This window comes from Choloepus didactylus, chromosome 3 (assembly GCF_015220235.1).
Source record: "Choloepus didactylus isolate mChoDid1 chromosome 3, mChoDid1.pri, whole genome shotgun sequence".
NCBI lineage: Eukaryota > Metazoa > Chordata > Mammalia > Pilosa > Megalonychidae > Choloepus > Choloepus didactylus.
The window spans coordinates 69,596,559-69,668,647 of NC_051309.1; the positions used below are offsets into that span (position 1 = coordinate 69,596,559).

At 35.6% G+C, this 72,089-nt stretch overlaps 1 long non-coding RNA gene across 1 annotated transcript; it reads right to left on the minus strand.

Annotated features, from left to right (window-relative positions):
• Positions 1-3,858: 3,858 nt before the first annotated feature.
• LOC119529191 lies at positions 3,859-20,304 on the minus strand. The gene is made up of 3 exons (XR_005215822.1): positions 20,259-20,304; positions 19,741-19,812; positions 3,859-3,946 (listed from the first exon to the last, which is right to left on the minus strand). It is a non-coding gene; the product is annotated as an uncharacterized LOC119529191 (long non-coding RNA).
• Between the last annotated feature and the right edge of the window lie 51,785 nt (positions 20,305-72,089).

The following is a 72,089-nucleotide window of genomic DNA, read 5'->3' on the forward strand; positions in this document are numbered from 1 at the left end:
CAGTTCTTTCCTTATTGTGAAATATAAGATACCTACAGAAAGGTGATAACATTCAAAGTACATTTAACAAGCAGGTATTGAGCAAATTTCAAAGAATTTATATCCCACATTTTCAGTTATTTCCTTCTACTTATTCTACAAAATATATTCATATAAAGACACAGTATTTATTATCCTTTGTTAAACTATAACATGTTTGCTGCTACTCCTTCCTCTCATTTAACCACATTCTTGATCTTCAGGGGTATCTAGGCAGAGACCACTCTAACTTGTTCATATTGAGAAAGAGTGTTAACATTATGGGGAAGGGAGCTGCATCTTATTGTTGTTCTTAAAGAGGCTATTGCCTCTGGGTTTTAGGCCTTGTCTGGCATAGGAACACTCTGGTGGATTTAAGTTTCTGAGAGATAAAGTTAGTGAGTGAAAATTGTATAGAATCTCAGATAGAGACCTAGGTATTTTGGGACTGCTATTGATTAGGGCATGGCATACTGTGGCCACTTGGGATATGTAGCTGGAGCTTGCATAAAAGAAACCTACAGGAGAAGCACTTGATTCTCTTTGAAATCTCTAAGCCACTGTAACCTTATTTTGTGACCCTTCTTTTCCCCCTTTTGGTCAAGAAGGTATTTTCTATCCTGCTATGCCAGGCTCACAATCATCCCTGGGAGTCATATCTGACATCACCAGGGAGATTTGCTCCCCTGAGAGTCATGTTCCACATAAAGGGGAGGTTAATGAATTTGTTTGTTGATTTGTGCTTAGGGAGAGGAAGGCCACATCTGAGCAACAAAGAGGTTCTTTAGAGGTGCCTCTTAGGCATAATTATAGGTAGGCTTAGCCTCCTTTTTACTGCCATAAGTTTCACAAGAGCAAGCTTCAAGGTTGAAGGCTTGACTTATTTAGTGTGGAGTTCCTAATTTCACACAGCATATATTCTGCCCAAGGTAAACAATTGGTATGTCACATTATCTTCAGTTACTTGTGCAATCATCATCTCTCTCAATTTTAAACAATTATCATAATACAAAACATCCCAGAACTCTTATCAGCTGCTAATTATTTATCCATAGTATTAGTGTAGTACTGGTAAGATATTCCTATTAAATATATTTTCCATATACCACTCTGTTGTTAACTCTTTGTACCAGTGTCATACCTTAGAATTATATCATGGAAATTTCTTTGTATTTGTAGTGCTACTCTGTGGGTTACATGCCTTTAAACAACCATTTTTGATCATGTTCACCTTCAAAGCAGCACTGATTCTTATAGCCCCATTAATGAACCATAATCATCCCTGTCCATTCCCATACCTTCAAATTCACCCTCATTATCATATCTGTACACAATACATTATCATTCCAACTTCACTAGCTTCTATCTCTAGGTCCACTATGATCTACATTGTAAGACATTGATTTTACCTTATCCAGAGAGTTCACATTAGTGGTGACATACAATATCTCTTCTTTTGTGTCTGGCTTATTTCACTCAGCATTATGTTTTCAGGGTTCATCATGTTGGCATATGTTCAGGACCTCATTCCTCCTCACTGCTGCAGAGTATTCCATCATATGTATATACCATATTTTGTTTATACACTCAACTGTTGAAGGACACTTGGATTGTTTCCATCTCTTGGCAATTGTGAACAATACCACTATGAACGTCAGTGTGCAAAAGTCTGCTCATGTCATTGCTTTCAGATCTCTGGGTACATATTGAAAAGTGAAATTTCCAGATTATAGGGTAACTTGATATCTAGTTTTCTGAGGAACTGCCAAAATGTCTTCTACAGCAGCTGTACCATTATACATTTCCACCAGCAATGAATAAGAGTTCCAATTTCTCCACATCCTTTCTAGCATTTATACTTTCCAGTTTCTTTAATGATTGCCATTCTTATTTGTATGAGATGATATCTCGTGTCCTATTTGCATTTCCCTAATAACTAGTGAATATGCACGTATTTTCATGTGTTTTTTAGTCATTTATATTTCCTTTTCAAAAAAATGTCTTTTCATATCTTTTGCCCATTTTATAATTGGGCTGTTAGCACTATTGTCATTAAGTTGTAGGATTTCTTTGTATATGCATGATATCAGTCTCTATTTCACATACGAACTTGGCAGATGATGGTGCCCAGGTGTCTGGTCAAGCAAGCAGTGGCCTAATCATTACTTCAAGGATATTTGTGGTTGGTTAATAAATCAGAAGGCTGGTTTATTGAATCATCAGTCAGTTGATTGCATCTGTGGATGATCACATTAAGAAGGGAGTGTCCTCCACAATGAGAGAATTCAATCAATTGGATTTAATACAATCAGCTGTAGACTTTTAAAGGAGAAGAGAACTTTCACTTCTTCAGCAAGCCACCCTCTCCTGGGGAGTTCATTGAAGACCTTCATTGGAGTTGCCAGCTTGCTGCCTGCCCTATGGAATTTGGACTAATGCACCCCAACAGTTGTGTGAGACACTTTTGTAAAATCTCATATTTACAAATATCTTCTGTTAGTTCTGTTTCCCTAGAGAACCCTAACTAATACAATTTGGTACCAGGAGTGGTTCTTGAGAAACAAAATCTTAAAATGAGTGTTCGTAATTGGTTTTCTCCTCTGATTAGATTCAAAGGCACTAATGACTCTATTTCCAATAATCAAGATGGCACTGATGGTCCATGGCATGAGTTGACAACGGAGATATGCAAAACATCACAATTTGATTCTCCTAATCATACTCTTGTATGAGTTAAGGCTCTGGATGACAGTGTTTTTTGACACTTTAACAGTATTTTGTGGAGTTAAGGTATAATGATATTGGCTGGTTGTTCTTCAATATGCTGGTAAAGTTATAAGAGAAAAGGATGAGCTGAAGGCTTCAAATTTGAAACATAAATGCTGTTTGAGAGAGGGAAAGATTTGTATGCATTCCCTGAAAGAAAATCTTATTTCCTGTGGCCATAGATTTGAGATCTGTGAAAATCAGACTCAGAGTCTCATTTTGTGAATAGCAGATTTACAGTGTAAACTAAAATCTCAACATTGCAGAGTGTCTGCTGTTAAAGTAAAGGCATTGATTGGAAAATAATGGGATCCTGATAATTGGGATGGGGACATATGGATTGATAATGATGGCATTAGGGATATTGGATCCTGGATTCTGCTGAGTCTGCTAGATATGCCTTGAGGAAAGGCCCACCCCCACCTCCAGTCTGCCCTAAGGAGACGGCTACCCAACATCCTGTTTTTAAATTTACTGTTTCAAGTTCCTCTTTATGCTCTTCTAGGGCATTCTTGATGTGCTTTATGTCTTTAGCCAATCTCATTGAAGTTGTTTTGGAGACTTGTGTGCACTTCTTTAATTGATTGCTCCAAATTTTGTGTCTATTCAAGTTTTTAATTTGTTCATTTGCCTTGTGCATATCTTCTTGGTTCTTCAGGTGCTTTATAATTTTCTGTTTGCTGTAAAGCATTTGCTTATCTTGGTATGATTATTTTGGGAAACAGGATTATTTGAGCATTTATATATAATAAGTAGAGCTACTGCTTGGTGGAGTGTGCTTTCCCTTTTCTACCAGCAGATAGTACTCTTGAGCCACCTCTTATCCTCAAGCCAGCTCTCCCCCATTTTTTTTTCACTGAGCAGAGTCCAAACCAGGTGGAAATCCAATCAGTGCACCAGTTTTCTGTGTGCACTTGGGACTGCCAGCCTTGTAGGAGGAGGATGGGCCCTGTGCAGTTCTGCAGGGAGTCCGCCTCAGGGCAAAGTGGTCCTTGTCATTCCTGAGGCTTTGAGTGGACCCTTCTGGGGCTATGGAGCTGCATGTCTTACCTTTCAGCTCAAGTGTAGCACAGTCCCCATCTGTCATGCACCCATGAGTCCCTTGGTTTTGGGAAGGGCACCTGGAGTGGCACCCTCGCCTCTTGACTGCACACATGGGCTTCTGTGGAGGAAGAGTGAGCATGGTCACAAGTCAGCTGTATCCTGAGTTCCCTCTTGGGAGCTCTCAGTGGCAGGGCTGTGAAGAGTTATCTCCCTAACCAACTGCTGAGGTTGGTGCATGGGTCTTGGTATGCTGCTTGCTCCATGCTTGGCAGCCATCTCTAGCCACTGGTCCCCAGAATAGGAACTCTCAGCCACAGGGCTGTAAAGGGCTATTTACCCAGCTAATTGCTAAGTGCATGGGGCATGGAAAGTTTCTCCTTTCCATGCTCATCTGCCAGCTCCTGCCACAAGTATCTGGCATGGAAGCCATTGAAAACAGGACTTTGAAGGTTCTCTCTCCAGCCAACTGCTGCAAAGGGTGCACAGTTCATGGAAATATGCTCCCTCCTGTGCTCATTAACCAGTTCCAGCCACCTATCCCTGGCAGCAGTCTGGACAGAACACACTCACCAGTCCATACTAATGCAGTCTCTCTCCCTCTCCAGATAAAACCCCACTATGTGGAGTACAAGTCCCTGCCCAGCCAGTGGCACCACAAAACTGCTGCTCTGATGCACTTTCTGCCTTTTATCTAGTCTTTTTCATTTAGAAGAATTTTGCTCTGCCTCTTCTAATCCACCATCTTCCCAGAAGGCTCCCCTTCTTTTGATATGTCACCTTTCTCCACTTCCATTTTCATCAGCTGCTACTTCTATTCTATGCTTCCAGCTGTCACTGGACAGGACCACTCTATTGTCATATTTTATGAGTGATCTCAACCCTGTGCTATTGTAGCTCTGCTCCCTCCCTCCAATCTCCTGGACTTTGGGTTACTGTGGTCTTCTGCCGGGACTCATCTCTGGGGTCTTACTATCCAATATTTTGCTTTGCATCTCCTTCATCAATATCACCACATACCTGAATTTTTAAAATCTTTCTGTTTTAAAGGCTCAGTTTGTGTTGTGAATTAGAGTCTCATTGGCACAGTTACTTAAGTGTTAATCAGCATAAATGAAATGGAACTTGAGCCCAGGATACCTGACTCATTGTGAGGTTATTACATTTCTATAATAAAGTAACATTTCAAACCAATTAGGCTAATGTTTATCATGGATTAGGGATGTGGTATCTTGTTTAATATAGAGAAACAAAAAATATATAACACTTTTGTGGAGTGACAGTTCTTAGAATTTTATATGATACAAAATAAAGAATGTTATTCATTTTTCTGTGATTATTGAGAAAATATTTTCAAGTCATTCCATATATTTCACCTATTGATATCAAGTTTAAATAGAAAATAACAGTATATTAATTGATAGAAGTTTTCACTTAATATAATACTGAATCAGAAATATTTGGCAACCTTTGTCCCTGTGTAACCCGCAATTTTTTTGCAAATGTGTTGACAAAATGACAACTGGTTTTTTTACTTATTGCAATTCATACATAGGGCAAAGAGCAGAGATCAAGGTAAAAAAGTGCTTAGAACCACTACAGTCAGCATTTTCTTTACATCATGGAGTCTATTTTAATATGTATTAATGGTATTTGTACAAAGGTTTAAAGAATCTATCAGACTGTATTTCCCTTATTTCAAGGATATATTTTACTTGTTTTACCATATTAATTTTGATAGATCCTATTACTAAAATTATGCCCAGTAATAAATATCTTTTTCAGTTTGTCTTTTCTGATGATTGAATATTACATAGAAGACTGTCAATAAATTGTAGGAAAGATATATATACTTCTGTTTTAGCTTCCTGGGCTTCACAAGCAAATATCACTGAATTATTTGCTTGTGGTTTGGAAGTTAAAAGAAAGTATAAATCAAGGTGTCATCAAGTCAATGCTTTCCTCCTGAAGACTGGTGTTCTGTGACTGACTGCATGGTGTCCTTGATCCTTAGCATGTCACTAAGCAAGGCACATGGTAGTGTTTCCTGGTGTCTCTTTTCTCTCTTGGGTTCCACTGATGTTCAGCTTCTTTTTTGCCCCTCTGTGGCTTTTGTTCTATGTCTGAATTTCACTCCACTTATAAAGGAGTCCAGTAATAAGATTAAGACCCATCCTTACTGCTTTGGGACACAACTTAACTGAAGCAACATCATCAAAATTCCTCCTTAGGTTGGGTTCAAAACCACAAGAATGGATTAGATTTTAGAGCATGTTTTCCTAGTACATACAGTTTCAAATCATCACACTCCACCCTGTGGACCCCAAAAAGACATATTCTTTCCATATGGAAAATATGTTCACTCCATCACAAAATCCCAAAATTTTTGAATAAATTCAGTAGCAGTGCTAAGTACAAAGTCTCATGAAAATCAATTATATTTATGTTCTGTCTTGGGGCACAATTTCCCTCCAGCTGTAGAACTGTGAAACTTAGAGAACAAGGTATCTGCTTCCAATATACAAAAGAGGGGGACTGATAGGATGAACATCACCCCAGAGAGAAATTGGAAGGAAAACAGGGGTCATGGGTCCCAAACAATTCTGAAACCCTGCATGACATACTGCATTAGATTTCAAGATCTGAGAGTCATCAATGGAACAATGGTTTGCCCTCCAGGCCTGATGGAGTGGCAGCCTCACCATTTCCAAGGGGTTGTGCAGTGGCCATGTTGTTCCCAAATACTGGGCTAAAGGCTCCAACATCTTCAATCATTGGGGTGATGTACAGGCTCCACCATTGTCATTTATTGTGGTGGCAGCGAGACTCTAGGCTCCACCCTTCTCAAGTTTCACGGTGGTGGCTAGATTCAGGATCCAACCTCATCAAACACTGGAGTGGAAGCCAGCCTCTCTGCAATCTCCCAGGCATCTGACAAGCCTGAGGTGGTAACACTCTTCCTGAACATGAAGTAGAAGGGCTTCCCTTTCCAATTCTGAGGCATAATAATCACCCTTTCCACATACATGGGTGGGTCCACTCTCTTGGTCCAAGAAGATTTCTTCAGTCTAGACCTCAGCCTCCACGATTCTACCTTTTAAGTCATTTTTCCTTAAATTTGTCCCTTTTCAGTCCTTTTTAGTCCAGGCTGGCAGTGGTTCACTCATACAGATCTCACAAGATACTTTTTGGTTTTGCCTGTACTACACAAGGATCAAAAGTATCAAACAGTAGGTTTTCCCACAGATCCTTCCTGGATAACTGCATTTCCAACCCTGACTTGCACTGACATGGCTGACTGAATCCATGTTCAGTTAAAACCTCACATGGAGCACTATTCTACGGGGACTCACTTTCCAAAAGCTCAGAATTTTCCAAATCATCAATTTCTGGTTTCTTTGTGCAAGGAGGCCAGTTCTTAGCCTATCCCCTTTCTCTTGCATTTCACTGTAAGCTGCAAGGAGACTCCAGGAAGCATATCTACATTTATCTTGGATATCTTCCCAGCCAAATATCCAAGCTCATCTCTCTCAAATTCTGCTTTCCATCATATATCGGAACTCAATTTTGTCAAGTTCTCTGGCACTCTAAAACAAGGATCACCTTCCTTCCCATTTGCAATGACACATTCACCATTTACATCTAAGGTCTTATCAGAAGAACCTAAAACATCCGTATTTCTACCAACAGTCTCTTCAAAGCAAGCTACGCATTTTCTATTAACAACCTCATAATCATTACAGAATTTTACCTTTATCCATTTATAAAACCATTTCCATATTTTTGGTATTTGCATATCAGCAGCTCACTTCTTAATCCAAAATCTGTTCTAATTTGTTAAGCTGCTGAAATTATTAGCTTACAAGCTTATAGTGATGAGGCCATGAAAATTTCCAAATCAAGTCATCATGAAGATGATAATCTTTCTGAAGACTACCAGTGATCCTGTACTCCTCTGTAACATGGCAAGGTTTATGGTGGCTTTTGCTGGTTTCTCCCTCCTCTTCTAGGTTTCATTTCTCTTGGGTTCTTGCTTCTGTGGGTTTCTCTCTTTCCTTGAATTTCATTTTCTTATACATGTCTACAGGAAGAGGATTAAGATGAACACTGGGCCATGCTTTAACTGAAGTAAGCTAATCAAAAGGTCCCACTTACAACAATAATGGATTAACTTTAAGAACATGATGATCTGAGGTGCATACCATCTCAAATCATCACAGCAGATGGTATGATCCTTGTTCTAGTTTGCTAATGCTGCAGAATGCACAACACCAGAGATGGACTGGCTTTTATAAAAAGGGGGTTTATTTCGCTACACAGTCACAGTCTCAAGGCCACAAAGCATCCAAGGTAACACATCAGCAATCGGGTACCTTCACCGGAGGAAGGCCAATGGCATCCGGAAAACCTCTGCTAGCTAGGAAGGCAGCTGGCATCTGCTCCAAAGCTCTGGCCTCAAAATGGCTGTCTCCCAGGATGTTCCTCTCTAGCAAGCTTGCTCCTCTTCAAAACATCACTCACAGCTGCACTCTGTTCCCTCTCTTTGAGTCAGCTCATTTATATAGCTCCACTGATCAAGGCCCACCCCGAATGGGCGGGGCCACGCCTCCACAGGAACATCTCATCAAAATCTTCACCCACAGCTGGGTGGGGCACATTCCAAGCAAATCTAACCAGCACCAAAATTTCTGTCCCACACAAAACCACAAAGATAATGGCATTTGGGGGACACAATACACTCAAACCAGCACATTCCACCCCCTGGACCCCAAAATGACATTATCTTTTCAAATACAAAATACACTCATTCCATCACAACACCACAAAAACTTAAATCATTTCAGTAACAAAAGCCAAGCACAAGAGCCCATCAAAATCAATTATAGGCATGGCTAGTCCCAAGGCATAATCTTTCTTCAGCTGTGGATCTGTGAACTTAGAAGAAGTTATGTGCTCCCAACATACAAAGGAGAGACATTCATAGGATAAACATTTCCATTGCCATAAGGAGAAACAGTAAGGAAAACAGGGTTAACAGGAGCAAAACAGTTCCTAAAACCCGCAGGACAAACTCCATTAGATTTCAAAGTCTGAGAGTCATTAACAGAACAACGTTGCATCCTTAGGGCTTGAGAGAGCGGGAGTCTAATGCTCCCTAAGTACCTTTGTGGCAGCCCTTTTCTCTCCAAATGCTTGGGTGAGTGCTCCAACATATCCACACATTGGGGAGACCACCTTCTCGGCCCCACCCTCCTCAAACATCAGGGCAGCTCCCGGATTCCCTTCCATCTCCGGGACACACGCTCAACCCCTTCAGAACAGTGTGGTGGCAGCCAGGCTCTCCTCAATTCCCTGGGAATGTGCTCCGCCCTCTTTGGGACCTCAGATGGCAAAACTCTTCCAGAGCATCAAGGTGGAAAGCCCACCCTCGACCTCCAGGGCAAACTCACCCTTTCCATGCATGTGGGCTGCTCCGCTCTCCCAGCCCGAGACCTCCTGACTCCAGACCTCAACCTCCATGGCTCTGTCTTTGAAGAGATTTTTCCTTTAATTTTTTCTTTGTCTGTCTCCTCCAGTCCAGACCAGCAATGGCTCTGTCTATAAAGATCTTGCAAAAATTCTGTTGGCTTTGCGTGAAGCACACAGGGGTCAAAGCCATTAGACAATAGGACTTTCCACAAATCCTTTCTGCTTAACTCCTTTTTCAATCTCGGCTTGTACTGAAATGGTGGCGGGGTTCCATGTTTGGTTATATCCTCACACTGGGCTGTAGCTTCTGGGATTCCACCCCCTGGAAGCTCATAATTTTCCAAGTGATCAGCTTCTGGACTCTTTAAACCCAAGAGTTCAGTTCTAAGTTTATCTCTTTCCGCTCGCATTTTACTATAAGCTGCAAGGAGAAGCCAGGGTACGTCCTCCAAAGGTAGTCTGGAGATCTCCTCAGCTAAGTATTCCAGGTTGTCGCTTTCAAATTCTTCCTTCCATCTGACACCAGGACTCAATTTTGCCAAATTCTGTGCCACTTTAAACCAAGGATCACCTTTCTTCCAGTTGGCAACAACACATTCATCATTTCTGCTCAAGTCCTCATCAGAAGTATCTTTAGACTCCATATTTCCATAAACAGTCTCTTTAAAGCAGTTTTGGCCTTTTCTATCAAGCTTCTCACAATTCTTCCAGAATCTTCCCCTTATCCATTTGAAAAGCCGTTCCAACATGTTTGGTATTTGCAAACTCAGCAGCAAAAGCACCCCACTTCTCTGGTACCAAAATCTGTCCTAGTTTGCTAATGCTGCAGAATGCAAAACACCAGAGATGGACTGGCTTTTATAAAAAAGGGGTTTATTTCACTACACAGTCACAGTCTCAAGGCCACAAAGCGTCCAAGGTAACACATCAGCAATCGGATACCTTCACCGGAGAATGGCCAATGGCGTCCGGAAAACCTCTGCTAGCTAGGAAGGCAGCTGGCATCTGCTCCAAAGCTCTGGCCTCAAAATGGCTTTCTCCAAGGATGTTCCTCTCTAGCAAGCTTGCTCCTCTTCAAAACATCACTTACAGCTGCACTCCGTTCCCTCTCTTTGAGTCAGCTCATGTATATAGCTCCACTGATCAAGGCCCACCCCGAATGGGCGGGGCCATGCCTCCACGGGAACATCTCATCAAATTCCTCACCCACAGCTGGGTGGGGCACATTCCAAGCAAATCTAACCAGCACCAAAATTTCTGCCCCACACAAGACCACAAAGATAATGGCATTTGGGGGACACAATACACTCAAACCGGCACAATCCTATACATAGAATGCCCAGAAAAACTACAACAAAGCTACTAGAACTAATAAGTGAATTGAGCAAAGTAGTGGGGTACAAGATCAACACGCAAAATTCATCAATGTTTTGTTACATTATTAATGGGCAATCTGAGGAGAAATAAAAAAAGCATTGCATTTACAATAGCACCTAAAAAAATCAAATATCTAGGAATAAATTTAAACAAGGATGAAAAAGTCTTGTACACAGAAAACTACAATGCATTGCTAAAATAAATCAAAGAAGACCTAAATGAATGGAAGGACATTCCATGTTCATATATTGGAAGACTAAATATAGCTAGCATTAAGATGTCAATTCTACCCAAAGTGATTTACAGATTCTACAGAATCCCAATGAAAATTCCAGCAGCCTGCTTTCCAGAAATGGAAAAGTCAATTATCAAATTTAGTTGGAAAGGTAAGGGGCTCCAAATAGCCAAAAGTATCTATAACAAAGTTGGAAGGCTCACATTTCCTGATTTTAAACCATACTCTAAAGCCACAGTGGCCAAAACAGCATTTTACTGGCACAAGGATAGATATATTGACCAAGGGAATCAAATTTAGAGTTCAGAAATAGACTTCACACAATGACCAATTGATTTTTGACAAAGCTACCAAGTCCACTCAATTGGGAAAGAATAGTCTCTTCAAAAGATGGTATGGGAGAATTGGAAATCCATATACAAAAGTATGAAAGAGGACCACCCCAGCTCACACCATATACAGCAATTAACTCAAAATGTACCAAATACCTTAATTTACAACTACCAAACTCTCAGAAGAAAATTCAGGGAAGTATCTTCAGGACCTCATGTTAGGCATTCTTGAACCTTACACCCAAAGCACAAGAAATGATAGAATAAATCTATGAATGGGTCCTCCTCAAAATTAAAAAACTTTTGTGCATGAGAGGGCTTTATAACGGAAGTAAAAAGATGAACCTACTCAATGGGAGATAATATTTTGAAACCACATATCCAATAAGGGTTTAATATGCAGAACATACAAAAAAATCCTATAACTCAAAAATAGAAAGCAAACAACTCAATTTAAAATGGGCAGAAACTTGAACAGACATTCTTCCAAAGTGGGTATGCGAATGCTAAGGAGCACATGAAAAGATGGTCAACATCAATAGCTATTTTGGAAATGCAAATCAAAACCACAGTGAGATATCATGTAACACTGACTAGAATGGTTACTATTACAAAAAACTGAAAATTACAAGTTTTCAAAAGGATGTGGAGAAATAGCACAATAGCCTCTCTGGAAGACAGTTTAGCAGTTCCTCAGGAAGATAAGTATAAAATAACCATATGACATGGCAATCTTGCTACTAGATACATACCCAGAGCAATTGAAAGCAGAACTTGAACATATATTTTGACCCTGATATTCATAATGGCATTATTAACATTGCCAAAAATTGGAAACAACCCATGTGTCCATCAAATGATGAGGGGATAAAAAAAAATGTGGTGTATACATATAATGGAATATTAGTCAGCCATAAAAAAAATGAGATCCCGAAGCCTGGGATAAAGTAGATTAAACTTGAGGACAATTTGCTGAAGCCAGGCACAAAAAGACAAATATTGCATGATCTCACTGATATGAACTAATCATAATAAGCAAACACATATAGTCAGAATATAGAATCTAGGCTACCAGATGATAGATGGGATTAGAGAATGAGGAGTTGATGATTAATTCATAGATAATTTCTATTTAGGTTGGTTTAAATGTTTATAAATGGTTGGCGGTGATGGTAGCACATAATTGTGAGTGTAATTAACATCACTGAATTGTATAAATGAATGTGGTTAAAAGGGGAAACTTTAGGTCATATATGCTACTAGAATAAAAAATGAGAAACATGGTACTGTATACCACAGTGGACATTTTGTAGACTATGGACCATAAACAGGTAAGAATAAAAGTATAAGTTATTTTATAAATTATAACAAATTATGACATTAATACAAGGTGTTAATAATAGGGCAGTATATGGGAAATTACTCTTAATGTAATGTAACTATGGATAATGGTTAATGTTTCTATTTTAGTAATCTTTCATCAATTGTAACAAAGGTAACTATTGTTAAAAATATTGCAGAGGTGGGGAAAGATGGAGATATAAGGAGTTGTGGGATTTAGTTCATTATCTAGGACTACCAGTAAATAACCAGGAACTTCTAAAACAACTGTCTTGGGGACTTCTGTGATCAGATGCACATCACACACTAGCCTGGAATGCGTGGAAAGGTCGAGATCACAGCCCAGAGTTGCAAGTAAATTCTTCCACACTGTGGAAGCGAGTGTACCTCACTCATTGGCACAGATGGCTGTCTCAGAGTCTCTCCATGGTGGAAAACGGAAGCCCTCTCTACTAGAAGAAAGAGAATGAAAGCTCAACCAAACTCCAATTGCAGATTTGGTTAAAAAATTCAGACTGCTGAATACAAGCTCTGAGCACAGATAAATCTACAAGGCAAACACAAAAGAAACCAAGAGATCTCTCATCAGCAGTTAGGAGGCAGGGATGATGAATAAAACAGACTTTTGAAGTTGGCTGAGCTTACAATACTGGAAAAGGACTGTGCTCCAAATAAAGGGGCACAAAGGGCCAGGTACCAACTCTGGTTCTTTATTGGTGAACATGGGATGGTAGGTACCAGCTCTGAAAACCATTTTTTTCTTTTCTTCCTTCTTTCTTCCTTCCTTCCTTCCTTCCTTCCTTCCTTCCTTCCTTCCTTCCTTCCTTCCTTTCTTTTTTCACTTTTGGCAGCCCATTAAATAAAGCAGCAGACATTCTCAGTTACAGCATTGTCCCAGGCAAGGGAGGAATTGAGGAATGATTGAGAGATAAAATAACCAATCAGGTGAAGGACATAGTACCCTAAAGGGCATATCTTCCACAAGAAAAGGGGGAGGGGAAGGTCAAGTGCAAGTGGAAAGTACCCTTCAGAGGATTTAGACCCCAGGGTCTGGGATATCAGCAGCAGTTTCAACCCACAAAAAGTGGAGACCAGCCTGTCTCAAACATGCAACAGTTTCAAATTACAAAACATGGAAAACAGCCTGTCTCAACCACATTCCTGGCAGGGGGTAAATGGGAATGCTTGAGAGACCTGTAACTTTTCTACCCTCTGAGAACAGGAGGTTGAAGAATGGCTTCCCTCAAAAAAATAAGAGGGGGACAATGCCCAGCACAGGTGGTGACTGTTATTTAGAGAATTCAGATACTAGGAGATGGAAAACAGAAACAGTTTAAGCATGTCTTCAGCCTCACCGTCTGTCTCAACCACACCCTTTGCGGGGGCAGGGTCCACTGAGAGTTAATGGCATAGTACAGTTTTACATTGGTGTGGAGCAGCAAGCTGACAAGCACCATCTGCTGGGCAAGACATGAAAAACACAGAATTAAGAGGCTTGACAGGAAAGACGGGCATCCTACTGATTACACTTTCTTCATGAGTCCTGGGCTTGACCTGTCTGAAAATATCTGATTGTCATTGATCATATTTGGGGACACCCTCCTCCCAGTGCCAGAACTCCAGGTAAAACTTGCTAGATGTAATGAAAGGGGTGTTAAAAATATAAAGAGGCAAAAAACAAAACAAAAGAAACAGCAGATCAACATTCCCTGAGGTGGAAGAAGGAAGTGAGAGCTTATCCTGGAGTTGAAACAACTGCACATACATAAAAAGGGCAATCTCAAAAAACTTCCATATAGGAAGGGCAAGAATCAGAAAAACAAGAGCTAAAAAATTCTGATCAGTTAAACAGAAGATATGCTAGGGGTCTAGAATAAATTGAACTGAATGTGAAAGAACAGATAGAGAACAAAAGCAACCACAAGAAAACCCTAGGCAAAAGAGAGAAAATGAACTCCAAAATAAACTAATCAAGAAAGTCAGGTGCCTAGACAACAGCAAAAAATCACAAATCATATTAGGAAGCATGAAGTTATGACCCAGTCAAAGGAAAAAACTGATACTTCAAACGAGGTATAGGAGTTGAAAAAACTAAGCAAAAGCACTTAAACAAATCTGCTAAATCAATATTCAATGATTTGAAGGAAAATATGGTGAAAGAGTTAAAGGATATACATAATTATGGAATAAAAAAAGTTTCAAAAAACACTATGCTACCTTTTAATAGTGGTCATCTGCTCTAGTCTACTCTATTCTCTATCCTATTCTACCAAGTCTCATTCTAATCTGTTCTGTTCTGTTCTGCCCTATTCCATTCTATTCCATTCCTTTTATTTAATTATATTTTTCTATTCCAAACTATTCTATTCAATTTTGTCTATTCTATTATTTTAGTGCTGGGCTTAATCCATTAAACTGATTTAATAACCTAATAATGTGTTCTGATGCACAGTTTGAAAATAATATTTTAGACTATAATGAACATATTTGTAATTATTAAATTACATAAAGATATTTAGATGATCATGTGATCAGAAGTTTTTAACTAGATTCTGTTTAATTTGCGATTTTAATGAGGTGATTCTTAACTCATTCAATTGTGAACTAGATTTGTGAAATGTAGTGTGCTATTCAATTATGTGACCTTATTTCTTCTGAAATTAAATGAGTTTTATGTGAAGGAGGGCTTCCTCAATGGATAATGCAAAATCAATATGTAAAGACACATGTGAAAGGAAGGGGAATTGGAAATATTAATGAAAAGAATTGGGATAGAATAAGATCAGGAGAAGAAAATCATAAAGGAGATTACAAGGCAGAAAAGAGAAAATAAACATACGCAAAAGGCTTAACAAGCTCAATAAAGAAACAAATATAAGATGTGATGTTGAAATGAGGAGAAATTTCATATCAAGGTCCTTTCAAGAGAGAACTTACTACTACTAATAACATAATTATACTGAGTACGTCTCACCTGTCAGGTGCTATTCTAGGTGCCAAATGTGTGTTATCTCATGTATGGTCTCTAACAACCATAAAAGTTATTTGCCATTATTGTCTCTATTTCTAAAAGGAGGAAATGAAGGTAAGGTTTTCAGAGTTGCAATATTGCAAGTGTTTTTTCAAGGATGTAAACACAAATTTCCTATTCCCAAATCCCATACTTGTAAGAAGTTTTTCCAACTCCTTAACTACTTTACTAGCTACTTAAATACTCTTAACAACTCCCTTGTACTATACAGTTAATACATTGAGCTGGATAAAATTATATTAATATTGTAAATAAGGAAATTTTTCTAGAGTCATACCAACAGTAAGAAAGTGCTTCAAACATACATGACTAAGTTTAAGTCCTGTTTTCTTAAAAATTTTGCTATACAGAAACTAAGAATTTTGACTATGTTCTCCCCACTCTGCTACATGATTTATCACCTTTGCAATATCCATTTAATTCTCACTATGACCTTATGGAAAGCAATTATTACCTCAGTTTTGTGCATGTGTGAAGACATTGAGGCACATATGGCTTAACATCATATATAACATAGATAATAGAGAGGAAAGCTTAGATTCAAACACAAACTATTTTAATCTAGTGCCTGGAATATTAATCAATATGCTATTAGGCTCATCAACAAAGATGTACCACAGGATATTAATACTTGCAGCACAGTATTTAAAACTTAGGGATTAATAGTTTATGGAAAATTTCCAAATTGAGAGAATTAGAGACCACAGTAGAGGAAAAAGAGACCATGCTTTTTGGAGGATATTTGTATGTATGATTCCTAACAGCAGAAAATGAGCTGGGGGATGTCAGTCTTGGTAAATATTACACATATATAGAACTGCTGTTCTGAGGAGTGTCTGTAAGTACTATACAGATCTGTGATTAGAGAGCATAGTTAATGGAAGTAAGTCTTTATACACAAATGAACAGAGAATACTCCTGACAGGTTTTTGGAGAAAATGAAAACTCTCTAAGTTTCTCATATAACTCCAAAGACTAAGATAAATCCTGATAGATTGAAGTTAAAAAAAAATAAAAACAAAACAGTAAAATATGGGTGAATTTATATCATGGCAAAGGTATTTGGAGATCATAAGAACATGAAAAAAATCATAAAGAAAAATTCACAAAAAATCTGTAAATTAGAAAAAAACAAAACTTCATTGAAGGGAATCAAACAGCAAACTGGGGGGAAATGTATTTGCAAATAAAAGATCAGTAAAGCAGTGCTAAAGTTCATCTACAAAATGTTCATACAAAACACTGTAAAAATACATTAGGAAGCTATATTCCAAAAGGAATATGACAGAATGTGGTACATTGGGAGACTTTTTCATGAAGGGATATAGCTCATAAAAAGCAGGGTCATTTATTTAGCATCAAAGTGATTAAGAGTCTTTTCTCTGAAATCTGACTGACCTGAGTTTGAATCCAGGTTCACTCTGCCTCATGGCAGCTTAGTGGCCCTGGGCTACATAGCTTCAAAAAGTTCCTTTAGGAATTTGGCTGCTTTCTACAAAACTCCACTTCTTATTTAATTGTACATTTTTCCCCTCTCTTTGGAATTTTTTCCAATTACAATCTCTGCATGATTCTCTCACATTGCTTCCTATCCTTGCAGACTTGACTTATGTACGTCTTATGAGTAACTCGGGCCTCCTCTTTTCATCTTTCTCTTCTCTTGTTCACCTCTTCCTATTTCATTGGCCTGTTTCTATCTTTTGAAGAAGTTTTAATGGAAGGAACCATAGAAAATTAGCCAACATAATAGATATGAATGGTATTTAATATAGAGAATGGGAGAGAGAGTCAAATTTGGAAATGAAAATAAAAGAAGTTGGAATTGCCACATATAATTCAGGGTACACAGTTAAATTAGAATTGCAGCAAACAATGAATTTTTTTCGGACATATTGGGACAATCCAATATATTGGACATATACTAAAAAATTGTTGTTTATCTGAAATTTGAATTTAATTTTATGACATGCATTTTTATTCTTACTAAATCTGGCTGTGGAGACCCAGGGCCTGGGATCCCCCACCATATTGAGAGTAAGTTATTGCACATAGCCACCTACTTGACTGGGACAGAAGTTAAAGGTCATCAGACTTCCTCAGAGGGGGAAAGAGTGTTCAGATGGTATCATAAAGAAAGCATTGAAACTCTCCTCCCCTGATCATTGTTGGTAACAAACCTCCAGACCCCTGTGTCATGAGAACCTGCTGAAACTCTGTTTTCATACCCCATAGAATGTCTTTGTCCTAACCCTTATAAGATGCCCTTTGCACTTCCCAACCTTGCAAAGCTCTAACTCCATTTTCCCCATACAGTCACCACTGGGGAACCCTCTCCTGTTTGTAAGTCCTAATAACTTTCATGTCTGACTCTGTGCCTCGTGTTTTTTTTTTTTGGTCTAGGTGCTGCACCAATCTGAGCCCTTTGAGAGCTGGTTTGGACACTGGCATTCTTCAAGGGAGGGCATGTATTAAATAAAATAATCCTAACCTTGAAAATTCTATTTAAAACTGGCCCATTTTTGAACTTGACTAAAATGACAACCTAGGAATTTTGGGAAAAGTGAAACTGAAAAACTATTAAAATAAATCAGGCTGCTGTAACGAGAAAAACATAGTTAAAAGCATGGAACCTGATTTAGAACTCTTTGTAAGTCAGAAGCTACAGAAATGTTTTGTTTAGTACAATAAAATGACTATCCCTAAGGTATATGTGGTGGATTGAATTGTGTACCTTATTTTGGGCAAGTTCTTGGTCTTGGTTCACATTTGCATTCTGATTCATGTAGTCCCATTGTAAGTAAGATTATTTCAAGATGTTACTTCATTTAAAGTGTGGCCCAATTGAATCAAGTTGGGCTTTACACCAGATTACTGATGTCCTTCATAAGCAGAGTGAAGGTCAGGCAGAGAAAGAAACCATGGTGAGGAGCCACAATCTGCTGGACCCAGAAGAGAACAGACAAAACATCACCATGTGTGTTATCGTGTAACAGAAAAGTCAAGAAACCTCCCAAATTGTATGACAACCAGAAGATATTGTCCATATGAGGAAGCCTCTAAAACCATGAATTGACAAATTCTTGTTGTTAAAACCAACCTTTCTATAGCATCTGTTTTAGCAGTTGGGAAGCTAAAACATTTTTGATGCAGGAAAGTGGGGTGCTATAGTTGTAAATACCTAAAAATACGGAATCAACTTTGGGATTGGGTAATGGGTAGAGGCTAGAAGAATTTTAAGGTCTCAAAAATAAGTGAGAGCTGCAGAGAAAGTCTGTATTGCCGTATAGAATGCATAATTCATCATAGGCAGAATGTTGATAGAAATATGGACATTAAAGGTGTATCTGGCAAGGTCTTAGAAGAAATTTTACACATTTTTAGGTAATTGCGATAGCAATACCCCACATGATTCATTTGGACACAACTTAATGAAAGTAACATGAATAGATCTTATTTAAAATGGGTCTGCATTCACCAGAATATGGACCAAGACTGAGGACATGTCCAAACTGGTGTACACAATTCAATCCACCACAACACTTAAGATATGACTTGGAAGATCTTTTGTAAAAATGAGTTACTAAAGGAAAACAATATTATATTTATGATTGTTTATAATTCAAAGAGATAGAAACCTAGAAATAATGTTTATTTATGAATGGAACCAGGTAGATATATAGGAAAATTATGTCAAATGCATTAATTGCTATGGGTATAAGTATCCTAGAATTCTGTTTGAAGGATAGTGTCATCCATATGGAAGAGTGGTTTTATAAACTTTTTTTTAAAGCTAATAACTGTATCTAACTTAAAAAAGGGTAACAACAATTTTTGTAAAAATTTTTATATGAGAGATCAATACATAAAATAGAAAATAGAAGAATTGCAGTTGAGGAGTTCAAAATCTTAAAGAGTACGAGATTAGACATTTAGCAGCCCTGAACACTGACAAGATGAAGAATTTTCCCAGTATGTATTTTTTAAAAAAAGCATTGAGAACTGTAAATAAAAGTAAGCTCCAAAGGGCCAATTCCTAATTGATTCTTGTTTTCAAATATAATTTAAAATTGTTATTCCACCTTTTGGAGCACTTTCTTTACTAGTGCCTGATTCAAAAACAACTTACATACTTGATAAGTCAGCAATGATAAAGACTTTTTTGTCTCTTCTGCTTCTGTTTGATGGAAGCCCTGAAGAGGGTTCTGAAAAATAAGGAGAGCACTGATCAAAATATATTTGGGAAAAAGGCAAGTAAATTTGGTAAAACTGACAGATACTATGAGAAAAATGAAATAAATGTTGTTAAATGTGGAAACAAAGATACTGGCTTTGCTGATTGTTATGTATCATAACTAAAATATCACTTGATTTTTAAAAGTTACATGGACATTATCCAATTCCTGTGAGAAAAGTATTACATGGGAGATATGAAAATTAAAGAAAGGAACAGAAGCCCATTTTTACTTCAAGGTGGCAAAGTGTGTATACCTTAAAATATAATATAAAATTCTCTTACCAAAAGGAAGTAAAGCCCTAGGATTCAAATATCATAAGTAGGTATTTTCAATTGCAAAGTCATTTAATGGAGTTCAAAGACAGAAATTAGAAACTGAAGAAACAGTAAGAAATAGAATTACTCTCTCTTCACCTACGCTGTAGTTTCCTCTCCAGGTATTCTGGTCACAGGTGTTTATTTATCATGCTTTCTCTCTGGCCATTTCCAACTGCTTCCATATCTTCAGATTCCAAAAACAAAACAGACATCCCAACATGTAACTGGGATTGTGCAGACGGTGGCTCATGGTTGTCAGTTCCCAGTTAATACTGTTAAATATTTGTGTTAATGCTGTAATTTGGCAGGAGAGCAAGCTCTACAAGTCATAAACTTGATTGCTTTCAATCTTTTCCACCGAGTTTCTAATAAATTTCCTGGCACATTTTAAGATCTTAAAATAATCTCCTGAACAAATTAATAAACACTTATTTACTAAGGATTATTATAGAAATTGTTCTCAGTGTTAGCGATAAAGCAGAGTTGAAGGGGCTTTGGTCTCTGCCCTCATAAAAACATAAACGATTAATGTTTGACAGTGTCCCATTGTTGTAACAGAATTGAAAATAAAAATGGAAAATGAGGAGAATTGATGTCAAAAATAGGCAGAAGCCATATCATAAATGCCTTTTAATGCTATGCTAAGGTTTTGCTCCAACACTATAAGCAATGAGGCATCATTAAAGATTTTTGAAGCTGGATAATGTACTTAGACAATACCAAGAATATTCAGATTTCAAAATTTTTAATCGCCTAAACTGCAGTTATATTAGATGGTCTGGTAATATCATAAATGCACGGCTTAATTTTATTGACCCATATAAATAGGTGTCTCAGTGTTTCATGAGTTGTCAGATGGCAATGGACTAAGAATTTAGCAACCGGGTTACAAATTCTTCATCTGAAAGTACAAATCACTGTCAACATTTTGGGGACTGGAGCCCAATTTACCAAAGCAGGTAGGAGGAACTCAGGAGATTCAGGTCAAGTAGATAACACAAAAGCTTCAAATCTTCACACACACACACATACACACACACACACACACAAACACACATTACAAGTATATGGAAAAATGGATATAGAGAGAGAAAAAGTAAGAGAGAGAACAAGAGAGATTATAAGAGACTAAAAGCAATAGAGTTTGCATTTACATTCACGAAATGTCTAAATGTTACAATCCTCAAAATTAGTCACAACTTTGGGGGTAGATGTGCTAGAAAACAGGAATACTGTTTCAATATTGCTTGTCTTGGAAATATAGATTCTTAAAAACTAGCTAAGTGATTGGGTCTAAACCAATCACCTTGGGTGGGAGCTTCTTTGGTAGAAGGAAGGACAGAGGTTTTTCTCTCATTCAATATCCTTAGTTTTCAGGTAGTGTTTGGCATCAGTACTGAGTTAAGAGACAGTGGGTTGCTGTGCAGTCTACAGCAATAGTATAAGAAAAGCCCTCTTGTCTCCCCAGCCAGCAGAGTGAAGGAGAACTGCCTGGCCTATGGTTTACTTTGATGGTGGGTGTGCCAGTTTGAATGTTTTAGGTCCTGTAAAACACCATTATCTTTGATGTAATCTTGTGTGGACAGATGTATCAGTGTTGATTAGATTATAATTCTTTGAATGTTTCCATCAAGCTGTGACCCACCCAACTGTGGGCAATGACTCTAGCTGGATAGTTTCCATGGAGCTGTGGCCCTGCCCATTCAGCATGGGCCTTGATTAGCTCACTGGAGTCCTATAAAAGTCCAGACAAAAGGAGCAAACTTGCTACAGCCAAGAGGGACACTTTGAAAAACACACAGAGATGAGAGAGGAGCTGCAGCTTACAGAGACATTTTGGAGATGGCCATTGAAAGCAGACTTTTGCTCTGGAGAAGCTAAAAGAGAACAAATGCCCCAAGAGCAACTGAGAGTGACATTTTGGAGAGAAGCTGAAGCCTCAAGAGGAACATCCTGAGAGAAAGCTATTTTGCAACCAGATCTCTGGAGCAGACGTCATCCATGTGCCTTCCCAGCTAACAGGTTTTCCAGACACCATTGGCCATCCTCCAGTGAAGGTATCTGATTGTTGATGACTTATCTTGGACACTTTATGACCTTAAGACTGTAACTTTGTAACCAAATAAACCCCCTTTTATGAAAGCCAATCCGTTTCTGGTGTTTTGCATTCTGGCAGCATTAGCAAACTAGAGCAGTACGCATGCCAGAAAACCTGGAGATAGGAAGCTGCTGGTAGTCAAAAGAAATTTTAGCTTGAAAGCACCACTGGGTACAGTCCAATACAACAGATATGAAATCACTCATTGCATCAAACATAGATTCCAGCAGTGATGATGAACAAAGAGCCGTGACCAGGGGTTGCCAAGAACAATGACTGAATTCAAGGATGACATGTTCTTACTGATCCATCTTTGTCCTGTTTATGTTACCACCCCTGTGCTACCCACCACCCATGCCATGAGTTGAAAAATCCTACTCCTTACCCCATAAATACATACTTTAACACTGAATATTTTTTTTCAAATGAGATTGAACAACACTTTAGAGACTATATTATTATACAGGATTAGATTCACTGAAGCTAAATAAAGTTAACTGTTTTGCAGTAATCCATGAGTGATGGATTCAAATGAAGTATTAACTAAAGTAAATAATAGTAAATTAGTTAAGCTAAAGAGCAACATTTTCTCAGTATATGTAACTTATGATATAGGTGAATTTTACCAATCCACTACTAATAATTCTATTCAATTTGCTGCATTTACCAACATGTGGTAAAAATTACACTGATCATGCATTTCATGCACACTCCTTGGCAAATGTGCCTCCAGAAATTTGTTAATGGAGGAAATTGTAGGAGGCAATATTGTTCAAAGAATGGCTTAAGTCTTATCTTGAAGTTCTCTTTGCGCTGAGGACAATTTTTCACTTAAAGGAAATGCTTATTTAGTATGACTTTGGTGGAAGTGAAGGGAACTCACACAGTGCTTTTCCTAGAGTCTTAAGGAGTGCCTATCTGAAACTGTTTATTATGCTTTTAGAATAGATACAGGCAGAAATTATGACTGGCAGTTATATGTCAAATTTTATTTATCCAGGCAATATGCAAGTTCAAGCTCTGTAAGTTAAATGTGTAGGTGTGCATTGCCAGCTCTCTTTAGATTCAGATTCAAATAATAGCTACTGATTGTTATTTATAGGATAGATCTAGGTCTAAACACTTGACCATCATTTTAATAATGAAATCCCCTGAGAAACCTGTGAAAGATATATTATTATACCCTGTTTATAGATGAGAAAACTGATATTAAAGTAGTTAACTTCCTAAGAACAAATAGCTATTAAGATGAAAGATCCAGGATTTGAATGTCAGTGGTCTGGTAATTTGAATTCTAATGCTTTAGTTATTGGTGGTGCTGTTTTTTTTTTTTTTTCCCCTCCTTGTGTGTGTGTGTTTTTTTTTTTTTTTTGCTTGTTTTTACTCTACCTTTTCTAGCCACCAAATTTGAAAATCAACCTATATTCTGTGGACTCTGAAGTTCAACTATCATTCTCAGCTCCCAAAACCCCTGCAAATTAAACAAATAAAATTACTTTTATTATGATGATGATGAAGATGATGATGTTGATGTTTCAAAATAAAAGCTAAATCAAACCCTGTTCAGCTCTGTGGCAGATGTTCTATTTCTAGCTAAATTAGTCATTTAATCTGTCTCTCCTTTGTATGTTTTTATTGTTTGTTTGTTTTGGAGAATGGCACCAAGTTAATGAATTGCCTTTCAAATCCTCTCTTGAAAACATGCTTATAGCCATGGACAATGTCTAGACCCAGGTGTGGGAGCAGAATTAATTAGCAATGTGCACATTAGACACATCTCAGAATGCTGCATATCCAATACAAATTTCCAAGTGTTTAATGTTCATTCAAACGTGTGCAGTGATTGCAGCATTATACATGGCAAGAGTGGTGTGAGTTTATGAGCTTGGACAGAGCTTCCTGTAGACATAGGAGAAAACTGAATGAAGCAAGGTAATGAAGTCTTCTACCGATTCCTTTGGAATTGATTCTTATTGCATTAGCCAATAGGATGCACATCTTGCATAATAATAACTTTGCTATAAGAAGACATTCCTTTGAATTGATTCAGTACACAATATTCTGTTTATGTTGAAGTGTGTGCTTGCCCCTTTAAAAATATCTGTTTTCAAATAAAATGCTAGTATCACGTGAAAAACAGGACTAATACTCTTTTTACAATTGAGTTATAACTTATCTTTAAAAGTACCTATCATTTCTGTTGGGTTTAGGGGTTAGTACATTACACTTTTTTTCTGCACAGATTTGTAACAAATTGAGAAACAGACAAAAGAGTGTTCAGACAAACAGAAATCAAAATAACATTAGTCTTAATGTTATTTAACATTAAATTGGGATTGGGATATGGACACCAGTTGGAAAGTGTGGTTTTAGATTTATGACAAAAAGGACTTCTAAGTGCCAGAACTAGGTTAGAACTGGGTAGTTAGAAGCAGCACTGGACAATTTCAGACATCCTCTGTCAAGAAGAAGCCTCTTACTGTATAGCAGAGAAAGTGCAGAATGAAATCATTTTGCAAATAAGAGCAGACAGAGAATCAAGGTAAGGGTCAAACCATGCATATTTACTTTTCACAAATTCACCAATAAAGTAAATTGGTTATAATGCGAAAATGTCAAATTCTCTATCCTGTATTAGAATATCATCTTGCTCTGTTAAAACCTAGTGCAACACACTGGTGTTTATGGAGGCAGTATGCATGATTTGCAATGGGTAGAGGTGGCCAAAGAGTACATCAACTGAGGAACAGAATGGTGAACTGTTGTGTCTGCATAGAATAGAATATTGAGCAACTGCAAGGAGTGAAGCTATGAGATAAGCAAGGAGAAGAATGGATCCTGTAGACAGCATTTTGAGTGAACTATGCTAGAAACAAAGGCAAATGCATCACCCGTATGGACTAACCACACTGTGTAAACTCAGAATTTAACCTTAGAGCACAGCTATCAGGGGAACACTTATTGTAACAGTCCCTAGAGAGTAAGATCTTACAGCAGTCACATCTATTCCTGAATCGTAATGAGTATCTCCAGATTCTGAGAAGCTGACCCCCTTGTGGATAATCTGCTCAATCCCTAGAACTTAGATATCTGTGTGTCACCTGAAACTCAGAGCTAGAACTTGGCAAATATGAATGTCAGTATTAGCACATATAGCAACTGTTAAAAAAAGCCGAAAAAGAGTCCAGACTTCAATTAGACATATGAATGAAGCAGATGTAGTTAGGACTATGGCAAATCGGGCCAAAGGGTAAAAGATGATATTGATTGTGTTTTAAAACTTCAAATTCCATGTGAGACAAAGGGAAGAGATGTTTATTGGCACAGGATCTATATTTCCTAAATAATTTAACTCATACAGTGTGTTCAAATGCCATAATTAATGGAACTTTGAATTGAAGTGAGACCTAGTAGGTTTGCATAGATTAGTGTGAAATAGTGACACATCCCAAAGTAATTTGGTCAGAGAATAAAATTATATATGCAGGGCCCCCTGAGGAGCTGGGGGAAAATTCAGACATGTTGGGCTTCCTCACCTGAATTGTTTCTAATGTGCTCACGAACATTGAGGACTGGCGGTTTGATGTGCCGAGCCCTCTATTTCAGAACTTGCACTTATGAAGCTCCTTATGGCAAAGGAGAGGCTATACCTGCTTATAATTGTGCCCAAGAGTCTCCCCCTGAGTGCCTCTTTGTTGCTCAGATGTGGCCCTCTCTCTGTAGCTAAGCCAACTTGGCAGGTGAACTCATTGCCCTCCCCCCTTTGTGGGATCTGACTCCCAGGGGTGTAAATCTCCCTAGCAATGCAGGATATGACTCCTGGGGATGAATCTGGACCTGGCATCATGGACTTGAGAACATCTTCTTGACCAAAAGGGGAATGTGAAATGAAATGAAATGAAGTTTCAGTGGATGAGAGATTCCAAATGGAGTCAAGAGGTCACTCTGGTGGGCATTTTTATGCACTATATAAATAACCCTTTTTAGGTGATAATGCATTGGAATAGCTAGAAGTAAATACCTGAAACTATCAAACTGCAACCCTTGACTCTTGAACATGATTGCATAACAATGTAGCTTACTAGGGGTGACTGTGATTGTGAAAACCTTGTGGATCACACTCCCTTTATCCAGTGTATGTGTGGATAAATAGAAAAATGGGGACAAAAACTAAATGAAAATAGGCTTCCCTTGTGATTACCCTGGGCACACCCTGATAATTCAAGGCAATATCCTAATCACTGTCCTTAACATAATCACACCTGCAAAGTCCCTTTTCACATGTGAAGAGACATATTCACAAGTTCTGGGGATTGGGATATGGACAGCTTGGGGAGGCCATTATTCAGCCTATCACAGTAATGTATTTTAAATAACCTGGTGGCTATGAATTTTGCTCATATTAGTACCCACAAATCTTGACTATATGAAATTGGAAGACTTGGCTTTGGGAATTATTGAGAAATAAACTGCACACACTCATAATTGCATTATCTAAATCATTTAAAAAATATGCCCATCTCTGTTTAGTAAACTAGTTTCTCTTTTGCTAAACAACTATTTCAGTAGTTCTGATACACAGTTGAAAAAAGTCATTCATGAATTCCTGTGTTTTTGTTTTGTTTTGTTTTGTTTTCCCATAGAGATATAATCAAATAATAGACAGGACTGAAAATAATCGGAAAAGTAACAGATTTTTGTTTTTGTATGTTGGTTTGTTTGTTTTTCCCTGCATGAAAGTCACCTGAAAATTTTAGGCCACTATGAGATGTGTTAAGAACTGGCTTGTTAGAGAACACTGGGCAACTCATTTCTTGTTCCATCTGTTTTTACTGAATGTTAGTGTGTTTTTGTCTAGATGCCTTCCAAACCAAAAAAGTAGAAGAAAGAGGAGAAGGAGAAGGGAAAGGAGGGGGAGGAGGAGGAGAGGGAGGAAGAGGAAGAAGATTTATTTTGAGTAAAAGCAGATCTTGAAATTTAGCAAGTTACAGCAGATGTGAAGACTCTCCTTAATATGGTTTCTCCAGTTTCCTGAGTTGTTTCCCACAATTTTTGGTGACTTTCAAAATAACACTGACGATAAGTCAGCAGAGTACAAACACATTTAGAAACCATCTTATAGCATAACATTTCTGGGTAAGAGTAGGGGACATTCATTCTCAAACCTGCTGAAGGAACAACAAAAAAGTATGATTCCTCAAGTAATAATTGGTAGTTTAGGAAAGGAATGAATTACAAATGTCATAATTCCCATAAAATTTGCACTATTTAACATTTTGTAAAATTATAACAATTTAAATTGTTTCTCTACACGTATCTCTTTTTTTAATAAAGTTGTCGCAAATCACATGTGAAGCTGGGTGGAGTTTAACAAGGTAGACCAACCATTGTAACCAGCACTTAATTGAAGTAATTGAACACTACCAGCTCCCAAGAAACAGCTTGAAGTTTACTCTAAGTCACTATCTGCTCCCTACCCTGCCCCAAAGTAACCAGTTGACTTCTAATGCCATCAATTACTTATAGCTGTTTTGAAATTTTTGTCAAAAAATTCATTTAGGCCTGATTTTCTGCATATATTTTCTTTGTGAAATCTATCCATGTTTTTTGCACTTGCCAATGGCTAGTTAATTTCCATTGCTGTATAGTATTTAATTTTATGTATGCCTATATGCAGTGAAGTTTATTGATTCCAGTGTGGATGGATATGTCTTCTATTTTCTGTTGGGGGAAATTAAAAATACTACTGCTATGAATGTTCTTATACATTGATTTGGTGAACCTAAGTATGTATTTCAGATGATATAGCAAAGTTAGTGGAATTTCTCAGTTTTAGGGTGTATATATGCCCAGTTTCAGTTAGTCCTGCAAACTGTTTCCCAAAGTGGTTGTGGAATAAAACTTGGAATAACTGGAATAAAACTTCCAGTTACTCCACATCCTTGACAACACTGGTATTCTACAAACGGTATTTGTGGTGGTTTTAATTTTGATTTTCCTAATGACTAGGGAGATTGAGCATCTTTTCATATAGTTTTTGGTAATTTGGGGTATCATCTTCTCTGAAGTGACTGTTTAAATCTCTTCTCAATTTTTCCATTTGTTTTCTGTCTTTTATAATAGATTTTTAGGTTATTTCTATATTAAAGATTTGAGTCATTTTTCTTCTATATGCATTGCAGTTATCTTCTCCAATTCTCACACTTCAATTTAACTTTTCATTTTTCGATTAGCAGAAGTGCTTAACCTTAAATGGTCCAATTGACCAAATACTATATTAAAGATAGCACTTATGGTTAGAAACTTATGGTTAATATCATTTTATTTATATGGAAATGCCTAGGGCCTAGATTTACTAAACAAAAATAGAGAGTTGGAGAACTCACACAACTAGATATCAAGAATTACAAACTATAAAGCTATAGCAATTAAAGCAAGATGGAACTGTCATAGTGGTTGACAGATAGATCAAGAAAGAATAGAGAGTCCAGGAATAGACACACATATATGTATTCAATTGATTTATGGCCTAAGCATCAGTGTACTTCAATATGTACAGAACGATCATTTAAATAAATGGTGCTGGAGCAATCTGATATAATTAAAAAGGACTCAAAATTCATGTACAACAAATGATATTAAAGAAAATTTTAAAAACAAGCCATAAACTAGTAGAAGATATTCAGATTACCTATACATAAAGAAGACTCATACATCATAGGTATACAATGAATGCAAACAAATAAAGGGCAAACAATCCAATTTTTTTGAATGAGAAAAAGTCTTGAACAAGCACTTCACAAAGAGGATATTGATATGGCCAATAAGTTTATAAAAACTGCTGGATATTGTTAGTAATCTGGAAAATTCAAATTAAGACCATGATGAGTTATTACTTTACACTCTTTACAATATGTTGACAAAAATTAAAAAATATAAACATGACAAATAACAAGTATTGATGAGGAAGGCCAGCAATTCCATTCCAAACTGTATAGCCAAGAGAAATGGGGACACAAGTCCAAAAATTAATGCCTAATAATGTTCGTAAGAGACTCATTCATAATAGCTAAAAACTAGAAACAAACCAAACACTTGCCAAAGGAGAGTGGATAAACGAATAATGGTCTATTTATATAATGGAAAATCCTATACAGCAACATAAAGGGACAAATAAATGTTACATGTGGCAAGATGGATGAATCTCATAAACATAATGGGCAAAAGAGTCCAGGCACAAAAGAATACAAATAATATGGTTTTATTTATTTGAAGTTCAAGTACAGATGGAAATAAGAATAGAGTTATATCTGGCAAGTTGTATAGCAATTTGGTAAGGATTATATCATTCAACACAAGTCCATGGCCTATTCATTCATTTATTTAGGTGCCCTTTACTTTCTCTAAATAATTTTTAAATTTTTTCTGTGTTCTATTGTTTCTGTGTAAAACATAGACTGTTTGCAAGATAAGTTTTGAATTGTTTTGCTATTGCAAGTGGTATTTTTAAATTTATGTAATTAATGATTGTTTTAGAGTTTTACCTTTATAGCTCATTTGACTTTTATTTTTCTTGTCTTACATTTGTTAGTAAATTAAGAATACAGTAAAAAGAGATGACATTAAATATTCATTTTATATTCCCAATCTTAAGGGAAAAGCTTTGAGAGTTTGACAATTAATTAGGATTTCTGCATCATTTTGCATATTTTTTTATCATATTATAAATGTCCTCCTCTAATTTGAATTTGTTAAGGTTCATATTTTTATAATGAGTGTGTTGAATATTATCAAATAGTTTTTATTTATCTACTACAAGGAATATATGAATTTTTCCTTATTCTTTTAATATAGTAAATTACTTTGATTGATATGTGAATATTAAAGTAAATGTGATTCCTGGAATAATCCTAATGACCTTACTATACTGCACTGGTTTGAATGTATTATGTCCCCCAGAACTCCATTATCTTTGATGCAATCTTGTGTGGGCGGAAGTATCAAGTGTTGATTGGATTGTAATTCTTTGAGTGTTTTGGTGCAGATGAGCCCCACCCAACTGCAGGTGATGACTCTGGATAATTTCCACAGAGATGTTACTCCATCCATTGAGAGTGGGTCTCAGTTAAATCATTGGAGCCATATAAATGAGCTGACAAACAGAAGGAACTCAGTGCAGCTGAGAGTGATGTTTTGAAGAGGAGCTACAGCCAAGAGAGACACTTTGAAGAATGCACAGATGAGAGAGTAGCTACAGATGACACACAGTTTGAAGATGGCCATTGAAAGCAGACTTTTGCTTTGGAGAAGCTAAGAGAGGACAAATGCCCCAAGAGCAACTAAGAGTGACATTTTTGAGGAGCTGAAGCCTAGAGAAGAACATGCTGGGAGAAAGCCACTTTGAAACTAGAACTTGGAGCAGACACCGGCCATGTGCCTTCCCAGCTAACAAGGCTCATGAAATAATTTGAATTATGTATTTTCTTTATGCTCTGGAAGAGTTATGTAAGGATGGGAATATTTCTTACATATTTGGAAGAACTGACCAATGGATACAACTTGCTTCATGGGAAGGTTTTTATTTCATATTCAATTTATTTAATAGACATAAGGCTATTTAGATCTACTATACCTTCTTGAGATAAATTTAGTAATTTGTATATTTCAAGCGCCTGTCTGTTTCATCTAAATTTTCAAATTTGTTCAAATAAGTTTTTAAGTTGGCTTCCACAATTTTTATTTGGGATCTGTAATGATGTCATATTTCTACTTCTTCATATTAGAAATCTTTATTCTCTCTTTTAGCTTGATAGAGATTCAAAGATCTAAGGAGCCTGTTGCACATATTCTTGATATTCTCTAAAGTTCATTTGTTTTCAATTTCATTATTTTCTTTCTTATTATTTGTCCTCTTTTTTTAGGGTTAATATTCTGTTTTTCCTTTCTTACTTCTTTTTTTCCCCAATAAGAGTTTCTTTTTTAATTTTATTTTATTAGAGGAGTTTTAGGTTTACAGAAAATCCATGCATAAAACTCAGAGTTCCCATATACTATCCTATTACTAATTTCTTGCATTCTTGTTTTTAATTTTTTTATTAGGGAAGTTGTGGGTTTACAGAACAATCATGAATGAAATACAGAATTCCATGCATTACTCCACAACCAATACTTGCATTAGTGTGGAACATTTGTTAAAAGTTATGGTAGCACTTTTTTATAGTGGTACTCTTTTTTATTTAACAGTAGTGTCCAGCCTTTATTGAGAGATTCTATGTGGTAGGCACTGTGTGACATAATTTGCATGGATTACCTTATTTAAGAAACACAATACACACAGGCCTGTGAAATACACCTTATTATTAGTCATTGTAGTATTTTAATTAAAGAAGTTTTAGGATTACAGAATAATAATGTAAAAATATAGCATTCCCATATACACCCCTATTGTTGACATTTTGCATTAGTATGATACCTTTGTTATAACTGATGACAGAATATGAAAATTGTACTATTTGCTATATTCTACTGTCTAACATAAGGTTCACTGTGCTATACAGTCCTAAATTTTAATTTTATTTTTTATTGTAGTAACCTATATGACCTAACATTTCCCCTTTTAACCACATTCTAATATATAATTTAGTGATGTTACCATGACCATCATCCTCTTCCAAAATTTTACAATCCACCTAAATAGAAATTCTGCATGAATTAAGCATCAACTCCCCATTCTCTACTGCCAATATATCCCCTGGTAACCTATATTATAGATTTTAACTCAATGAGTTTGATCATTCTAATTAGTTCCTATCAGTGAGATCATATAATATTTGTCCTTTTACGTCTGGCTTATTTCACTCAGCATAATGTTCCCAAGGTTCATCATATTGTCAACTGCATCAGGACTTCTTTTGTTTTAACATCTGAATACTATTCCATTGTATGTATTTACCACATTTTATTTATACATTCATAGGTTGATGGACACATGGGTTACTTCTATCTTTTGGCAATTGTGAATAATGCCACTATAAACATTGGGGTATAAATAATCTGTTCAAGTACCTGCTTTCAGTTCTTCTGGGTATACAGCTACTAGCAGTATTGCCACATAATACGGTCATTCTACTTAGCTTTCTGAGGAACTGCCCACCTCTTTTCCACAGTGGCTGCCCAATTTTACATTCTCACCTGCAATGAATTAGTGTTCCTATTTCTCCACAACCTCTCTAACACTTGTAATTTTCTGTTATTTTTTAATAGTAGTCATTCTGGTGAGTGTGTAACAATATCTCACTATGGCTTTAATTTGCATTTCCCTAATATGTATTAAGGTCGAGCATCTTTTCATGTGCTTTTTAGCCAATTGTATATTCTCTTTGGAGAAATGTCTATTCAAGACTTGGCCCATTTTTAAATTGAGTTGTTTGTCTTACTAGTGTTGAGTTATAGGATTTTAAAATATATTCTGGATTTTAAACTCTATCAGATAGGTGGTTTCCAAATATTTTCTTCCATTGAGTAGGTTGTCTTTTCACTTTCATGAATAACAGAGATGACAATGGACATACTTTTCTTGTTTCAGATCTTAGATGGAAAGATTTCAGTTTTTCATCATTAAGGATGATCTAATCTATGGGCTTTTCATCTATGCCCTTTATCATTTTGAGGAAGTTTCCTTCTATTCCTATCTTCTGAAATATTTTCTTTCTTTTTTTTTTAAATCAGGAAACATTGCTGGATTTTGTCAAATGCCTTTTCTGTGTCAATCGAGATGATCATGTAGTTTTTCCCTTCAATTCACTTATGTGGAGTATTACATTAATTGATTTTCTTGTGTTGAACCACCCTTGGATATTTGGGCTTAAACACACTTGACCATAGTGTATATTTCATTTAATGTGCTGTTGTATTTGTTATGTAAGTTTTTTGTTGAGGATTTTTGCACCTGTATTCATAGGAGAAATTGCTCTTTAATTTTGTTTTTTGTAGTATCGTTATCTGGGTTTTGATATTAGGATGAGTGAGGCAGTGTTCATTACTGTTCAAGTATTTTTAGAAGATTTTGAGCAGGATTGGTATTAATTCTCTTGGAATGATTGGTAGAATTCACCTGTGAAGCCATCTAGTCATGGGCTTCTCATCGCTGGAAGTTTCTGATGACTGACTGAATCGGTTTACTTGCAAGTGCTCTGTTCAGGTCTTTTTCTTCTAGAGTCAGTGTAGGTTGTTTATGTGTTTTAGGAATTTGCTCATTTCATCTAGGTTGTCTAATTTGTTGGCACACATTTGTTATTATCTGTTATTATCTGTTTTATTTTTGTGGGATCAACAGTAATACCCCCCAATCATTTCTGATTTTATTTTTTTGCATTTTCTCACTTTTCTTTATCAGTATTAGTTTGTCATTTTTATTGATCTTTCCAAAGAGCCAACTTTTGGTTTTGTTAATTCTCTCTTTTGTTCTTTTATTCTCTATTTTATTTATTTCTGCTTTATTCTTTGTTATTTCTTCTCTTCTGCTTGCTTTGGGATTAGTTGCTGTTCTTTTTCTAGTTCCTCAGGTGTGCAGTTACATCTTTGTTTTTAGCTCTTTCTTGTTCTTAATGTAAGCATTTATGGTTGTAAATTTCCCTCTCAGCACTGTCTTCACTGAATTCCACATTTTATATGTTGATTTCTTTTTATTTTTCATTTGTATCTGGATATTTGCTGATTTCCCTTGCAATTTATTCTTTGACTCACTGATTAAGAGTACATTATTTAAATTCCAATTATTCATGGATTTTCTATTCTCTGACTTATTGTGTTCTTCTGACTGTATGATTTGATTGTCCTGTTTTCTAGGTGGCTGATTTTTTCTTCTGCCTGTTCAAATCTGCTGCTGTATGCCTCTAGTGTATTTTTAATGTCTACTATCATGCTTTTCATCCCCATTTCTGTTGTGTTTCTTTTTATACTTTCAAATTCTTCTTTGTGATCACACATATTCTTCTTAATATCCTTTATCTTTTTTTCCATATTTTCCTTGATCTCCTTGAATTGCTTTAGATTTGTTTGATCTTCTTTGATTAGTTGTTCTAAATTCTGTGTCTCCTCTAAAGTTTTAATTTGTTTCCTTGACTGAGCCATATTTACCTGTTTCTAAGAATGACTTTTAATTTTTTGCTGATGTCTGGGCCTTTGATTGCCTTGGTGGGTTAACTTTGAAGGTCAGTTTCTCCCTCTTGTCTATGCCTTTATTGTTGACTGAATTTGTGTTAAGCCTCTTTGATGCTGGTTCCAACTTATTCTAGACCTTTAGAATAGTCTGCGTTTAACTGTGCAGATTTTCTCAGCTCATCTTCATCCTATTCTTGTCCTGGATAAGAAGTACAATTTTAACATTGCACTTCTGGTGCAATTGTTTCATCTGTAGTGAAAGGTTCCTTTCCTCTGTTTCTTTCCAGTGATCTTCATGTGCTCTGCTTGTTTTTGTGCAGAATTTTCTCCGCAGCTCCTAAATTCTTTCTCTCACTTAGTAGCTCCTTTTATTTATACTTTTCAGTTTCAGGAGCCATCCTGTCGTACAGCAGTTCAGTTTAACCCCCATTTTTCTTTTTTTCTGTGAGGCTTTCCTGTCTCCCATTTCTTCCATTTCAGGGTATTTTGCCCCAGAGAGCCAGATGGGGTCAATTCAGATAGGTGATTCACTATAGAAAAGTCTATTTTGCATTTAGGTGATCCAGACAACAGAAACTGGATTAACTGAGTGCATCTCTTGCCAACAGTTCTATCATAGTCTCCTCATCCCACCAGGTGCCCTTTTGTATGCAGCACTTTTCAGCAGCTTGTGCTTGCCCTGGGTCTCTGTGGACTCATGTCCCTCAGCCTGGATATAAGTGGGGTTCTAACTCACTGCTGTGGTAGACTCTATAGTCCGTGTCCATGGTGGGAGGCGCATGGTGGGGGACAGTGGCCCTCAATCTGTACAGCACTGAGTGAGAGGGACAGGAATGGACTGGAGGGTTGAGGATGGGAATTTCTTACCTGATATTTTTCTTTTTCTTTAATTCTGCTTTTGTGGTATCCTTCTCCAGTCTCCACTATCATTCGGAGTTCTATGCAAGTCAGATTTGTCTTTTATTTGTTGAATCTCTGGGGAGGCTTTTTTGGGGGATGTCTAATGGTGCCATGTTGATGGTGTCACTCTCCTTTCTTCTTAACAGAGAAAACTAATTTATAAATTTTCAGTTTTTCTCTCTTTTGGATAAATGTTTACAAAGTTTTAAAATTTCCTCAAAGCACTGGTTTGTTTCCTACCAACATGTTTGAAATGCTTTCTACAGTATTCTGTTGATTATATCAAATATGTTTATTTGCTCAGTCAGATTTTCTATACCTGCTCTGTTTGTTCTGACATTCTTATTTATTTATTTTTATGACAAAAATCTGCCAATATTTCTTAAAATGGTTATCAATTTGTTTCTATTTTTAACTTTTTCAGTTATTACTTAGTATATTTTGGACATTTGTTATTAGCTAACAAATTTAAAATTGTTGTTATGATAATTGTGTATCGACTGTAATTGGGAGTGAAATGTACCTTTTCTCTATGAATTGTTCTTGCTTTAAATTGTTATGTATTATGTTAATTGTGTAGCTACATCAGCTAACTTTTGATTAGTGTTTGAGTGAATATTGCTTTTCATTCTTTATTTTCAACATTTTCGATGTCATTTTATTTGTGTTCCATGTATGCAATATATTATTGTATATATTACATTATTGCAATATATTGGTATATATATTTCTTTACATATATATTTTTATATATATGCAGTTTGGCACTCATTATGCAGACTATTATATTTACATAATTATATATATGCATATATATATATATATATATATATATATGTACATGATTTCCACTTCTACCATTTTATTCCCCAAATCATTATTTTTTCACTATTTATATTAAATATTTTAATATTCTAGTTTATAAATTATGACCTTGTTATTCATATATTTCTTCTTATTTTTAAGTAGTTGTTTCAATAAATACAAAATGAAACTTTGAGTTATTATAATCTAATGAATTATTAGATTTATAATAAGTTGGTACATTTACCACTTTCCTAGTGATGCCAGGTCTTTAGTGAATTTTAGCTATCTCCTGCCCTACTGCCTTTGTGGTATCTCAGTCATACATTTCTTCTGTACATATTTTAAATTTAAAAAAAAAAATATTGTCATGTTCTCTACAATCAATCCCTGTTTGTATTTTCCCACATAGTTGTGTTTAATTTCATTTTTGCTTTTTCATGTTTCTCTCTAGGATCATTCTGTTTCTGCCTGAAAGCCTCTTTACGTATTTATTTCAGAATAGCTCTTTTTTTTTTTTTTTTCTAGGAGAAGTCTGTACTGGATTTGCTTTCATTTTTTAGGAGAATTTTTATTAACTATATAATTCTGGGTAAGCAGTTATTTCCTTTCAACACTTTAAAGATATCATTCTATTAAATTATCTCTCAACTGTGGCTCAGTTGAAGAAATGTCTTTTTATCTTTAGCTATTTTTCAGATTTTTCTGCCTTTTTTTGGTCATTTTTAAGATGATAGTCTTGGTGTGGTTTTCTTTTGTATTTATTTTGCTTAATATTTGTAGAGCTTCTTGAGTCTATGTTTGATATCTGAAAACAAATTTGGAAAATTCTTGGATGTGGTCCATTCCAATATTGTTTCTAACCCATGCTTATGCTCCACCCTCTTTGGGACTTTTTTCATGTATGTTATTTTTTCAAATAAGTTGTACAAGTGTGTTATACATACTTCCATAGTTTCTACATTTTTTTTTTTTGGTAGCTATCTTTTTGTTCACTCATTCTTGTGATATGACCAATATGTTGTATTCATCTATTTAGTTCTGAAATTATAATACTAGATTTTTCTAAAATTTCTATTTGATTTTTTAACCATTTTCTATTTTCTGGAAGTACTTTGTACTTTGCAATCTTTCTTTTTTTTTTTTTGGACAGTATTAACCAGAGATCGTTTAAAGTTCACTTAATGATAACTCCTCAAAGTGGATCATCTGTGGGTCTGTTAATATTATCAGTTTTTCTTATAGTCTCCGTTCTTGACATGCTTTGTTATTTTTTATAGGATGAGAGATATTTTAAATTGTAATGTCTCTGGATGATTTTTCCTTTCTCTAGAGAGGTTTTTATTTATACCTTGATAGAAAGAGTGTTGGCAAGAGGTAATGAGCTCACTAGAAGTTGGGTTACAGTTTTGTTAGAAGTGTGGGAACACTTAGAATGGTACAGCCCACCTGACTTTGTGCTAAGATCTGGAATATTTTCTAGGGCCTTTTCTCTTTGGACATTCCTTTGCAAATTTCTGGCAAAATCTTTGTGACCTTTGTAGTATGAGACTATGGAAAATTCCACTCTACCCATCAGAGGATTTCTGTCTAGTTTGCTTCTAGGCACCTAAGGAATTTGGCAGTGCTTCAAGTGGAAAATTGCCAGAGTACCAGTATCACTTTGCTGTGCTCTTTTTCAAATGAGGTGATTGAAAGTCTCCCAATTTCCTGTTGATATTAACAGCCCCAAACACACATTTATGTCTTTCTGCCCTTGTGACTCACCAGAAGTAATTTGTATGTTCTGCATCTTAGCTAAAAACCTTTGCCTGGACTCACTTTCTGAGTGTGTGGTCTTCCCATGCACCAATAATGCCAGAGGTCCTGAGGTAAAAAGTGCCTACAGATCATTGAATCACCTGTCTGCAATTACATTACTTCTGGGATTTTGGTCCCTGAAATCTTGCTTGACTTGGAAGTTCTCTAGTTCCATCAAAGAGATTTTTAAATATATATATATATATTTAAATATATATATATATATATTTAAATTCTATTCTATATATTCTATATATATATATATATATATATAGAATAAATATATATATATATTCTATATATATATAGAATAAATATATATATATATATATTCTACATAATAAAATTTATTATATATTCTAGAATTCTTGGTTGGTTGTGGCTAGATGGTTATTTTACTAAAAAGTATTCCACCATTCCTAAATAATTTTTTCCCTAAATAATTTTATTTCATTACTCTTCTTAGGCTACATCCTAGACCTGTAGATGTACATGCAACTCTGAAAATCAATATAGATAAACTGACATTCTTTTCCATTCTTCATCTTACTGAATGATCAGTATTTGAGGGCATTTGCAGACTTAGGGACCTCTTTATCAATAATGTGCTAGAAATAATCAGTTAGATTTAGGTTGGACACTGCTACTCCAGCCTGCTTCTCCACATTCCTATAGAGCCACTCTAAATCAGGTAGCGCTATATTCAGAACTAAACAGCAGTGGCACCTTGGGAAGGCAGAGAATGACAACTTAACTTTTTGTTGATAATTATACAATTCTAGGATTAGACTTTGCATTTCCTAGTTTTTAAAGTTAAATAAATGTTTGAAATGACATATACTATTTTTAATGTAGTCCAACTACATTTTATTTTTTAAATGAACTATTTTCACATGAATGATTGTTTTTTTAAAACATAGATTTGATAGTGAAATGAGTTTAATCCAGCAATTACTGGTTTTTAAAGTTCTTTAAATACAGTTTGCCCCATCACAACCACCACGTACACACAAATACCACTTAATGTTCCTTTTGCTTGGTTTCTGCAAGCAAAATTCTTTAAGGTCATTATTTGAAAGTGCTTTTATATTTCATTTTTGTATTGCCCCCTAAGCTTTCTTTCCTATATCATGAAATTAGGTTTTAATCTGACTGGGACACTTTAAATGATAGGAAGTTCATTTTTCATGCTAGGCAGGGGAATGGAAAGCATTAAACTCTTCCAACAAATTTCTTAATAGCTTGTTCCTTAACTCTTAAAATTGCAATGAATCATATAATCAGGATAGCATTTAGCTCTTATACATTTTCTCTGAAAAATCTGAGGTAAGTAAGCAAGTTCAAGTTTTAGTAGAGAAGATAAAGACAGAATTGTGAGAACATAGAAATAAATGCCCAAATTAAGATTAAAAACTTTTATATCTCATTCTGTTTCTTAAGGAGAACAGTTCTATGTCTTAAAACAGAACTTCAGATATTTAAAATTTGTTGTTTCAAGGTTAGCTTAGAACATTTCTTCAAACAGTAAGCGTTTCCAATATATTTAAAAGATAAGAGTCAACGTTCTTTAGGTAGTACAGAAACAGGGTGCCATAATAGGCATAAAAATTTAAACATAGCCCAATAATTGTCTCTTAGAAGCTGCTTAGATGGTGACAATAAATCAGAAGTAAGGAAAAAAATGAAACTACAGGAAGACTTCCAGCCCAAGGAAAAAGCTAAGGGGAACTTATTAGGTAGCATTACAATCAGGAGAAAAAGAATTTCAATATATTTCCTTACAGGAATGGAGTGAGCAAGCAGGGAAGCATAGGTGACATGGAAAGCAAGACATTTTCTGCAAAAGTAGAAGAGACATATGACGTTAGAATCCGACAGTGTCTCATAATCAAACTCATAACTGTGTTCATTCTAAGTTGACGGTTTATTACCTTGGTCTGAATTTTTGCGCTCTTCAGAAAATTTGTGTGTCTTTGTATGTGTGTGTGTGCATGCAAAATTTAATGTAATCATTATGTCTGCAAGTCTGAAGAAATAGAATAAAAAATATAGCAAAGTAGCAGCACATCTCTAAGACAAGTACAGTTTTCAATTTTTTATAATAAATCATTTCACTTTTCTAACATGTTCTTACCTGCTTCATGACTTATTGATGAGGAATTGGGAAAAACAGAAACTAAGAAAGAATAGAATTCTTTAGTGACTTTGGTCGCTGTTTTGTCTTGGCCTCTAACTTTAATTAGAGCTATGGATAACAAGGCTTATGTTAGAAAAAGAGGCTCATGAATCCTCAACCATCTGAAATATTTGCCCTGAATATTGCTGTTGGAAATATTGACTTTTAGATATTGTTTCTTTGCAAACCCTCCTAGGAGGAAAAAACACACAGTTCTAGGACTCTCATAAGAAATCATGTTACCAGAAATTTTCAGCTCAGTTTATTAGCTGCAGCATACCACATGTGTATAAAGTTCCGGAATTTATCTGGAATGAGTTTCTGAACCTCTCAAGCTTTTTAACATAGTTTTGGTACAAAACACATTTCATTTGTCACAATCTGGAATGTGGAAATACCCCTCAGTGAACCAATGTCAAATGTGACAGTATGTCTGGTATTAGCAAAACATTAATTTTATTTTTTTTCTAAAAACCCATCAATCAAGGAAATGAAAGTTAGGAGATATGGTGGACTGCTCCTATATTCCAGTGTACTAATGGATTTTGTCAATAAGCAATACTTACAAGCATGAATCAAGATATGGCATATATATGTGGCTCTTTGTAAAGCAAAATTATTTAACTCTTTAATTAACAAACTCTTTTGATTCCATGTTTTTCCCCACATCAGTTCAGAAAGCTGCTGCCCTTAGCATGTAAAAAAGGGAAGTTCATTTTGAAATCAAGTTCATGCTCAAATTACATGTTATATTGGAAGATGTGGGTGAGGATATCAAGTTATGAAAAATGAAAAAAATGGTGATTGGAAAGATAATTCTCATGTTATATTATTTTAACTAATTAATAAGCATTTTATTTTGAAATAAGTTTAGATTTATAAAAGTATGAACATATAGTACAGAATTCCCATATACCGTTCACACAACTTCTCATAATGATAAAATCTGGCATAACCTGAGAACATATGTCAAGACTAAGAAATTAACATTGTTACAATACTAGTAACCAAACTACAAACTTTATTTGAATTTTTATGGATTTTCCGTCAATGTCTTTTTTTTTTTCTGTTGCAGGATCCAATCCAGGATACAACCTTGCATTTAGTCATCATGCTTCCTTAGTCCCTCCAATCTGTGACAGTTTCTTAAACTCTCCTTGCTTTTTATGACCTCCACACTTTTGAAGAGTACAAGTTACATATTCTGTAGAAAATCCTGAAATAGGGTTTGTCTGATGTTTTCTCAGGATTAGGCTAGGAGGTGGGTTTGGAAGGATGACCTTAGAGGTGAAGTGCCATTCACATTATGTCATGGGAGGGATGTAGGGACTATAAGATATCAACATGACTTACTACTGGTGATATTAAGCTCGATAACTTGGTTAAGGTAGTGTTTACCATGACTAACTACCAAGTTACCACTTTTTTCTCTTCCATGCTCAATTCTTTGGATATGAGTCATTAAATCTGTCACACATTTGGGCAGGGGGCATGTGCCACCTATTGGGGCTGGAGGGTATCAGTATATATTATTTTAGATTATTCTCTATGGACTAGTTATCTCTTCTTCCCCACATATTTATTTATTGAATAGCATTTGTATCAGTATGGACTCACATGTGTTTATTTTATTCTTTGAGTTATTATTCTATATGATTGTTACTTATTTTGCTGCTCAAATTGTTTCAGCTTTGATCAGTGGGAGGTCTTTCATGCTGGCCCCTCTGTCCATTTGACATACCCCATATCATTTATTTGTTGTTGTTTTCCAGCACTTCCTTATTTTCTAGCATTAGAAGATGTTCCAGTTTCTTTATATATTTTCCCTGCCCCAAGCCCTGGTTCTTTTTAATAGAGAGTGGTATTTGGAAATCAATGTCTTGGTGCTAGATGGATTTATTGTTTTGGCATATCACTGCTTGTAGATACTCTGAGATAACAGAATAACCAAATGCATGTGTGTATACTGAGTTATGAAACACATCTTTGTCTATTTGTATCTATCTATCGTATATCTACCTACATCTACTTAGCTGTCATCTATCTTTTAATATTAAAATAAACTTGAAGTTCATACTAGTGCTTTAGTTCTAATCCAGTACTACAGAGTTCATTCTAGCCTCTGCATCCCCATTTCTTATTTATACCTTATTACGCAAACATTGAAATTCCTGGCTCCTATTATCTATAAATTATATATTTATTTGTTCATATATATATATATACATATATATATATATATATATATATATATATATATATATATATATGTATATATATAAGAATTTCAGAATTGGTAATCCACATCCCTGTGAGAAAAATTAAAATTAAAAACTAGAATAAGGGCTGGTGAACTTTTTCTGTAAAGAACAAAATAATAAATATCAGTCATTTAAAGAATCATTTTTTCAGGTTTCATTTAATTGTAATATCTGGAACAGAAAACAGCAGCAAGAGTCATTTTGCAATTATAAGAAGTTGTAATTTTACATTGTGGTAGGCAGACGTTCTAAAGTGCCTCCAAGAGAGTAAAAATGATGGATTTGTGGTGTTGTCTGTTTTTGTTTTTGTTTCTTTGGGAGCTTTGTTGTGGAGTTTTCAGGATTTTCTGCATATAGGATCATGTTGTTTGAAAATAGGGAAGGTATTACTTCTTCCTTTCCAATTTGTATGCTTTCTACTTCCTTTTCTTGCCTAATTGCTTTGGCAGAACTTCCAGTACAATGTTGAATAACAGTGGTGACAATAGGCATCTTTGTCTTGTTCCATATCTTAGAGGGAAAGCTGTCAGTCTTTCACCATTAGGTAGGATGTTAGCTGTGGGTTTTCATATATTCCCTTTATCACATTGAGGAAGTTACTTGTATTCCTAGTATTCTACATGATTTTTATCAAGAAGTGGTGCTGGGTTTTGTAAAATGCCTTTTTTGCATTAATTGAAATGATCATTTTTTTAAAATCTTTAATTTATTATTGTGTATTACATTAATTGGTTTTCTTACATTGAAGCAACCTTATGTACCCAAGAACAAATCCCACTTGATCATGGTGCATAATTCTTTTACATGTTGTTGGATTCAGTTTGCTTGTGTTCTCTAGAGGATATTTGCGTCTATATTCAGAAGAGGTATTGGTGTGCAGTTTTCTTTACCTGTGGAATTTTTATCTGGCTTTGGTATGATGGTGATGTTGGACTCATAGAAGGAATTAGGAAGTGTTCTATCTTTAACTTTTAGGAAGAGTCTGAGCAGAATTGGAATTAATTCTTCTTAGAATATTAGGTAGAATTTCCCTAGTAAGCTATTTAGTCCTGGACTTTTCTTTGTTTAGAGGGTTCTGATTACTGTTTCAATCTTTTTTCTAGTAATTGGTTTGTTGAGATCTTCTGATTCTTCTTGATTCAATGTAGGCAGTTTGTGTGTTTCAAGAATTTGTCCATTTTAACTAGGTTAACTAATTCATTGTTGTAGAATTGTTCATACTATCCTCTTATAGATCTTTTTATTTCAGCAGGGTCCATGGTAATGTCCCTCTTTAGATCTCTGATTTTCTTTATTTGTGTCCTTCTCTGCTTTTCTGTTAGTTTAGTGAAAAGTTTGTCAATCTTATTGATCTTTTCAAAGAAGTAACTTTTGGTTTTGTTGATTCTCTCTAATGTTTCATTTTCTATTTCATTTATCTCCACTTTAATCTTTGTTATTTCTTTCTGTCTGTTTTCTGTGGGTTTAGTTTGCTCTTCACTTTCTAATTCTTCTGACTTTGAGGTTAAGTGTCTGATTTGAAAAATTTCTTCTATTCAATGTAAGTGTTTAGAGCTTTAAATTTTCTTCTCTGCACTACGTTCACTACATCCCATAGGTTTTGGTATGCTTATTTTCATTCACTTAAAGATATTTCTTAATTTTGCTTCTGATTTCCTCTTTAACTAATTGGCTGTTTAAGAGTAAATTGTTTAATTTCCACATATCTGTGCATTTCCCTTATCTCCCTCAGTTATTGATTTCTAGCTTCATTCTGCTCTGGTTAGAGAATATACATTGTAAGATTTCAATATTTTTAAAATTTTGTGACCTGAAATATGTTCTATCCTGGAGAACAACCCACATGCATTTGAGAAGTATGTGCATTTTTTTTGTTGTTGTTAGGTGAAATGCTCTATAAATATGTGTTAGATCTAGTTGGTTTAGAACATCACTCAAGTCCTGTATTTCCTTATTGATATTCTAACTAGAGGTTCTGTCCATTATTGAAAGTGGTCTACTAAGATCTCTTACTATTAATGTAGAACCTTCAATTCTCCCTTCATATCTGTCAGTATTTGCTTCATATATTTTGGTGCTCTACTGTTAAGTGCATATATATTTATAATTGTTGCATCTTCTTTTGGAGTTGTCCCATTTATCAGTATATAATGATCATCTTTTTCCCTCATCACTATTTTTGACTTAAAATCTGTTTTATCTGATAATATTATAGCTACTCCAGCTCTCTTTTGGTTACTACTTGCATAGTATATATTTTTTTCCATCCCTTCACTTTCAATCTACTTGTATCTTTAAGACAAGTCTCTTGCAGACAGCTTATAGTTGGGTCATGGTTTTTTGTCCCTTCTGCCAATCTCTGCCTTTTGACTGGAGAGTTTAATCAATTCCAATTTAAGGCCACTAATGATAATGCAGGTCTTTCTTCTGCCATTTTGTTGTTTAGCCCTTTTAAGTCATAAACTTTTTGTACCTCAATACTTGCCTTACAGTCTACTTTTATATTTATTTGTTTTTTGTGTGTGTGTTTTACCATATTGAGAGTCTTCTCTATCTTATCTGTACATATTTTTAATCTATTTCCCTGTGGTTACCATGGAACTAAAATCCAACATCTTAAATATATAATAATCATATTTTTCTTGATATCAACTTAGCTTCAATAGCATACCCAGATACTTTTATACACCCCTCTTCCTGCCCACCTGTTTTTATACTTGTTGCCACTTACAACTTTGTACATTGTATGCCTAAAACCATGGATATATCATTACTTTCTCATTACATCATTTTCCAAGGTTTTCCCCATCTCTCTGATCCTGTGTATTGTCCTGCCCTGAGGATTTGCTTGTTAGTTGTTTAGGAGTTCCCATTTCTATATGAGTTCAGTTGTCTCCTCTGTTTCCTTGAAAACAGATCTTTTTTTCAAAGTAGTTTGAAGCTGGAAATCCTTTACCCCAGACTATCCACCTTTACAGTTTGTTACACCCCTTTTGTTGTCTTAAGCTGCTTTAGTCTGGATGGCAAATTCTGGTAGGTGGGGCATGCCAGAGAAAACTTTCCAAGTCAGTTTTTTTCAACTGAAACAGGACTAAGAACCCAAGATGGGGGTATAGACTGGCTCCAAAGTGCATTGGGATGTGTACGAGTTGGGGCACCAACTGCTTCTCCCATGTGTTCCCAAAGCTGACCTTTCTTGACATACCCTTCAAGTGTAGCCCTTCAACCAACTGTCCCCTGTAACCCTAAGGAAATGTAGTATCTTTAAGTCTACTCCACTGTGGCCTTTTTCTGGGGTGGTTTTAAGCAATAGCCACTCTCAGAATAAGGGTACCAGTGATCTGAAGTCACTAATCAAAGCCATGCCTGGCCCACCCCTGTTCTGTGGAAGAGGATTTTTACATCTCTTTCCATTACCAATGAGTTGGCCAGGGACTGCGCCACATGGCCATCTGTTGAGAGAATGCAGGATGGTGCCAGTAGCCACCACAGGAACAGAGAAATTTACTGTTCTTTACCATAATTTGTCAACCTCTTCATCCTCCTCTTCCATGGATTCTGTGTAGTGTTCTCCTGGGCTCAGAAGTTTCATAGGAGTTGTTTCCGAGAGTTCTTACCTATTTAATAATTGTTCTGGTGGAACAACTCCCTCATCTGTCCCCAAAATTACAGATTTTACTACTGTTCTAGTTTGCTAATGCTGCTGGAATGGAAAACACCAGAAACGGATTGGCTTTTATAAAAGGGGTTTATTTGGTTACACAGTTACTGTCTTAAGGCCATAAAGTGTCCAAAGTAACACATCAACAATCTGGTACCTTCACTGGAGGATGGCCAATGGTGTCCGGAAAACCTCTGTTAGCTGGGAAGGTACGTGGCTGGCATCTGCTCCAAAGTTCTGGTTTCAAAATGGCTTTCTCCCAGGACATTCCTCTCTAGGCTGCAGTTCCTCAAAAATGTCACTCTTAGTTGCTCTTGGGAAGTTTGTCCTCTCTTAGCTTTTCCGGAGCAACAGTCTGTTTTCAATGGCCATCTTCAACCTGTCTCTCATCTGTAGCTACTCTCTCAGCTTCTGTGCATTCTTCAAAGTGTCCCTCTTGGCTGTAGCTCCTCTTCAAAATGTCACTCACAGCTGCACTGAGTTCCTTCTGTTTGTCAGCTCATTTATATGGCTCCAATGATTTAACTGAGACCCACTCTCAATGGATGGAGTAACATCTCTGTGGAAATTATCCAGAGTCATCACCTGCAGTTGGGTGGGGCTCATCTGCACCAAAACACTCAAAGAATTATAATCCAATCAACACTGATACGTCTGCCCACACAAGATTACATCAGAGAAAATGGCATTTTGAGGGACATAATGCATTCAAACCAGCACAACTACCATGGTTAAATTATGTTAAATGGCAGAGTTGACCTCAAGATGGGGATATTATACAGGTAGCTCTGACCTACTCACCTTAAAAGTAGTGGAAAATTTTCTCTGGTTAGTTGGAGAAGAAGAAGTCAGGAATTTGAAGCACAAGAAGGATTTAACACACCATCGTTGCCTTGATGATGAAGTGGACAATGTAGCAGGAAAATAAGGACCTCAGTCCTATAAAGACAAGAAATTTCATTCTGCCAAGAGCAAAGTGAGCTTGGAAGTGGATTTCCCCCTAGAGCATCCAGATAAGAACTTAACCCAGCTGACACATTGATTTTAACCCTATGATACCCTGAGTAGATCATCCAATCATGCCATGCTAGAATTCTGACCTATAGACCTGTGAGTTAAGAAATGAGTGCTGCTTTTATATCCAATTTATATAATTTGTTAAGCCAACATAGAAAAATGCATGCATGACATGAAAAATACTCAAGGTAATCTTAATGCCCAAATTAATCTTCTAACCATGCTGAAAATCTTTTCCAAATATACAAATTAGAAACTGTTTTTTCTCTAGTTAGAAAATAGATATATTAGTCAGGGTTCTCCAGGAATGCAGAACCAATGGGAGATAGAAATGAAATAATTTATAACATAAATATAGAATATAAATATTATGAAATTTATTATAGGAATTAGCTCACATGACTGTGGGGAATGGCAAATCTGAATTCCATAGGGCAGGCCACAAGTTGGAAATGCCAATGAAAAATTTTGATGATTCCTCAAGAGCAGGTGACTTGCTAAAGTAGAGATGGAGATTATTCATTCTGACTGCTGAAATCATCATTCTTTCTTTAGGCTTTCAACTGATTGGATGAGACATCTCTCGTTCCTGAAGTCAATCTCCTCCGTTAACTGTTGATGTGATCAGTCACAGATGCAGTCAACTTACTATTTAAATCCACAAAATGTTCTCATAGTAACAATCAGGCCACTGATTATTTGACCAAACAACCGGACCCCATATCCAAGCCAATGTGACACGTGAACTTAACCGCCACAATAGATAAACCTCAAAATCTGAATTTAGGTTACTTTACATGGGAATATAGAGCTAGTCGTTATTGGGGGTAGAAACATGTCCCCCAGAGAAGGCATTTTTAAATTCAAACCCTTGGTCTTGTGAGTGTGAACCCGTTTATAAATAGGACCTAAGAACATGTTACTAGTTAAGGTGTGCCCAAGCTGAATGAAGATGGGCATTAATCCAATATGGCTGGATTCCTTATAAGCAAAGGAAATTGGACATGAAAGGAGAACCCAGGGGGAACTGAAATTCAATATAACCCCAAAGAGAAAGGAGAAGTCATCTCCATATGCACTGCCAACTAATGGAAAAGCTAAGGATCAAGGATCACCAGTAGTCAGGCCAAGAAGGCCACAGTCTTCAGGGAGAAAGTATTGCCTTGCCGATGTCTCAACTTTGGACTTCTCCTAGATTCAACACCTTGACCCAATAAATTCCTGCTATTTAAACAAACAGGTAGTATAGTTCTTATTTTGGCAGTTAGGATATGAATACAGTCACACTAGGTCAAAGAGGATAATACAGTTAAAGAATTCTTAAAATGCTTCCTAAATGATGGAAAGTATGTTGTTTTGGAAGAGGAAAAATGTTTCATTATATATTCTTTTTTCCATTTTTTGTAATTTAATTGCCTTACTAAAATTTGGAGAAGGCAACAAAGATAATTCATGATCTTTCATGTTTTAGGTTAACATCGTGATGGGTTTCGTATAAGTACTCTTTAAAATGTCATTGACTTTCAATAATTAAAATAATTTATATTTCAGATGAAAGCCAATCCATTGTAAAGTTCTTTGAAATAAAAAGCAGTACTTTAGCACATATGTAACAATGAAAATAATTTGTAATGATCATTTTGTGACATTAAATTTGGAGTTTCAAGAAGTAACAGTCAAAACTCATTTTTTACTTTACCTTCTGTGTCACATCTAATTTTCTGGTCCCATTTGAATAGAAGCAACTCTACAACTGAAAGAGGGGTAGTTTGGGGACTAAGTATGAGGGAGAGATAAGTATTATGCCATATCATAGAAATATGATACATTCACTCTTAATTTTTGGAGCATTTATCTAATAACAAGTATTTTCATACTATCTTATTTAAAGAATTTTGAATGCTTACTACAACACTTTGTACTAGGTATATCATGTTTCCATGATAGCCACAACTGTATCTCTTATTCCACAAGTTCCTCTACAATGTGATTTTGCTACTTCTGCCATCCATAGGAAGAGCCTGTTTCCTCTCTGCTTTGATCTGGGCTGGTTCTATGACTCCTTTGATCAATAGAATGCCACAGAAGTGATGTTCTAGGTGCATGGATGTGACTGATTTTTGGTTCCAGATGAATTTAGCCACCATGTTAGAATCCAGACTACTCTTGAGACCACTGTGTTTAAGGAAGGTCAAACTAGCCATGCAGTAGGTTCTTTGGAAAAAGAAAGAAATGCTGAGCCAGGCCTCAGTTGTGTTAACCCTCTTAACAAAGGCATTGAACACATGAGTGAGGAGTGTCTTCTGCATTGTTCCCTCCTCCTACATAGTCTCCTATGATGTTCCTTCTAGCCTACCCAGCTTCAGCAATCCTGGCTCCTCAAACAGGTCACACACTTTCATCGCAGAACCCTTTGACTTTTTTCCTTTGCCTAGAATGATATTACTCTTTTTTATATGTTTATCTCCCTTAGATTTTCTAGACCTTTGCTCAAATGTCATCTCAATAATACCTTTTCTGATTTACCTATTTAAAATGGATTCACTCTTACCCTAGAGCTCCCTATTCTCTCTGCCTGGTTTATTTTTTCAACACAACACACATCATTACCTAACAGACGATGTATAGTGCTTATTTACATGGGGTATGGAACTATAGGTTCACAGGTATTTTCATTCCATGTTTTAAAGATGTTGTCTTACTCTTTTTGTGCCTTCTGAAGTCATTTGAACTGTCTCTTTCTATGCAGCGTGCCATTTCTCTCTCAGTGCTTTCAATATTCTCTTTATTTTTGACTTTCGCTAGTTTGACTATGATGTGTTTCCATATAAGATTTCTTTATTTTTGGCATTCATTGAGCATTTTCTATCTGTAAATTTCTCCCTTTCATCAAATTTTGGAAATGTTTGACTGTTACTTTTTAAATATGCTCTCTGCCTCATTCTCTTTCTCCACTCATTCTGAGATTCTGATTACATTTATATTGGGCCCTTAACATTATTCAACAGATCCCTTAGCTCGTATTTGTAAATGCTTCCCCCCCTTCATTCTACTGTTATGCTCATGCAGTAATTTGTTTTAATTTCTGATATCATATTTCTCAATTCTTGAATTTCATATGCATTTTTATTATTTCTGTTTCTCTGTTGAGATTTCCATCTATTTATTCATAGTGCCAATATTTCATTTTGCTTAATTAAGCTACTATAATTGCTTCTTTAAAATCCTTTGCTGATAGTTTCCATATCTGTCCAATTTTTTCCTTCTTCATTGTGCTTAGAATCCATTATATCTTGCTTGGATTACCTGTACTATAATAGTTTCCTAATTATTCCCCCTGATTCCATTTTTACATACTCACAATTCATTCTCCACAAAGCAGCCAGGATGATCTTTTTTTAAAAAGAAATACTTGTTCTCGTTCTTAAAATCCTTAAATGGCATTCTATTACATTGAACAAAATAAAAACTCTTGGCCTACAAGGTCCTGCATATTTTATCATAAACTTAGCTGTCTGTCCACAACTCTTACAGCTCTATTCCTTTTAGAGTGGCAAACCCACAAAACTCAGCCACACTGACCTACTTAATGTTCCTAGAACATACAAAACCTGGTCCAGGATTAGGATTTTTGCATTAACGAAAACCTCTGCCAGAAATACTCTTAGCCCAGCTCAATCCAGGATTCATTTCCTCTTGACCCTGAGTAATTAGTGTAAAACTTCATGTCCTACAAAGATCTTTATTGCTGCCTAATATTTCCTCATTTATATTTTTCATCTATTTGTTTACTTTCTGGCTTCTATCATAAGTATTTAAGCTCAATGACAGCAGCAGAATTTTTTGTCTTGTTTACAATGATGGATCTCTGAAGAGAGCAACAGTACTTGGCACATAGTAGGTACTCAATAAATAATTGTTGACTAAGATAATGAATGAAGGACTACCCTAATTAGTATAGAGTACCCAGGACACTTTGTAAGAAGGAATGTTCTCCTGGATTTCAAGTTAGAAAACTTTGCCCAGGTGTCTTTTTAAACCAAAAGAGGTCCCCTAAGAAGAACACAGTTTGTGGAAAATTACACATGTGGGAGAGAAGACTTTGACTTGTTGACCCAGGTGCATTATGCAAACTTAAATGTTCATGAGGTAATGTTGTTTCTTAGTAAAACTTATGCCTGAGACAGGAATCCTCTCTCTACCCAGCTGCTCTTGCACAGAATCTTTCTTTGAAGAAAGCCTGGCAATGAGATCATGAAGGAAAAATAGCTTTGATCTTTGGGATGAAGTGTGGAGCAAAATGCTCCCAGGATCTCAGCCTGCCTGAAAATACCTACTACACTGGACAAATATCCACTGGACTGTATGCAATCATTGCCCATTAACAGCTCCTGTGACAATGACCAAAGCAATACTGAGATTGACTTTGTTGTTATCATTCTGCCTGATATTAGAGAACATCACTAAAATATTTTGGATTCAATAAGCCATGCCTGCAGTTTTTAGATGATTCCAGGCAAGGGTAGTCTCAAGAGAGACATAATGGATTTTCTGCTAATAAGGTCAGAAGGAAGTCAATGAGATTAAGTGGAATAATGTGGCTCTATTTGTATTCTAAACTGGTAAATCAGGTTTTTCCGTTACATATGTTACAGAATAATGGTTACATGTAAGATTGAATAATACATAGCAAGTATAATGCTTCTCAAAAGTATTTCATGAAATTGGAAAATGCTTATTTTTGTGTATTATTGGGCAAAAAGTATCATGTTCCAAAGTCATGAATGAACTAATCACACACACTCAAACATGCACACAAACAACATAGTATAAAATATTAAAAATCATCAAATTTGAATATCTTTGGTTGATAGTATGATATGGAATTGCAATTTTCTTTTTAATATTTGCCTATATTTCCCAGTGTTTTGCAATGTGAATGCATTATACCTAATTAGATAAGTAGTTTCAAAACGAAGGGAAATATTTTCTGAAACCCAAGTGAATTTCATACTAAATAACCACCCTGTCTTCCAACTGTTGGAAAGTTTGCCCGAGATTTCAAAGAAAGAAGCACAAATCACATTTTAAAAATACTTGCTTTTAGTGATTCCTTAAAGTACTTAAAGGTAATAACAATTTTTAGTTAAATTCATCTGGGTAAATTGTCCTTACCAAATTCACCTTCTAGGATATTTTTATTTTATAACATAATCACATGAAATTTGAAATAAACCATTCTTCAAGTGCATTTGCATCTGTTTGCTATCCAAACAGTCACTCTCATGAGGACAACTTTCCGTACACCATCAGGCATAATACGCAAGAAATCTTCTGAATTATTAATATGACAGAGGCAGATAATTGTAGCTTACAGAGTTTGTATTTTTTCTCTTACACTGATATATCAGATTCTCTCTTAATATGTTCGTAATATGGGGAGTACTTTACAATGTAATAAATAATGATAGCCACCTAATTATTCTCAATACTGCCACCCAGCATTTTTAAGATTAAGAAAAGAGTTGTATTGGTAACAGCCCCTCATTAGACACATTTTGGTCTAATCTGAATCATTCCCCCATAAGGCTTTAATATTATATCATTTACCATTATAAACAGTAATAATTATTGGTAAACATGTTTTATTTAGTTATTCCCATACTGAATTGTAAACACAACAATCCTATTCTTCTCAGATAGGTTACAATGAAATTGATAGCTGAACTCTTGAGAAAGAAGCATATACCAGATTAATAATATCTCAGAAATTCATTTGATAAGTTGATAATAATGGAAACTATAAAAAATTCTTCTCTTAAATATGTGAGGCATATACGTAAAGCAAACGAAATTGTAAGTAGGTTTGTTGTAGAACTGAAAGTTGTAGCATTAGTTTCTCATGTGCATTTTATATACAGAAGTAGTCTATTATTAGTTCAGAGATAACTTTGTTACTTCATCAGTAGGCTATTCTGCATAAGATACAGTGCCAGTATGGATATATTATATCTCCCCAAAAGAGCCATACTCTTTGACTCCAATCTTGTGGGATATTTGGATTAGGTTGTTTCAATGAAGATATATACTCACCCAACTGTAGGTGATAACTCTCATTGAATTATTTCCATGGAGGTGTGGCCCTGCCCATTCAGCATGTACTTTGATTAGTTTACTGGATTCCTTTAGAAACAGCCACACAGGCCCAGACAGCTGCTGATGCTAACAGATGCTAGCCAGAGTTTGTTCCAGAGAACCTAAGAGAGACAAACTAAGAGACATTTTGTAGGATGCCATTTTGAAATGCAGGAGCTGAAACACAACCCGGGACCAGCAGACCCCAGCCACATGCCTTCCCAGCCAACAGAGGTTTTCTGGTAGCCAACAGCCATTTTTCAGTGAAGGTATACTCTTGTGTACCTATTATGGCCTTAGGACTATAAATTTGTAACCAAATAACCCCCTTTATAATAGCCAACCCATTTCTGGTATTTTGCATAATGGTGGAATTAGCAAACTGGAACAGCTGCCATCTCAAAACTTAATGACTATGACCATGGTTCATCTAATCTAGATTCGGTTTCCTTGCTCTTGATTTGGCTACTTTATGCATCTGAGGGTCAGATGGAACCTCAATTCTTTTCTGATCTTTTATGGAGAAATTTAGTTGGGAAAGTCTGTTCTACATGTCTCTTATCTTTCTCTTGAAAATGTGGCCTAGCTCACATGATATCGTCAAAAGAGGCAGAAGAGTGAGTAAGCCCAATTGTGCAAGCACTTTTTAAGGGAACTTGGTTGTATCTACCACCATCACATTGACCAATCATGTCACATGGTATTGCCAAGTGGCAGAGTATTGTGTCCTGCCCTCAGTAGGACTGGGGAGGTACTGTAAAGTTACATGGCAAAAAGAATGGATGCAGATTTGGGGAAAAATTTGGATCACCAATGCAATCAACTTGAGGTGGGAAGAGGGGAGGAATGTTCAATGCATTGTGTGAGATAAAGAGAAAAATATAATGAAAATACTTTACACTTTAACAAGAAATTGTGATCTACAACTCTACATATAATTCAAATAAAAATATTAAAGCGAGCATACAAAAAAAGAGAGAGAAAGAGAATGCTGGGTTCTAGCCAGGACTTGAAACACAGATAAATGTCACAAGATAGCAGAAAGAGATAGCTGGGGCATAGTGAGTGAAAACCATGGCTTCTTAGTGACAAAAATGTGATTGGAATAGAAAATATAAACTTGAGAAGAATAATATGTAAGATTAAAGATGTTTTATGGATTTAGATTGTATGAACTAGGCAGAAAGTTAAAACCATGGTAGGTAAACCACGGTAGGTAAACTCTTTGCAGGTTTATTTAGGAAGGTCAAAGAGAAAAAGAGTTGGAAGTTTATGTGGAAATTGTTGCAGCAAAATCAGGTATGCAGTAGCATTGAGGAGAAAGAGTTAACAATCCATTTAATAAAGCAAAGCAAAGAAAAATTCAGCAGGATTGATGGCTATCAAGATACAGTCAGTCATTGCAAGAGAATGACTACTTGTTAAAATTTAAATAGTCTACAATCTCTGTCCTTGGAGAAGTCATACTAGATTTGGAGTGACAAACATAAAAAAAGAAGTTAACCTGTCCCTGTTAAAAGGGGTATTCTCTAAGATAAGTAAGTCAAGTGATTTTATTTTAGGCAGAGGATGGCAGGTAGGATATGACAAATATTCCAGACATGAAATGTCATGTCTCAAAGAAGCATACCTTCTGAGTCACTCTTCAACATTACACTTAATGTTGAATCAATTTACCTTATTGAGATTTTGTATCCTTGATTGTAATGTATTTGTTTTTTCTATGAAGACAAGTCACAAATAAATACCAAAATGGAAAAATGTTTAGTAAAATTTCCAGGTAAATCAGCATTTATCTGTGCAGCAGAGCAAACTTTCAAGGTCATTTTCCTTTCATTACAAATCAGTAAAAAATGGAAGTGCTCAATTCTGTCTTGCTATAAGATTTATAATCCCCTTTTTCACCACACCAAGCAAATAAAAAGGCAAAATATTTTATGAAAGGTGTTCTCAATGTACAAATCCATTGTTGCTGAGGAATTTAAGGCCTGCAATGACCTTCATGTGGTCTTCTCTCTCCTGTGTGCATACAAAAAAACCTTTCTTTTTTACCCTAGCTAATTTCAGAAATTTGCTATGGAAGAAATTTAAACTCACTTTTGATATTTTCATTTAAAATTATTAAGACTTGAATCAGGAGATTTTGCTCATTTTTGGAACTGTTGTGTGCAAGTTTTCTTTCTTTAACAAAATAAGGAGATTACCAAATTGCCTTTCAGAAAATCAGTTATAGAGTCCTCTGTAAACTTATTCAGAAATGAGGAAATCTAGGACATTTGTTCTGGAAAATGGTGACAGATATCACTCATGTTTTCAAATCCTCACTCTACATGCAAATATGCTATTTGGTAGGATTTCATAGGATTGGCTAAAACAAAAGCAGAATTCTGCTGATTCTATATATATATGCATTTGAAATAAACAGTATGAAGTTTACAAATGAACATAATATTTGCCTTTCATATGACCTTGATCCTTCTAGATCCTTATAAAACTCATCCCAAACTTCTTTGAGAAACATCCATCAAGCACCAACCAGATACTTAAACTCAGATTATTGTCTTTATATTTTAGTTTTTTCTTTTTTACATTCATAGGTTCCTTTCAATTTCTGTTCTTTGTAGAGAACACTGAACTCATTTCTTTAGTGATGCAGCTTACTCATCAGCTCTGCTGGGACTTATTTTTTTGACATGATTTATTTGAATCCCTCTCCCTCATCCTGTACAACTAATTTATTGCCTCATCTGCCCATTTCTTCTACTAAATATGTAAGGAATCCTTCTATGTCTGAATATCTCCACTTTGTGTTATAAATAAGTCATCTCTACTTCCCTAATTGACTGTACTAGATTCTTAACTTTCACACTTGTACTTGCTGTGGAAGTCATAGGCACACATTCAGAGGCCATCTCCCAGCCATCACCTACCCTTGCCTCCTCTTCTATTGTGTGGCAATGCTTCAGTCTGTTCTAATTCCATAACCTCGGAAAGATGTTATATCTAATGAGTAAGTCCTGCCAGACTTCACACCAGGACACTGTGAACACGGAGTCCCAGATGCTAATCAAGGCAGAAATTCTCAGTGGCATAGTTCCCTAACCACCACCACCCCCACCATTGGATAAGTACCACACTCAAACAGAATAGATTTTTCTCTCTTTTCCTATGAAAAGTAGAGCACATAGAGCTGCCGTCTACCAACACTGATCTGAGTAGTTTTGTCCACCCCAGGGGTACAGCCAGGATAGAATCTCTTGCCCTGCTCTTTTGGAGTCTTTGTGCTGTGTAAGTAATGAAGCAGTCATTTGCTGAAAGTTTCTGTTGTGCCTGAGCCTGCTTTCACAAGATGTGCCATTTAGCAGCTCACTCCTCAGTGCTCATGTTAATCCCTCTTGAATTTGTTCTTGGAAAAGCTTTCAGAGGAGAGTGTCGTATAATACATATGTTATCATGCCATCTAAATACTTAAGAAAATTCAGAGACAATGAATTTTTCTTTGGATAATGACTAAAATGAACAAATGACAAAAATCTAGTCTGTTATGGATGAAATTGTATTCTCCAGAGAGATAAATTGAAGTTCTAAGCCCCTGTAATTTAAAATGGGAGTGTATTTGCATTTAGAGTTTTTATATAGATGGAATTAGGTAAGTGAACATGTGATCATACTGGAGTAGTGTGGGCCCTTAATCTGATATGACTAGTGTGCTTCTAAGAAGAGGAAATTGGGACACAGACATACCAATCAAGAAGCAAAAGCCATGTGACAACTGAGGCAGAGAACTCTAGGGATTGCTGGCAAGCCTCTGCCAGAAGCCAGGAGAGAGAAATGGAACAGATTCTTCCCTACAAACTTTGGAGGAAGCTTTGCTTCTGGCACTTTGATTTCAGTCTTCTTGCCTTGGGAACTGAGTCAATAAATTTCTCTTACTTTAAGCTACACATTTTGTGGTACTTTGTTATGGCAAACCTAAGAAACTAAGACATTCTGTAAGGCTCATCATAGTCTGATAATACCTTTCCAAATTCCTCTGATTCCACTCTATACCCTGAGAGCTAAAATTAAATTTTATTTTTCTTTTTCGTCCCTGACACATGCCAACCTTCCTTTTTTGGGGGGCACCACTGCATTCCCAGAACCTGACAAACAGCCTGACACACAGTAGGTAAATAAATATTTGCCAAATGAATGAAGGCTTAAATGAGTGAAAGTTTGTGTCTGGCAGGACACTTCAGGCTTTGCTTTCATGATCTCTCAGCTCCTTTCTGTATATCTGTATCTCTTAGGAACTACTTTGCTGTCCCAGCTCATCTTTTTGAACCAGGCTACACATCATATTTTATAGATTACTTAACTTTGAATCTGGTATCCAATGCTGGTCTACTTGGCTTTGGCCTTGGTGAAGGAGTCCCATGGTTCGGAATATGACTTCTTATTAAAAGGCTCTGGGTAGAGAACTCTGAGTAGAGAAAGAATCTAAATTATTTGCCTAGTTTTCTCCTAGTTTTTGTTGTAGTTTTTTCTCCTACTTTTTTAACTGCTTCTTTTTAGTTTTTTGTTGTTGGTTCCTTCTCATTTCCTTGACTTCTAAGCTTGTGGTTAGTCTTGATGTCTTATTACTTCCTTCTTCATTCACTTGCTTGGTGAACTTATCAAATCATGTGATTTTAAAAATCATCTGTATATGGAAAACTCTCAAATATGTATCTCAATTTGATGTTCCATTGGACTCCAGAGTAACATATCAAGTGTTACCCAGTATCTTCTTGCCCACTGATATAATATTATAATGATATGATATTATAATAGCCATATCAAACATATCATTTTCAATATTTAACTCCTGATATAAACCCAAATATACAAATATACTATTCCTGTTCTCCCCATGTCAGCAAATGACAGTTTTATTGTTCTTTTTCTCAGGTCACATATATTGGAATCATTCTTTGCTACAATCTTTCTCTTACACTCAATATCTAATACATCATCAAACCCTGTTAAACTGTACTACAAAATATGTCCACATCTCACCATCACTGATAACACCCTCTATAATTTTTACCTAAGTCACCATCATTGCTCACCTAACTGACATTCCAAATTTCTCCCTTTCCCCCTATGGTCTATCCTAAATATTATAGTTAGAATTACTCTTTCAAACATAAACCCATTCATCTCAAGCCATCACTTAAAGCTCTAATATTTCCTCATCTTAAAAGAGCAAAAACCAAAGTAATTACAGTAAACCATGATGTTCTAAAATGTTCCCTGATATCTCTCTGACATCATTAACTGCTATATATGTATGTATTTGATTTAAACTTAGTACATTGTCTGCTCACATTCACCTTCCCCACTACCCCTTGGTTTATTAAAAAAGGAAAACAAAACAAAAATGAGTTTCATCTGCTAATGAAATGTGAGCAAGTTCAACAAAGTAGAATAAATAACATATAAACTAATTTCAGCAGTGAAGAATTACTGTGATAGGCTTTTTTAGTAGGAAAGAGCTGGTGTTTGGATCTGTTAGAAAGGGAAGTTAGATAATCTGTTCCAACAATCAATTACATGTGGCCTGGCAGAATTAATGGTGTTTCTGAACCTACATATTTATTTGTATTCAAAAATTTATAGAGGAGTCTCCTAAGGAAAATGTTATGGAATTGTGGCTTTTAAGTTCCTTTATAATCAAAGATGTAAACCATATTAAAGGTACTGATGGTAATTCCCTGATTATAATATAACCACAAGACTCATCATCAGGGTCTCAATATTTAGAGAATAGAGTTGGTTTCAGCACAACATGATGGATCAAGAACCAATACTGAATTAATTCTTGAGAATGATGCTCATTTTTTTATTATTTTTTCATTAAGCTTTTTAATTTTAGATTAGCTTTAGAATTACAGAAATGTTGCAAGGACTGTACAGAGACATCCACACCCAGTTTCCTCTATTGTTAACATTTTACTATAGTGTATTCGTCAAAATTGATGATCCAATATTGATAAACTGTTATTGATTAAAGTCCATAATTTATTCATATTTCCTTAGCTTTTTACCCAATGTCTTTTTCTGTTCAAGGATACCATTGAAGATACCACAATATGTTTAGTAGTTACACCTCCTTAGTCTCCTCTACACTCCTCTACACTTTCCTTATTTTTGATGACCTTGACAAGCTGTGAGGAGCACTGGTGAGATATTTTGTAGAATTTTCTTCAATTTAGATTTATCTGATGTTTTCCTCATGATTAGAATTGGGTATTTTGTTTTTAGGAGGAAGAACCCAAAAGTAAAGAGCTGTTCTCATGACCTCATATCAAGGTATATACTGTCAACATGACAATGCTGACAATGTTAACCTTGACCATCTAGTTGAGGTGGTATTTGCCAGGGTTCTCCACGATACAGTTTCTCTTTCCCCCCTTTTGCATAATATACTCATTAGTAAGTGTCCTATGTGCAGTCTAAACGTAAGGGTTGCCGAATTGTGTTCCACCTCAGTGAAGGGTGAGTATCACATACATAATTTGGAATTCTCTGCATGTGATATTTATCAATTTTGCCTCATTTATCAATTTATTAATCATTTATGTTTATAAATATGTACTCATGCTTCACATTTAGAGTGATTATTTAGAAATTTGGTTTAAATTCTACCAACTTGGTAAATATTTTGTATTTTTGCTTTTGTTTTCTTTCCTTCCTTTTTCCCTCTTTTTATGCCATTATTCCTTTTTTAATGTTAATTTTTCCTCTTCTAGTTTCAATTTGGGAATTTTCTATTAACCAGTCTTCAAGTTCATTGACTCTTTTCTTGGCTATGTTAGGTCTACTGATGGGCCTGTCAAGTGCATTCTTCATTCCTGTTACTGCTATATTTGTTTCTTGCATTTCTTTTTCAGTCTTTGTTACAGTTTCCATCTCCCAGCTGACATTATCCATATGGTTTTGCATGCTGTCTACTTTTTCCATTAGAGCCCCTAAAATGTTAGTCATAATTGTTTTAAATTCTTTGTCTAATAATTCCAACAGCTATGTCATATCTGAGCATGGCTTTGATATATGTTTTATATCTTTAGATTTTTTTTTCCTTGTTTTCTTGCATACCTTGCAACATTTTTTCTTGAAATCTAGAAATGATGTATCAGGAAATAGATAATGAAGTAAATAGTTCTTTTATGTGCCAAATTATATTAATCTGGCTATGCACTGCGCTGTTTAACATTTGTTGTACTGATGGGTGAAAGAGGCTTCCAATTCTTCTAGTGTCCTTATTTCTGTCTCTTCTCTTGTCTTTTTGTTGTCCTTTTGTACTGATCTTCAGAAATCTTATGTCTTGAGCTCTTTTAGCCTTATTGTAACACTGGAGGTGTTTTCATATAGTGGTAGGGAATGAGGAAGAGGGAGCTGTATACCCTTCTGATTAAGTCTCAGTCTTTTAATTAGGGCTAGTATCTAACATGTTGGTTATAACAAGTATTTCTGTCCTTCTTCCCCCTGTTCTTTCATTTTTTGCCTGGTCACAGAATTCCCAATGTGTTTCCCTGTAAGCCCTATCCCCTCATGACATTTTTTTTTCCTTAGGTGAGACAGCAAGAATGGAGCAGAATGGAATGGAGCAGAATTCCATTTCCCAAAAGGGATAAGATTTCAGAATTGTCCTCTGGCAAACTACTTCTGCCTAGAGACTCAGACTTTATTAGGGAGAAGAGTCTGGTAAACTTTCACCTAAAATATTGCTCTAGTCTAGAGGAGCCAAGAAGGGATCTTTCTCAGATCCACGTCATGAGCACCTGGTATCTAAAGAGAAAGTGTACACGTTCCCAGGAAGTTCTTACTCTTATGCTGTTTGGCACTCAGCCTCCAGCAATTCATCAATATTAGCATTTAAGTGTTCCTACCAATTTGTGGCTTCTTGTGGCTTCTGATTTTAGTAAGCAATTCTTGGACACTGGATCCCTCAGTCTTTTGAAATTTCAGAGGGCAGTTTACCCTGCAACCTCAGTTTTCTGATGGGCCCAGGAAAAGTTGTTGGTTTTCAGTGTGTTCAGCTTTTTCTTGATGTAAGGACAGAAGTGAGGGCTTCCAAGGTCTCTATGTGTTGGGGCTAAAACTGAAATTCCCCTGCATTCATTTGGGGAAAATATGGGCTTGGGTGTAGACTGACAAGATTGTTTCACTAAGGAACTGTAATCAGCCACAACCTTGGCATCCTTATATTACATCAAGAAGCAACAGGAAGATAAATGAACAAAACATCAGCAGCCTGGGGGGGCAGGGGTGTGGAATGGGACATGATCCAGGCACCAAGCATATCCAGCAGGATATTACAATGCTGTGGGAGGCTTAAAAATCAGAAGACAGGACATTTTGGGTTAGCAGTCCAGAGAAAATCACTGACAAGCAGTAAATTGTAGAAGTTAAAAATTCATGTTAAAACTCAGCAAAAAATATTAGAGGAGTTTAAATAAATGGGGGTTTATTTCTCTGTGTCTGAAATTTAACCTTTAAATAAATATATAAACCACAAAAATGTATCATGCTAGTTGATTTTTTCTCATTTACTTGTATGTTTAATACTGAAGATAACAGTGTTTCATTTGTTTATTAGAATATTACCATCATCACAGACATTTTAGAAAGATACCTTTAGAAGTCTCTAAGTTTCTATTCTTATAGGAGAGCATAATTACGTAGACTGCCAACAGGAGTTAATTTGGAATGTGGATTCTAACATACTTAAAACTTAGGTCTTTTAATTTGCTTGTATGAGGGATTCATTATAGTTTTATAAATTACCTAATTAATTTCATTAAAAGCACAATATATTTGTGACTATGTTCACTTACATTGTTTAGCCAATTTTCCAGATTTCTTTTAGATTAAATTACTCTTGCTGTAAACTAGATAGTCTTTCATATTGAACTGAAAGAAGTATTCTTAAAATAAACCATTTTTAATGAGTCTTCTGGAAAAATACACTTTGACAGTCTTTTTGAAAATTAAAACTTGTTTGATTTTTCAAACGAAGAAACAATTTTCAGTGCCTAGGAAATTACGGAAATATGGCCATAATTGATAAGAAAATGTGACTAGAAAAACAAGTAGATACATGTTGTGGCTTGTATTGTGATAGAAAACATGAAAAAGCAAAGATACCTAATCATGATTAACCTGATATAAAGAATATCAGATTCAAAAATGTATGTTAACACTGTGTTCAGAATCTCATTCATGCCAGATAAAGTATTTCATAGAATGACTCAAAGATTTATAGAAAAAAATGTAATTCATGATGATCATATGTTTTCTTTCTGCTACCAATCCTTTGTGGTAGTCAAGTTTGCATTATTTTTCAATATCTACCACAAAAATCTTACTTGAAATATCCTCTACCTTCCCTTATACAGGTCTAAGTCTCAATATTCCTTTGTGTTCAAGCAAAATTGCATCTTTTATGAAGATTCCTCAATGGTCTCACATAATCTGTACCTATTGTTTACTTATCTCAATTATCTGACCTTTAGAATACACTACCTTGTAATGGTATCACTCATGTTGTGATGGTTAGGTTCATGGGTCAGCTTGGCCCTATGGAATTTGAACTCACGCATCTCCACAGTTGTATGAGACACTTTTATAAAATCTCATATTTACAGATATCTCCTGTCAATTCTGTTTCCCTAGAGAACCCTAACTAATACACATGCTGTCTGTGCCCCTCAAATAGGAGTCCTTCACAGATTGAAACTTTTTTGTATTTCTAAGCCTATGTTATACACCTCTCTATATACCCAGTAAAGACTTTTTGCTAATAGAGATTAAATTTGGTCAATAGAAGGCAACTTGGTTTTTTTGTTTGTATGTCTTTAATAAAATTTCTTTTTTTTCTTTTCTTTTTTTTTCTTTTTGGCTAATGGCAGTCATAATTTTAGGGCCCATGAACAGAGACATCAAAAAGATGCATCCCATGGAGACTGTCAAAAGAGAAAAGATCTTCCAGCTGAGTACAAATAAACTCTGTTTACAATTCCTTTTACTTCCACAATCCAGTCCACTACCAATTTTCATTGCATTCTCATTATTATAATTTTCTATTTATTCCTTTTTTATACATATCTAGAAATGAAATCTTAGGAATTAAAGTACCAGTTAGGAATTAATATCATAATTGTCAGATGAAAAATATGACAAAATAAGCAATGTCATTTCATTTTTGTTCTGTTTTGTTTTGAATTAAGCTTTATTGTTTCATTCTTCTTTGCTTACCTCAGGATATATATCATACTCTTACTATTTGTTATCATCTGAGTAATGAGGGAAACTTTTTCAAATCAAAGAAAATTTTGAAGGAAACATTTTCTCAGACTTCTTGCATAGGGTTTTGGATGAATGAGTATACAGCATTGTTTTACCCATGGTAAAAACCATACAGTAGTGAGATAATTCTATTACTATTAATACCCTAAATTTTATGAGTGAAACCTCAAGTTCTGAATTTATGAAAGAGCATTTTATTTATGAAACTTAGAATCTCTAAGTCTGTTAGGTAAAGAGAAAGCTAAACAAACAGAGGAAGTTGAATACTGACACAGCCTGTCCATCTTCTGTTTTAATTTCAGGCTTTAGTTATGGGCCTCATTCAAATAGTGGCATGTGTTTTCATTGGACATTGATTACTATTATTGAAGGACTAGTTTGGATCAAATCTCTTCCTACAACCTATTTTTCTATCAGAGCTAATGGGTTTGCAGCACATTTATAATGATCATATTGGCACGGATTTAGTTGATGTTTTCAAATACTCAATAGGAGAGGTTTTTCTACCCTCCTGAGTGCCTCTCAGCTCCAGGTAAAGAATGTTACAGCTGGATAAGAGAACTAATTAGAACCAATTATAGCCTGAGTGACCAACAGTGGCATTAAAATGTCTGGCAGAATCTACGATGTCCTTGTAACACAAAGGTTTTGAATCTTTACAAATACCTGTCTTTGAACATTAAGCATTTAATATAGTTGCAGGTAATAAGGCTTACATTTAATAATCAAAAGAAGCATTGCCAAAGCAATTCTGAAGGTAGGATCTCATTGGACGTAATTTTACATTGGCTTCCAAAGGCATCTCAAAATTAACAGCAGTTTCAGATACTTAATGAGAAGTATCAAGGTCCTGCAACAAATTTGGACATAATGAATCAGGTGACCTGAACTGAATTGCATTAGTTTGCCAAAATGCTAAAACAAATAGCCACACAATGGATTGGGTTAAACAACAGGAATTTATTGGCTCATGATTTAGAGGCTAGAAAAAGTACAAAATCAAGAAATTGGCAAGGATTGCTTTCTTATAAAAGTCTGTAGTATTCTGAAGCTGGCTGTTGGCAAACTTTGGGGGTCCTTGGTTTGTATCCCTGTCTCCCATCACATGATGATATCTTCTCCTTGTGCTCTTCCAGTTTCCACTGACTTCCAACTTCTTTCTGTGTGACTCTCTCCATCTTTTAGCTTCTGGTTTCTTCTCTTTTTTACGGCTTTCAGTAATACAGATTAAGAACAACCTCATTCAGTTGAGCCACTCCTTAACTAAAAACAACATCTTTAAGAGGTTCTATTTACAATGGATTTTCACCCCCAGAAATGCAGATTAAGAACATGTGCATGTTGTGGTGCAAAATTCAACCTACCACATTTGGAATATATATATCCATGTTTTATCAAATGAGGTACACTGGCTCAGTGTTTTAGAGGAAGCTAATTGCACACTTTCTTCATTTTATCTTTATTTTATTTTATTCATTTGTCCAATGTAATACACTGTGACAGTTTGGATATATTATGTGCCCCAAAAGAAGCCATGATCTTTTAACCCAATCTTGTTGGGTGGAAACTTTTGAGTGTTTCCATGGAGAAGTGAATCACCCAACTGCAGGTAATAACTTTGATTAGAATTGACCCCACCCATTCAGGGTAGGTCTTTATTAGTTTACTGGAGTCCTTTAAAGGGAGCTTGCACAGAGAGCAGAGATGATGAAAATTCCCAGGATGTGTTAAGCCAAGGCCCAGACACTTGCTAATGCTTTGGAGATGCTAGCCCAGAGCTTGATACAGAGAAGCTGAGAGGCAAGCCCAGGGACACTTTGGAGAACACCATTTTGGAACACAACCTGAGAGCAAAGAAAGAAGATGCCAGCCATGTGCCTTCCCAGCTGACAGAGGTGTTCCAGATGCCATCAGCTGTTCTTCAGTGAAGGTCCCCTATTGTTGCTGCCTTAGTTTGGACATTTTTATGGCCTTAGGACTGTAACTTTGTAACCAAATAAACCCCCTTTATAAAAGCCAGTCCATTTCTGTTTGTTTGTTTGTTGTTTGTTTTTCATAATGGCAGCATTAGCAAACTGGAACTGATTTTGGTACCAGAGAAGTGGGGTGCTGCTGAGTTTACAAATAGCAAATGTGTTGCAACAGCTTTTTAAATGGATAAAGGGAAGATTCTACAAGAATTGTAAGGAGCTTGATAGAAAAGGCCTAGATTGCTTTGAAGAGATGGCTGATATAAATATGGACTTTAAAGATAGCTCTGATGAGGCCTTGAAAAGAAAAGATGAATATGTCATTGCCAACTGAAAGAAAGACAATCCTTGCTTTAAAGTGGCAGATAATTTGGCAAAATTGAGTCCTGGTGTTGGATGGAAGGCAGAATTTGAAAGCAACAACCTGGGAGAGATAGTTGAAGAGATCTCCAAACTACATGTGGAAGATGCAGCATGGCTTTTCCTTGCAGCTTATAGTAAAATGTGAGTGGAGAGAAATAAGCTGAGAACTGAACTCTTGGGTACAAAGAAACCAGAAACTGATGGCATGGAAAATTCTGGGCTTCCAGAAAGTGAGACTCCATAGGATAGTGCCCCACATGAGAATTTAACCAAATGTGGAATCCAACTGTCATTTCAGTACAATCCAGGATTGGAAAAGGAGTTATCCAGAAAGAATTTGTGGAAAATCCTGTTGTCTGATGGTTTTGACCCCTGTGTGCTGCATGCCAGGCTAACAAATTTTTTGTGAGATCTGTATAGACAGAACCACTGCCAGTCTGTACTAAAAGGGACAGAAAAGGGACAGAGTGAAGGAAAAATTTCTTCAGAGAAAGCAGAACCATGACAGCCAAGGTTTGAAGTAAAAAATTGTTGGGACAAGAGAGCAAAGCAACCTATGCACATGGAAAGGGTGAGTTTGCTCCAGAGGCAGAGGGTGGGCCTTCTGCATAGATGATCAGGAAGAGTGTTGCCATCCCAGGCCTCAGAGAGGGTGGAGCACATTCCCAGGGGATTTGGGAGAGTCTGGTCACCACCCCACTGTTCTGAAGCAGTTGAGTGTGTGCCCTGGAGATGGAGAAGAGTCTGGGTGCCACCCTGATGTTTGAGGAGGATGGGTCCAACCAGAAGGTGGTTTCCCCAATGTGTGGTTATGTTGAAGCACTCACCCCAGCATTTGTAGAGGAAAGGGCTGTGACATAGGCTTTGGAAAGTGTTGGACTCCTGCTCTCTCAAGTCCCAAGGATAAAATGTCATTCCATAAATGACTCTCAGACTTTGAAATCTAATGTAGTTTGCCCTGTAGGTTTTAGGAAATGTTTTGGTCTTGTGAACACTTTTCCTTTCAATTAATACTATGACTGTCCCTCCTTTGTATATTGGCAGCAGATAACTTGTTCTAAGTTTCACAGGTCCACAGCTAGAGGGAAATTATGCCTTAGGACAGAAAACACCTGTAACTGATTTTGATAAGACCTTGTAGTTACCTATTATTATTGAAATGATTTTTTTGTGATATTGTGATGGGATGAATGTATTTTGTATTTGGAAAGATCATGTCTTTTTGGGGTTCAGGACATGAAATGTGCTGTTTTTGATATGTTATATCTCCCAAAAAGAGCCATGATCTTTTAACACAGTCTTGTTGGGTGGAAACTTTTGATTGTTGATGCCTTAGTTTGGGCACTTTTATGGCTTTAGGACTGTGACTTTGTAACCAAATAAACCCCCTTTATAAAAGCCAATCTGTTACTGGTATTTTCTGTAATAGTAGGATTATCAAACCAGAACAGACACCAATCATTGTTTGTTTTTTTTTGAGGGGAATACCTAGCCCAACATCTCAATTCTTAATCATTGCCTTCATAAGGATATAAAATCTGAACTGGATTTTGAAGAATGGGAAATGATTTGTATAATCAGAAAAAGAGGCTTAAAATCATATGAATCTTTTATATATATGAATATATATATTTTATATTCATAGAATCTTTTATGGCTTTTGTTTCACAAATAAAATGGTATTATTGAATAATAGCTAAAAGCAGAATAATTTGAACTAAAGAGCAAGTTAATGTTTGGAAGTGACACTGAACACTTCATTTCCAGAATGCAATTGTGCAAAACTGTCATTCTTTTATCTATCTATCTACCTTTCTATCTATCTATCTACCTACCTATCCATCTATTCATCTGTCAGGAATAAGCTACCTCAGAAAATACAGTATTATATGCTAAAATATCTACCTGTTCCAAACAATTATTAGAGGTAAATATGAGTAATTTTTAAAAATATTTTAAAGGGATTAGGATTAAAAATGTAATAAATTGGAAATATATAAAAACATGTCATATATTTGTTTCATGCTTGAAAGTAAATGTTACATGTAGAAAATTACATGAGAATTTTCCACTTATCAGTTTTTAATATAAAACATAAAACCTACATTTATTACCATTTTATATATTTACAATGCACCATTTTTTGAAATACATAGCTACAGTATGTAACCATAATTTGTATGAGGGCAATCAATGATTTCTGATAGCTTGAAAACAACAAAATAAATTAGCATCTATATAAATACAAAAATTGCCTGTTATACAATTCTGAACAGCATTAAAAACTACATGATGAAAATGCACTTTATGGAATTGTTTGTCCTTACTCAAATTCAATTCCAGTTATGACCCTGAGAGATGATTAGTAAATTTGACTTTTTAATTAGCATTTTGCATAATTCATTGAAATTATAATGCCCTCATGAATTTGATTGTCAAGATGCAGATGTGCTAATATGAAGCCATAATTTTCTCATCTAAATAACTCTTTTAGTGAAACCTCTAATTTCTTACAATTCTATTGTTTAGGACTTAGTATTGTTCATTTTTAAACATGAACTCAGAAATGGATTTTGAAGTCAGCTTGCATTGTGACAGCAGATTGTTTAGGAGACTAGGAATCAAAAGGATCAAACATTATGTAAAAGGTTGTTTATTCTATTTTAGCTAAAACTACTTGGTCAGAGACAAAGTAACTTTTAAATGTACAAAGTGGCTTTCTATTTCAAATCACCTTTAAATCACAGCCAACTAGAGCCAAGTAGAGATCATAAAATGCAAAATAAAGAGAAGGTTGTTTTTGTTTCCTTGCAGAGAAGCAGCCTGAGCACAGTAATGACTGGGTGCTCACCACAAGCAGCTCAGGTGACATTTGGAAGTAAACCAAGAACATATACATATATTTGATGTTTGACTTATTTAGATGATCACTGATACTAGAAAAGTATGTGGAACAATCTATTGATTTCTCAATGATAAACAACTTCCTCAAACTTTTTCCAAAGAAATGCCTGTTAACATTGATGTTTAGTACTTGATTCCATGTAACGGCAAACTCTTATCAACAAGGAAACTCTGCTTCAACTCTGAAGAACATGAAGGGCAAAAGAAGCAATAAAATACAGAGTGTGGTTGCTTATAGGGAGTGCCAGGGTGCACAATATCTGCATTGTAAAACATACTATGACATTGCTTTTCTTTCTGTACACCACACCGACTGTCAGAATGAATTAAATGTTTCCAAACAAAGTGAGAGAACTTGAGAACTAGAATCTTTGTTTGCTCCTATTTACAAGTGAGGGAAACTGCCTGGAATCAAGCATCTGTACACTAGAATGGTTGCTAACAGCATAGATTTTTGTGCCATTGATGCTGAGAACATTGGCCAGCAAAATTACTATTACTGCACTGATGAGAGGTAGCAATGCTGAATGAGATTTCTAGGGGTTGGTCTGGTGGAAAGAGTATTAGTGTTTGGGAGAAATGCTTCCTGAGAAAATAAAATAAAATTAGTAGTTCCTACATTTCCAAACTCTTATTATGTGAATAGTAGTACGAAAAGACCTCTGTGTTGATCCTGGCCTGGCCTACATGGGTTGTAACATGCAAACCCTTACAGTAAGTTTATACTATCTGGCTCCAGGTGGCTTATAAAATGAGTGAAGTATTGCTTTCACGGCAATGTTGTTAAGCTGAGATAGGCTATTATACTTCCAAGTTCTATCATACTATGTAGTGTGGTTCTTTTGTGCCCTTACCCCATGCTTTTTTACAAATGGTTATATAAAAACTTGAATTTGCAGTTGGATTTATTTGAAAAAACATAAGCCAATTGAAGCTTTATAAGGATGGAGTTTCAGAAGGTCCCAGAAATTGTCAAACATTTGGAAATCATATCAGAAATGGTAAGGTGGTCTTTTATTTCCAAAGACAAGAATGGTGACTTTCATATAAGAAAGCAGTTGATAATAATCTGGCTCTGTAAGTCCTTGAATATAAATTTTCAAATGCTGTTTTTGGAATTCCAAATATATTTAAAAGAAGGCTTTCTGAAGATCATTCAAATGAAGAAACCAAGTCAATCATTTATAAAACCACTTAGTAATTGGGCTTAATTAGGTGTTGGAATCATTTTGATTGCTTTACTGTAATGTTTCTAAGAAAACACAAATGCTTCAAAGATAAAACACCTATCATGAAAAGACACATACGTGCATTAGATTCTATTGTGGGTGCATGGCAAGTCACAGACATAAAGGAGTGAATTATGTAGCAGAGTCTCAGCTGTGATGCTTTTGTGAGATTGTGCAGAGCAAACTAGTTTTCAGATTGACAAGAGTACACCATACTTAATAAGAAGATAATTGCATCAGTCTGGCCCTTAAGATTGGCTTCATATTTTTTAATTAAAGATGAGCCAATAGCATAATGTTATTCACTTTTGCATTTTGTTTCTGTTTTAGCCATATTGCATTAAAAGGGACCAATTTTTAACCAGGTCAGGAGAAATTAAATTGAAATATGAGGAGCAATAAAAATATATGGAAAAAAATGCAAAATATTTCACAGAAATAAATTGTTATGCTATAAAAAGAACAATGCTCCATGGTTGATTAAGCATCTCACAGAAGAAAGTAATTGGGAAATTAGTCATGAATAGTTAGACTCTGATATCTATATGGCATTGATCGCTAAACCAAGTAACTGATGAAGTTATATGTTTTGCTAAGCATCATCATCATCAAATATAGCATTGTTTTTCATTTTAACATAGCTGATTTATACCTTTTGACCAAAAAAAGCAGATGTTGGGATAAGATGTAGCATATGAAATACATTATTGATGTGTTTAAAGAACTAAATTTTGAAAGGATAAATAGTGAACTAGTACATGAATCTGAAAGAAGTGCAACAAAAAAATGGAAGTTGGAAATTTGAAAAAGCTAGAAAAATAGACTACAGAATGAAATGTTATAACATACAACTAGTTACAATTTCAGAAGTCAAGAATAGAATGTAGTAGAGGCAAATTTTGAGAAGTAATGACAGAATTTTCTAGGAATATTGAAATACATAAACTGGTAGTTACAGGAGGCATATTGAATACCGAGCAGGATAACAAAAAATGAAAAGTAGAAACAGTCATAAATTTTTAAAAGTCAACCACATACTAGGACATAATGCCATTTTCAATAAATTTCTAAAAAGTTGCTATTGTGCAAATCACTTTATCTGTCCACAGTGACATTTCTTTTGTTTCCAATGTTGCTTTGAAATGAATTTGAATTTCTATTATTCTACAATATATTTAATTTTTAAAAGATAAGCATTAGAGTTCATTTTTTTCTAGCCAATTTTACAGTAGTTATTTTCTTTTAGATCAGAGCCTTAGAAAGCTTATTGCACAACAGCCAATCTTAATAATTTTTAAACACAATTAAAATATCATTTTACATTCAACATTTAATTGAATTAGTGGTCACAATTTATCAACTTCTGTGTTTAATAGTGGTCCTATCTCATGCTTTCTGCTATTGTTCACTTTTTTCTTGCTTAAACACATTCTTTAAGTTTTTTGTTGTTGTTGTTGTTTGTTTTTTTTTTTTTTTTATATTTAGGATGGTGTGGTAGGTTGAAATGTTCTCCAGAAAAGACTTACTCTTAATTTTAATCCATCATCCTATGAATGTGAACCCATTAAAAATAGTATCTTTGAATATATTAAGGCATGCCAGGGGGTGCGCTCATTTATGAATAAGATATTTGAAAATTTTATCCAGAGTGGGTCTTTATCTAGATTACTAGAGACTTTGCAGAGAGAAACCAGAAGTTGCCATGTGATGGGAGGCAGAGATACAAGCCCTAAGCCCTACTTGGAGAGTATATTGTATCCAAGAACTCCTGTTTCTCCTAATTTTAAAATATTTTAAGCAATGATATCTGGAAACATTAATTCATTGTAATTTTCTCCATTCTCTCCATCTGAAGCACTTACTAGATTTTTTTTTTTTAAACTTCTTGATTTTTTTCTCTGTGCTTCAAATATTGCTTCCTATATTTTTACCTAATTGGCTTTCTGGCCTGATTCAGAGGTAGTCTTTTTTTTTTTTTTAATTTCCAATTCATTTTTACCTGTTTGTTTCTCATATGAATTTTCCTACTTTTTGCATTTTTTATTTCAATTTCAATTTTTAAAATTTACACAGTTTAATTTTTATAGATACTTTGGCTTCATTTTTGTATCCTTT